Consider the following 72,089-nt stretch of genomic DNA (forward strand, 5'->3'; position numbering starts at 1 on the left):
CCCTCATAGATCTTTTGCTTGAGGATGCTCCAAAGGTTCTCAATAGGATTGAGGTCAGGGGAGGATGGAGGCCACACCAGGACTTTCTCTCCTTTTATCCCCATAGCAGCCATTGATGCAGAGGTATTCTTTGCAGCATGAGATGGTGCATTGTCATGCATGAAGATGATTTTATTACGGAAAGCATAGTTCTTCCTTCTGTACCAGGGAAGAAAGTGGTCAGTCAGAAACTCCACATACGTTGCAGAGGTCATCTTTACACCTTCGGGGCCCCTAAAGGGGCCGACCAGCTCTGTTCCCATGATTTCGGCCCAAAACATGACTCCACCATCACCTTGCTGACGTCACAGCCTTGTTGGAACAAGGTGGCCGTCCACCAACCATCCACTACTCCATCCATCTGGACCATCCAGGGTTGCACGGCACTCATCAGTGAACAGGACTGTTTGAAAATTAGTCTTCTTGTATTTTTCTGCCCAATGCAGCCGTTTCTGCTTGTGAACATTGGTTAGTGGTGGCCGAATAGAAGGTTTATGCACAGTTGCAGGACTCTGGAGGACTCTACACCTTGATGTCCGTGGGACTCCAGAGGCACCAGCAGCTTCAAATATCTGTTTGCTGCTATGTAATGGTATTTTAGCAGCTGCTCTCTTGATCCGATGCATGGATCTGGCAGAAATCTTCCTCAATGTGCCTTTATCTGCACCAACCCGTCCCCCGGACCCCAGGACTCCTGCTGTGGAGCGTGGATGACTTCCTTTGCTCCCACGTCCTTGAACTGCTGCTGAGGAGATGAGCCGGCTGCTCCATCTCCCATACCCACATCTAGCTACTGGGATGACATTTCCCTGTTACTGTTTCAGGAGTTGCACAGATCCTTGAGAAGGAGGGAAGACAGTTTCCTCCACTCTGACTGACTGTTGGGGGGGATGGCTTCCTTTACTCCCGGACTGTGAAACTAGCGCTGGGAAGATGAGCTGCTCCATCTCCTGAACTCTCAGACTGCCGCTGTGGAGCAAGGATGACTTCCTTCACTCCTGAGTCTCTACACTGCCCCTGGGGAGGAAGGATGACCACCGCCTCTCCCGCACTGTGGATCTGCTTCATGAGAGTAAGGACATCTTCCCCCTCTACCGTGTCCTTGAACTGCCACTGGGGAGACAAGCTGGCTGCTCCTTCTCCCGTAAACTTATCGGGCTGCTAGACAGATGCAGTCCTCTATCCAAGGTCATCCTGTGCAGAAACAGGTTCCTCAAGGTGAGTCAACGCTTTCTGCATCCACAAGAAGAGCTCCTCTTCCATACCTGTGGTTGGAGGTGGGTAAAGCCCCTTTAACTCTACCCCGTTGCTAGCAATTTAGCTGGGATTTTACAGCTGTCAGCTGGTACTGCCCGATAGTCCCAGGTAAAGGGTGTCCAGCCCAGCTGCTGAACAGAGTCTAGCAGCCGTCTGTAGGCGATTATCAGCTCCCATTCCTGAACGGCTTGGAACTCTGAATCTTCCTATGCTCAGAGCACTTCCAAGATGTTCAGCATCCAGGCTCTGTATTCCATGGTTTCCTCCCAAGGCCACTCCAGATTGCTCCTGAAATAAAGTCCTCTGACAGTCTCCGGTATAACAGCCCAATCTCTACGTCCGTTCTTGACAAGTACAACGAGTTTTATCTCTTAGTTGACTATTTAAATGGGGTCATAGACAAATCACTATGGTAATTTGTCCGTACGAGTCACCCCAAAACCCCAAATTTTTATGCTCTACCCAAGATTCACAAGAATGTATTAGACCCCCCAGGAACACCAATCATATCAAGCCGTGGCTCTTTGACGGAAAATATTAGTCGTTTTGTAGAAGAAATCTCCCATCTTATGTCAGAGACACTATCCATCTTCTACAAAGCTTGGAGGGTATCCAACTTTTGAAAGAAGCCATTTTGGTGGCCATTGACGTTGAGGCATTGCACAGTTCTATCCCTCATGAGAAGGGACTCTCTACTATAAAACATGTATTGTCCCAGTCACACAAACAAGATCATCAACTGAACGAATTTATTGTTCTGCCACTGGAATACATTCTAACTCACAATGTCTTCATTTTTTAGGGTTCCCATTTCCTCCAGGTGCAGGGCGTGGCAATGGGGACATGCTGTGCCCCGTCCTACGCCAATCTGTACCTGTGGGAGTGGGAACGTACCTTCATGGCAAATGAGGAGTGGAGGCCATTGACTAACCACAATACTATGTGGTACCGCTACATAGATGACATCTTCCTTATTTGGGAGGGACCCCCAGATTCACTCCTACGTTGTGTCCAAGCCATGAACGACAATACCTTCAATCTTACATTTACGATGACTTATGATCCTACTATCTAGACATTACAATTAACAAAGACTTAAATGAATATCTTACAAGCAATCTTTACAGGAAATCCTCCATGTTCCCACCCTCGGCCCCTCATTTCATCAGTTCCATATAGTCAGTATTTGCTTATCAGACGCAACTGTTCAAATGAAAGTGATTTTTTAATACAAACGGCTAAATTAAAAGAGAGAGACTACTCCAAAGCAGTTATACTCCCACATGTCTTAACCGTTTAAGGACTGCCCTATAGTAGATATACTGCTACTGGGCGGCCCTTGTGCACAAAATCACATATATATGAGTCATTTCGCATTTCTGGGTAGGGGGCGCGCGCCCTACCCGCGCCGCCATTCATGGCTGCAGGTGTCAATCACCGAGTCCCGGCCGGTGATTACCCGCTGGCACCCAGTGATTACCGGCAATCACCAACAGGGAGGAGGGCTGCTTTGTTTGCCAGCAGTACTCCTCCCTCTCAATTTGGGCACACTGCTCTGGATGGCTGAGCAGAGCCATCCAGAGCAGTGTGCTTATAGTGAAGCACACCCTCCCCCCGCCCCCTAGTAAAACACACCCATCACACAGTTAACCCTTTTGATTGCCCTCATGTTAACCCCTTCCTGCCCAGTGCCATTAGTACCATGTCAGTGCTTTTTTTTTTAGCACTGATCACTGTAATGGTGTCACTGGGGATGTCAGTGACATCAAGTCAGTTCCCCCTCAGTGTCAAAATGTCCGCCGCAGTCCCGCTATAAGTTGCTGATCACCGCCATTACTAGTATAAAAAAAATTCCAGTATCTATCCCGCCATTTGTAGATGCTATAACTTTCACGTAAACCAATTAATTTACACGTTTTTGGATTTTTTGTAGCAAAGACACGGAGCAGAATACATTTTGGCTGAAATTTATGATGAAATTTGATTTTGAAAATTTTTTTACTGGGCATGTTTAATAGCAAAAAGTCCAAAATATTGTTTTTTTCTCAGAATTGTCGGCCTTTTTTTTATAGCGCAAAAAATAAAAACCGCACAGGCGATCAAATACCACCAACAGAAAGTGCAATTCGTGGTAAAAAAAGGGCGTAAATTTAATTTGGGTGCAGAATTCTTCTTACTGACACCAATGATGGAGTAATATTCTTCCTACTGACACCAACATTATTCTTCCTACTGACACCATTGATGGGGTGCTATTACTTCCAATAATACTGCCATCGATTGGGTACTATTCCTCCCACTGACATCAATGATCAGGCTGTAGTCTCACTGACATCAGTGATGGGGTACTATTGTTCCCACTGACACCAGTGATGGTGTACTATTCCTCCCACTGATACCAACATCCAGCCCCCCTAAAGTCTAAAGAACAGTAAACTGGCCATTTGTTTAGAAAGTTTGTAGACCCCTGGTCTCTGCTGACACCACAGAATCCTGGAAGACGGCCTGTCCCCTCCAGCACATAGCAGGTGCCTCAGTTGTGCATGTTTCCCTATGAGACTGTGTAGAGGGAGGTGTGTCAATTCCCTGCACTCGGGTCTCAGATCACACTCAGCTCTATGCTGTGCAGTATGTGACATCAGATTCCTGCCCCCTGCCTGCTGGAGCTGAAAAAATAGCGATCGGTGTGTTTAGTATGAATGGTTATGGAACAAACAAGTGAAGCTACCAGGAGGATTCCCCAGGAGGATTCCCTTCATTTCTGTGTATCACCTCACTGGGTATATGGAGGGTTTATAACCACTTTAGGCTACTTTCACACTGCTTTTGCTATGTTTTCGCTTTTTTTACAGCGTTTTTGGTGCATTTTGCACCTGCTAAAAAAAAAAAACACACACCCATGGGTGTGTTTTTGATGCGTGTTCCATTCATTTCAATTCAGAGGTGATTTTTTTTTTTTTTACTGCAGCAAACATGCACCAAAAATGCAGCAAGCAGGGCTTCAAAAACCGCAACTAGACAGTGTGAAGAGTTCCAGAGGATCCACAGAAAAAACGGGTGTGAAACAGGGGCGGACTGACCATTTGGAAACTCGGGCACTGCCTGAGGGCCCGGGGTCAGTAGAGGGCCCCATGAGATGCCCCTGGTACCTTTTTCATAGGTTTTTTTGAGTTTGGGCAAGGACACAGGGGCCCCATGATCCCCTATTGCCCGGGGGCCCCATGAGTTGTCAGTCCGCCCCTGGTGTGAAAGCAGCCTTAAAGAAACCTTACAAGTATTTTTTTTTTTAATAAAATATTTTATTTTTATTTAACCCCCTATTAGCCTCCTAGGTTACCCTACTCAGTCCTAATGACCTCCCTAATACCCCTGTTCCTGAGTCTAGGCCACGGGTGTCAAACTGGCGGCCCTCTGGCCTTTGCCAAACTACAAGTCCCATGAGGCATTGCAAGATTGACAGTTACAAGCTGAAAGGATCTAGATAACCTCCATTTTGTTGATGTTCGCCATTTTTAAGTATTAAGTTAGGTTTTTGCAGATATATTAGAAGTGAAACTGTTTCAGTTTGCCCACGGATGTATAAACAATGATAAGGTGTCCCTGAGTTTTCTGTGTTCAGCCAATTCTCAGAAAGCTAGCAGAAACAGTTTATACCAGGAAATGTATCTGTCATGTTTCATGTACAGTCAGGTCCATAAATATTGGGACATGGACACAATTCTAACATTTTTGGCTCTATACACCACCACAATGGATTTGAAATGAAACAAACAAGATGTGCTTTAACTGCAGACTGTCAGCTTTAATTTGAGGATATTTACATCCAAATCAGGTGAACGGTGTAGGAATTACAACAGTTTGCATATGTGCCTCCCACTTGTTAAGGGACCAAAAGTAATGGGACAATTGGCTTCTCAGCTGTTCCATGGCCAGTTGTGTGTTATTCCCTCATTATCCCAATTACAATGAGCAGATAAAAGGTCCAGAGTTCATTTCAAGTGTGCTATTTGCATTTGGAATCTGTTGCTGTCAACTCTCAAGATGAGATCCAAAGAGCTGTCACTATCAGTGAAGCCATCATTAGTCTGAAAAAACAAAACAAACCCATCAGAGAGATAGCAAAAACATTAGGCGTGGCCAAAACAACTGTTTGGAACATTCTTAAAAAGAAGGAACGCACCGGTGAGCTCAGCAACACCAAAAGACCCGGAAGACCACGGAAAACAACTGTGGTGGATGAGCGAAGAATTCTTTCCCTGGTGAAGAAAACACCCTTCACAACAGTTGGCCAGATCAAGAACACTCTCCAGGAGGTAGGTGTATGTGTGTCAAAGTCACCAATCAAGAGAAGACTTCACCAGAGTGAATACAGAGGGTTCACCACAAGATGGAAACCATTGGTGAGCCTCAAAAACAGGAAGGCCAGATTAGAGTTTGCCAAACGACATGTAAAAAAGCCTTCACAGTTCTGGAACAACATCCTATGGACAGATGAGACCGACATCAACTTGTACCAGAGTGATGGGAAGAGAAGAGTATGGAGAAGGAACTGCTCATGATCCTAAGATACCACCTCATCAGTGATCATGGTGGTGGTAGTGTCATGGCGTGGGCATGTATGGCTGCCAATGGAACTGCTTCTCTTGTATTTATTGATGATGTGACTGCTGACAGAAGCAGCCGGATGAATTCTGAAGTGTTTCGGGAATATTATCGGCTCATATTCAGCCAAATGCTTCACAACTCATTGGACGCTTCACAGTGCAGATGGACAATGACCCAAAGCATACTGCAAAAGACACCAAAGAGGTTTTTAAGGGAAAGAAGTGGAATGTTCTGCAATGGCCAAGTCCATCACCTGACCTGAATCCGATTGAGCATTTCACTTGCTGAAGACAAAACTGAAGGGAAAATGCCCCAAGAACAAGCAGGAACTGAAGACAGTTGCAGTAGAGGCCTGGCAGAGCATCACCAGGGATGAAACCCAGCGTCTGGGGATGTCTATGCGTTCCACACTTCAGGCTGTAATTGACTGCAAAGGATTTGCAACCAAGTATTAAAAAGTGAAAGTTTGATTTATGATTATTATTCTGTCCCATTACTTTTGGTCCCTTAACAAGTGGGAGGCACATATGCAAACTGTTGTAATTCCTACACCGTTCACCTGATTTGGATGTAAATACCCTCAAATTAAAGCTGACAGTCTGCAGTTAAAGCACATCTTGTTCGTTTCATTTCAAATCCAATGTGGTGGTGTATAGAGCCAAAAATGTTAGAATTGTGTCCATGTCCCAATATTTATGGACCTGACTTTAGTTAGCTCATGATGGAAAGTTACAAAGTTGCAGTTTTGAAACTCGCTCCCCCCCTCCCTTTTTAATCCTGTTCTGTACTCTATATAACCCACGTAATGTCTACTAAACCTCGAACATCTCTGAACATAAGCTGCCATTATTCCCTGTTCATAGAGTGTTTCATGAAGGTATAGAACCATCTTCAGAGGCTTTCCACGGCACCCTCTACGAGACGTTTCATCTGGTGTCACAAAGAGCTGACACGCGTTTCATCTCTCGGGTTATTTGATCGCCCCGGCAGTGAAGACGTCACTCCGTCGTCATGTCGGATTCATAGGAAACCAAGGTGGAAAAAACCTTCAATCAAGTCGTCAGACATTTCCTCAGAGATGGTTTGGAGACCATCTCAGTCTTTGATACATGAGGGCCACTTGCAGATGAAGATTTCACACACAGTAATCGTCAGCGGGGGATAAAGTCACCAAAGGGTACCTGAGCAAGGACAACTTTCGGGGGGCTCCCACTTAACTACTGGCTAAGTATAAAAAAAGTAAAGTGTACCCCAACAATTAACTTTTCCTATGTTCCTTTTTTAATCTTTTAACCCCTTCCAGTCCGAACACTTTCCCCCCCTTCCAGTCCGGACACTTTTCTCCCCTTCCAGTCCGGACACTTTCCCCCCTTCCAGTCCGGACACATTCCTCCCCTTCCAGTCCGGACACTTTCCCCCCTTCCAGTCCGGACACTTTCCCCCCCTTCCAGTCCGGACACATTCCTCCCCTTCCAGTCCGGACACTTTCACCCCCCTTCCAGTCCGGACACATTCCTCCCTTTCCAGTCCGGACACTTTCCCCCCCTTCCAGTCCGGACACTTTCCCCCCCTTCCAGTCCGGACACATTCCTCCCCTTCCAGTCCGGACACTTTCCCCCCCTTCCAGTCCGGACACTTTCCCCCCTTCCAGTCTGGACACTTTCCCACCTTCCAGTCTGGACACTTTCCCACCTTCCAGTCCGGACACTTTCCCCCCCTTCCAGTCCGGACACTTTCCCCCCCTTCCAGTCCGGACACTTTCCCCCCCTTCCAGTCCGGACACTTTCCCCCCCTTCCAGTCCGGACACTTTCCCCCCCTTCCAGTCCGGACACTTTCACCCCCTTCCAGTCCGGACACTTTCACCCCCTTCCAGTCCGAACACTTTCACCCCCTTCCAGTCCGGACACTTTCCCCCCCCCTTCCAGTCCGGACACTTTCCCCCCCCCTTCCAGTCCGGACACTTTCCCCCCCCCCTTCCAGTCCGGACACTTTCCCCCCCCCCTTCCAGTCCGGACACTTTCCCCCCCTTCCAGTCCGGACACTTTCCCCCCTTCCAGTCCGGACACTTTCCCCCCCTTCCAGTCCGGACACTTTCCCCCCTTCCAGTCCAGGCCAATTTTCAGCTTTCAGCGCTGTCGCACCTTGAGTGACAATTACGCGGTCATGCAACACTGTACCCATATGAATTTTTCAGCATTTTTTTGAGACAGATAAAACTTTATTTTGGTGGCATTTATTCACCAGTTTTTTTTTGCTATATAAATGAAAAAGTCCAAACATTTTGAAAGAGAAGTGTTTTTTTTTTTTTTTGGATAGCATAAGGAAGGGGTTAACACCCATGTAACACTGGTAGATAGATAGATAGATAGATAGATAGATAGATAGATAGATAGATAGATAGATAGATAGATAGATAGATAGATAGATAGATAGATAATAGATAGATAGATAGATAGATAGATAGATAGATAGATAGATAGATAGATAGATAGATAATAGATAGATAGATAATAGATAGATAGATAGATAGATAGATAGATAGATAGATAATAGATAGATAGATAGATAGATAGATAGATAGATAGATAATAGATAGATAGATAATAGATAGATAGATAGATAATAGATAGATAGATAGATAGATAGATAGATAGATAGATAGATAGATAGATAGATAGATAGATAATAGATAGATAGATAATAGATAGATAGATAGATAGATAGATAGATAGATAGATAATAGATAGATAGATAGATAGATAGATAGATAGATAGATAGATAATAGATAGATAGATAGATAGATAGATAGATAATAGATAGATAGATAGATAATAGATAGATAATAGATAGATAGATAGATAGATAGATAGATAGATAGATAGATAATAGATAGATAGATAGATAGATAGATAGATAGATAGATAGATAGATAGATAATAGATAGATAGATAGATAGATAGATAGATAGATAGATAGATAGATAATAGATAGATAGATAGATAGATAGATAGATAGATAGATAGATAATAGATAGATAGATAGATAGAAAGATAGATAGATAGATAATAGATAGATAGATAGATAATAGATAGATAGATAATAGATAGATAGATAATAGATAGATAATAGATAGATAGATAATAGATAGATAGATAGATAGATAGATAGATAGATAGATAGATAGATAGATAATAGATAGAAAGATAGATAGATAGATAGATAGATAGATAGGATTTGATTGAGGAGATGATTACAACGCTGAATGGATCCTCATTATGATCCTTGGCACCAATCTTGGAATCATTGACTTATATGGTTTCATGGCATCCGGATAGTTTGGCAGCTATAAATTCAATGGAGGAGGTTGGGGTCATCATGCTAACATTTTGCACAGGTCATCATATACCAAAGACTGGCTTCCCTCACATATATTGACAGTCACAAGGTCCAGGTGAATAAGCATAGATAAGGAATAGAGTGCAGCTAGTAATCCTCATCAGGATTATGGCACCAATCTTGGAATCATTGACTTATATAGTTCCATGGTATCCAGATAGATTGGCAGATATAAATCCGATGGGGAAGGTTGAGGTATCATGGCAACTTTTTGCACAGGTCATCACATGCCAAAGACTGGACTTCCCTCCCTTATATTGAGCGTCACAAGGTCCAGATGAGTAGACGTGACTAACGGTGTCTATAGAGCCGCGACAACATTCTCTGCCTCTGGGTCCTCCTGCCTTGGATGTGGAGGACGAGGAAGACTACAATAGTGATGAAGACCGAGGAGAGACGACTGCTGAAGATGATCCAGGCTGAGGTGGGAATATCGACACCACTGCTGTTGTTGGAACAAATACACTGTCTTTCCAACAATGGTGCCCTGTCCGCGGTGACCACATTCTCCAGACCTGAAATGAGAGATGACATTTCTGAAATATACATATAGATCCGCAAGAGTTCTTTCTGTCATATCAGAACCTTCTACTAAGGCCACCAGGAGTGAGCAAGCTTAAAATGGTAACTACCAGCTATGCTGCTGCATAAAGGTGTATACAATGCAGTGATGCACACGTGTTTTATGTGGCCCATAACTCAATGCCTAATGGCGCCACTGACCCTGACCCAACCAGAGGCCGCCCACCGACACTTTTCACCTGAGTTGAAATTCCTTAAAATTTAGCATCAAATTCAGATTTTACTTAGGCCACGATTGCGTGGAAAAAAAATGCATGGCTTGGTTAGAAAACAAGGTAATGATGGAGAGCAAGCAATTAGCAGGGTTACAGGGAGGTTTATGTTACAGGAGGGTTAATGTAAGAGTTAGGGCAGCACGTGGGGGTGGGGTGAGGGTTAGTGTTAGGATTGGGAGGGGGGGGGGGTTAGTGTTATGATTACAGGAGGATTAGTTTTAGGATTGCAGAGAGGGGTTAGTGTTAGGATTACAGGGAGGATTAGTGTTAGGATTGCAGGGAGGGTTAGTGTTAGGATTACAGGGGGGTTAGTGTTAGGATTACGGGGGGGGGGGTTAGTGTTAGGATTACAGGAGGATTAGTGTTAGGATTACAGGGAGGGTTAGTGTTAGGATTACGGGGGGGGGGGGTTAGTGTTAGGATTACAGGAGGATTAGTGTTAGGATTGCAGGGAGGGTTAGTGTTAGGATTGCAGGGAGGGTTAGTGTTAGGATTGCAGGGAGGGTTAGTGTTAGGCATTGGCATCTCTAATATACATTGACATCTCTAGTATCCATGTTAGCACTAGCTAACATTACTACAATATACAGTATATTGTGCATCATGCGGAGAAAACCAACCAATACTACTGATCCCCACATATGCCTCAAGAGACCCCGGGGTCCCCCGCCTATATGTGGGTATCGGTGGTATTGGTAGTTTTTTTCCCCCTCTAGTCATGACGTACATTATACCCTGATGGTAATATGGATACTAGAGATGCCAATGCATATTAGAGATGGCAGCGTATGGTTTGACATTCTATTCTATTAATGTATGCTTTCCGTTATGCAGTGTCTGGATTGAGTTTGTGGTTTCCTGAAGAAGCACAGAAACGAAACATGTTGAAACCATGAATTATGAACAGTTCCGTGTATCCACCATCGGGGATAAGTGAAGCCTCTGCCAGGGTGTTGGGCAGTATGTTTTAAGCGTATTATACCTCTAGTTATCATTGTCACTGATTTTAATGTTGTTTGTATAAAAATGTTTGTAATAAATATTGGCTTTTATGTTTCTGTTGTATTTGATTAATGACACCTTAATAGTCCCATTCTGCTCCTTTTTTTGGTTTTTATTATAAAGGGATGTGGTGCCTGATTTTGGCTATCCCTTGTAAGGTCACAATTGATACAACGAGGGTTACAGCTAGGGTTATAGGAAGGGTTGGAGTTATTGGGAGGGTTGGAGTTGGGTTTATAGGGAGGGTTGGAGTTATAGGGAGGGTTGGAGTTAGGGTTATAGGAAGGGTTGGAGTTGGGGTTATAGGAAGGGTTGGAGTTGGGGTTATAGGAAGGGTTGGAGTTAGGGTAATAGGGAGGGTTGGAGTTGGAGTTATAGGGAGGGTTGGAGTTGGGGTTATAGGGAGGGTTGGAGTTATAGGGAGGGTTGGAGTTGGGGTTATAGGGAGGGTTGGAGTTATAGGGAGGGTTGGAGTTGGAGCTATAGGGAGGGTTGGAGTTATAGGGAGGGTTGGAGTTATAGGGAGGGTTGGAGTTATAGGGAGGGTTGGAGTTGGGGTTATAGGGAGGGTTGGAATATTCTCACACTTATAAATATACTAAAAGTGCTTCAGTTGATACATAAATAATATTATATCAAATAAATATCTGTGACTTATAAAAAATAAATAAGATAATATTATAAATTAATCAAGATCATAATCTGTGGTGATACATATCACATGTGATCAATTAATCAATATTGTGCAAATACATAAGTGGCTGTATATAAATTAATAAAGTGCATAAATAAAGTCTCTTATAAATATGTGCAAGTGTGTTCCTTTTCCTCCCTCCAGGTGCCGTGTTATCTCAATATGCGCTCACCTTAATATTTGCCCAAATATATTTAGGCAAATAGACTTTTAATCCTTCCAGGATTGATGGAATAGTGCTCCTAAGCAAGATGTTCCAGGGATAATATAGATCTATTGGAATCCTCCTGTGCTCTCCTCTTTTTCCATATGCAGCTGCTCATGCATGAGTATAAATAGGCTCTATAAGTATCTCCTATTTCTCCTCCTGGGGACACCTCTTCCTCGTATACTCCTTTCACCAGTATGGGGAATATATATCAAATGAAACAAAGAAGAAAGACCATGGTGCCTTATCCTTGTATGAAAAAGTGATTTATTGCTGCCAGGTGCGATGATACACAGCAGTATATGGCACTCTTGTGATACAGGTCAGCAGTGGATACAAGATCTGCAGTAGATATATGTTATACTCTGCCTTTGCCTCTCTGTCTGCCTCTGCTTCTGTTTCTGCTGGAATCGCCGAACCTCTCCGATGGAACGCCGTGACGTCAGAGCCCCTCCCCTCTCTGACGTCACGGCGTTGCATCGGAGAGGTTCGGCGATTCCAGCAGAAACAGAAGCAGAGGCAGACAGAGAGGTTATAGGGAGGGTTGGAGTTATTGTTATAGGGAGGACTGGAGTTGGGGTTATAGGGAGGGTTGGAGTTGGGGTTATAGGGAGGGTTGGAGTTATTGTTATAGGGAGGACTGGAGTTGGGGTTATAGGAAGGGTTGGAGTTGGGGTTATAGGGAGGGTTGGAGTTATTGTTATAGGGAGGACTGGAGTTGGGGTTATAGGAAGGGTTGGAGTTGGGGTTATAGGGAGGGTTAGAGTTATTGTTATAGGTAGGGTTGGAGTTGGGGTTATAGGAAGGGTTGGAGTTATTGTTATAGGTAGGGTTGGTGTTGGGGTAATAGGGAGGGTTACAGTTAGGGTTATAAGGAGGGTTGGAGTTGGGGTTATAGGGGGGGTTGGAGTTATTGTTATAGGTAGGGTTGGAGTTGGAGTTATAGGAAGGGTTGGAGTTATTGTTATAGGTAGGGTTGGTGTTGGGGTAATAGGGAGGGTTACAGTTAGGGTTATAAGGAGGGTTGGAGTTGGGGTTATAGGGGGGGTTGGAATTATAGGGAGGGTTGGAGTTGGGGTTATAGGGAGGGTTGGAGTTGGAGTTATAGGGAGGGTTGGAGTTATAGGGAGGGTTGGAGTTATGGTTATAGGTAGGGTTGGTGTTGGGGTAATAGGGAGGGTTGGTGTTGGGGTAATAGGGAGGGTTACAGTTAGGGTTATAAGGAGGGTTGGAGTTGGGGTTATAGGGAGGGTTGGAGTCGGGGTTATAGGGAGGGTTGGAGTTGGGGTTATAGGAAGGGTTGGAGTCGGGGTTATAGGAAGGGTTGGAGTTGGAGTTATAGGGAGGGTTGGAGTTGGAGTTATAGGGAGGGTTGGAGTTGGGGTTATAGGAAGGGTTGGAGTTGGGGTTATAGGGAGGGTTGGAGTTGGGGTTATAGGTAGGGTTGGAGTTGGGGTTATAGGGAGGGTTGGAGTCGGGGTTATAGGTAGGGTTGGAGTCGGGGTTATAGGAAGGGTTGGAGTTGGGGTTATAGGTAGGGTTGGAGTTGGGGTTATAGGAAGGGTTGGAGTTGGGGTTATAGGGAGGACTGGAGTTGGGGTTATAGGGAGGGTTGGCGTTATTGTTATAGGTAGGGTTGGTGTTGAGGTTATAGGGAGGGTTGGAGTTGGGGTTATAGGGAGGGTTAGGGTCCCTCCTAGATTGTAAACTCCAAGGAGCAGGGCCCTCTAATCCCTCTTGTATTGAACTGTATTGTTACTGTACTGTCTCCCTCCATAATGTACAGCGCTGAGCGAACTGTGGGTGCTATACAAGTCCTGTATAATAATAATAATAATAGGAAGGGTTAGAGTTATAGGGCAGATTAGAGCATCCTTCCTGTGGGAAGTGCTTTGTCCAGTCACATGTCCAGGAGAAAAATGTAACTCAAACACAGCAAAAAAGCTGCAAAGACACAGCAAAAACTCAGATGTGCTTTTGCAACAGAGCCGTAAAATGAATCAATGGGTTTCTCTTTGTTGCAATGGTTGGGGAAAGCCCTCCTTAGTGTAAAACTTGTATTCTTACTTTAAGCCCTCAAGCACATTACTTTACATTTTTCTTTATTAACCATAATCTGCCATTTAGCTGGCCGCTCCTTTTTTTAATGAATTCTTTCTGTAAAGTTGCTATATCCCTCTGTGAAGTTTTTGCCCTGCTTAGCTTTCTATCATCAGCAAACACTGAGATGGAGCTCTTTATTGCAACATCTGTATTGTTTATTAACAAGTTAAACAGAATTGGTCACAGGACTGAGCCCTGGGGTACCCTGCTCATAATTTTATACCTTTCAGAAAATATGCCAATAATCACCACTTTCTGGACACGCTCCTGCAACCAGCTTTTTTTTTTCAGGTACACACCATGTCATCAGTGTCAAAAGAACGTAATTGTAAATGTATCTCCATGGGGTTCTGTATTAAATGCCTTAGCCACAGGATCCCCAGATGCCTCCTGCCGATATCACCAGGCTCATCCTAGTGCGCAAGACGTAGATTCACATCACCATAGGACTGGTGGACTCTCCCCCACCAGCTTCCTCCTGGCTCTCTTCAGTGAGCTTCCCTCTTACCAAACTTGATCCCTGGTTTTGTGACTAGCCCCCTCCCCCCCCCCCCCCAGCTAAGCTTAGCTGGGACCTCAGTGTCTTCCTCAAAGCTCTCTTATAGATTCTGCACCAGAGGCATCCTCCTGCAGATCTGGACCCAGGAACACTTCACCCTATTGCTTCAAGACTATTTATGGTCTTTCTCTCTCCACCTTCTCTGCACACCTCACCAGGGATTGGCTAGAGCACCATAAACATTCAGGCTGCCTACTCTGTCCTTCCTCCCACAATATTTCTAGAATTCTCTAGCACAGTAGTCTCCAAACTGGCGCCTAGGGGCTGAATGTGGCCCTTTGCTTGATATTATCTATTTCACTGATATGAACAATGGGGCAACATTCCTCCCAATGACACCAACAATGGGGCAAAATTCCTCCCAATGACACCAACAATGGGGTACAATTTCTCCAAATTGACAACAATGATGAGGCACAATTCCTTCGAATGGCACCAATGATTTGGCACAATTCCTCCCAATGACACCAATGATGGGGCACTATTCCTCCCACTGACACCAACGATGGGGCACTATTCCGCCCAATGATACCAATTATGGGGAACTATTCTTCCCACTGATACCAATGATGGGGCACTATTCCTCCCACTGACACCAATGATGGGGTACTATTCCCCCCACTGACACCAATGAAGGGGCACTATTCCTCCCACTGATACCAATGATGGGGCACTATTCCTCCCACTGATACCAATGATGGGACACTATTCCTCCCACTGACACCAATGATGGGGCACTATTCCTCCCACTGATACCAATGATGGGACACTATTCCTTCCACTGACACCAATGGTGGGGCACCATTCCTCCCACTGACACCAATGATGGGGCACTATTCCTCCCACTGATACCAATGATGGGGCACTATTCCTCCCACTGACACCAATGATGGGGCACAATTCTTTCCAAAGACATCACTGATGGGGCACGGTTTCTCCCATTAACACCAAAGACACTCTTTTTTTTTTGAGTTTATAATATTTTTTTCTGAATATTTATGTACATTTCTCTTTGTGATTAAGTTTTCAAGCACTGTTTAGTAGTAGTAAGGTTGTGTTTATTTCAGGTTTTGAGACACATTTTGAGTGTGTGAAGGGTGTAAGCAACTTTAATTGGAGTGTTGTTTTTTTTGTTTTTTATTCATACATATTTTTGGGGGGTTTTTTTGGTTGCTCGTGGGATTAATACACATGTATAGTAAGGTTACAGGGTGGGGTCTTGTGAGTCATACAGGGGGTGTCAGAATGGGAATTGCAAGGGTTGGGTGTGGGGGTGTAGTGTGAATAATACCTAGGGTAGGTTATGACTGTTTCTTCAGGTAGCCTTGATTTTTTGGAACTGAAAAGGAATCTATGACAAATATATGTAGACAGAGACATCCCGAGAACCCTTTCAGAGAAGATCTGTAGGTGTCTGAAGGTCTGATGGCGTGCGTGTCCCCTCTATGGAGCATTATACGGACAGAAGTGGTAGAAAGGGTTAATCCTTCTGGACACAGATTACTGAGCCATCTCTCAGATGTAAGCTGGAAGTGCTGTGTGGACCCTCCTCACCCCCCTGCATGTGCGGCCCCCCGCTGTGCTCAACTGACTCCATTCTCCACAGGAGGTCTGTGCTGTCTACCTATGACCATCTACCGCTGACAGCTCCTAGAGGCCCCCATGGGCCCCGCTCTCACCGGTGTGTCAGCTTCTGTACTGCACTGTGTAAGAGATCTGCTCATGGAAAATAGTCATAGCTGTAGAGTCTTCTCTCCTGAAGTCATCAAAAGACCTTTATATTGAAATACGGGTATAGAATTCACAAGTACATACTAGGTATAGTCACTGTAATGTGTGCCAGCAAACCATCGTACGTCACGCCGTTCCATGGTGTCATTACAGCGGCCACCGGCATATCAATCAGTGCATGGCGGCTGAGGTAGACCTAAGGCAGGGTATGGAATTAAAATTCACCGAGATTTAGTCAGTAATTATTCCAGCCAAGGTCCAATTCACGTGTTTGTGCTATGAGTCAGATCCTTCACATCACAGCCTCCCCTTCTGTGACTCTATGGCTGAAGAACATGTACAAAATTGCATGCATCTCCGACCCACAGAGAAATGTGCTTCACTTTATGAGCGGGGGTACCATTAATTCTTAATGGCACCCCCACACATGGGCACCTACAGCACATTTTCGTATGCACCAAGCCACATCGTGCTGCAGCACCATGCAGCTTAATGTGGTGCATTTAAAAAAATTGGGGCTTCTATCCCGGCGATTCTCATGGGTAGGGCAGCCCATTAAAATGAATAGACCCTTATATCACAATCCTGTTCTTACATCGGCATCCTCAGTCCCCCCCTTTCACCTCAAAATCCCTCCTTCACATTATTGTCCTCACCCCCCCCTTACATTACTATCCTGAGCTCCCCTCACAGTAGTGTCCTCAACTTCCCCCATTACAGTCCTAAGTGACCCCATTAATGTCCTCAGCCCCCATTACTATCCTCAGTGACCCCATTAATGTCCTCAGCCGCCATTACTATCCTCAGTGACCCCATTAATGTCCTCAGCCGCCATTACTATCCTCAGTGACCCCATTAATGTCCTCAGCCCCCATTACTATCCTCAGTGACCCCATTAATGTCCTCAGCCGCCATTACTATCCTCAGTGACTCTGTTAATGTCCTCAGCCCCCATTACTATCCTCAGTGACCCTGTTAATGTCCTCAGCCCCCATTACTATCCTCAGTGACCCCATTAATGTCCTCAGCCCCCATTACTATCCTCAGTGACCCCATTAATGTCCTCAGCCTTTCATTACTGTCCTGAGCCCCCCATTACTTGCCTAATCCCAGCCATTACTGTCCTGAGCCCCCCCATTGCTGTCCTCAGTGGCCCTATTAATGTCCTCAACCCTCATTACTGTCCTGAGTCCCTCCATTACTGTCCTAATCTCAGCTATTACTGACCTGAGCCCCCTTTTACTGTCCTTAGTGACCCCATTAATTTCCTCAGGCTCTCATTACTGTCCTAAGCCCCACCATTGCTGCCCTGACCCCCCCAATACTGTCCTGAGCCCCCCATTACTGTTCTCAGTCCCCTCCATTATTGTCCTGAGCCCAGGGGTGGACTGACCATTTGGAAACTCGGGCACTGCCAGAGGGCCCGGGGTCAGTAGGGGGCTCCATAAGATGCCCCTGGTACCTTTTTCATAGGCTTTTTTGAGTTCGGCCAAGGACACAGGGACCCCATGATCCCCTATTGCCTGGGGGCCCCATGAGTTGTCAGTCCGCCCCTGCCTGAGCCCCCCCATTACTGTCCTCAGTGACCCCATTAATGTCCTCAGACCCTCATTACAGTCCTAAGCCTTGCCATTACTATCCTGAGCCCCCTCAATACTGTCCTGATCTCCTCCATCGCTGTCCTAAGCCCCACCATTACTGTCCTGAGCCCCCCCATTACTGTCTTCAGTGACCCCATTAATGTCCTCAGACCCTCATTACTGTCCTAAGCCCTGCAATTACTGCTCTGAGCCCCCTCCAATACTGTTCTGAGCCCCCCATTACTGTCCTGAGCCTCCCTTAACTGTCCGGGGCCCCCCCATTACTGTACTCAGTCCCTCCAGTATTTCCTTGAGCCCCCCTAATACTGTTCTGAGCCCCCATTACTGTCCTAAGCCCCATCATTACTGCCCTGAGCCACCTCCAATACTGTTCTGAGCCCCCCATTACTGTCTTGAGCCCCTCTTACCTGTCCTGGGTCCCTCCGTTACTGTCCTCAGTCCCTCCAGTATTGCCTTGTGCCCCCCTAATACTGTCCTGAGCCCCCCTTAAAATTGAACCGTGGTTAACTGATCTTGCAACCCATAGTGATCCGCGGGATCAGCTTCAGCAGTGTGCAGCCTGTAAGGGGTTAACTGTGGCAGCTCTTTGCTAAAGTCAGAGATCGGCTTCTTTGGCCTGAAACCGGCACATGCGTGGTTGCTTCAGGGGATACTCATTTTACCGCTACTCTGGGGCAGCTGTTACTGTACCGGGAATCCAGGATCACCCCAATAACTGGCAAGGACCTTCACAGAGCCCAGAAGCTCTGCTGGCATCCTGCTCCTGCACCCCCTGTGATGGTGTCACACGGTGCGGGCCTGCAACCCCAGTACCTCCCTAGAGATGCCACTGAACCCCTTGCAAGCTCTGGAGGAACCCTAGGGTTCCACAGAACCCTGGTTGAGAAACCCTGCTTTAAGGACTGTGTTAGAGTTCTTGTTCTATATGAGTAAGAGTTTATTGATATGTTGCAGCCACCAAGCACGGCCTAGACTTGGCCTCCTCATTCTAAACTAAACATTCTACTCAGGCGTTACAGCATTACGGTTCCTGTAGGCTGCTCATTTGGTGGGGACAGCTACAGTTTATTCTGATCTTACCAAGTTTAAAAGTAGCACTCCTACTCTGTCAGTACAAAATTGTGTATGACACAAAGTGTTTCTCATTGCAATATTCTGTCCTTTTTGAGTATTCGTATTCTCAATATACTTTGCTATTCTACTCCAAGGTCTCAAGGGTCACCCTACGGTCCTAACCAAAAGTTATCAGTCTTTGTCTTTTGACGTGTATACCCATGGTGCCAGAGATGGTAAGGCATTTGCAAATGTCAAGGTAAGAACAGAGGACCCGGTACAACCAGCGGCTTCTGCGGGGGTAGCGCTACAAACTTTTTATCTATAGAACGCATAGAACATCATTTTTGAATGACAATATTGATAAAAGATAGCTAGTCTGCATCCTAAAAACAATGTAGGCATTGCTCTGGTGTCTTAGTTATTACACATGTATTGCCAAATAATGGAAAAGGGAAGGAAAGAAAGAAAGAAAGAAAGAAAGAAAGAAAGAAAGAAAGAAAGAAAGAAAGAAAGAAAGAAAGAAAGAAAGAAAGAAAGAAAGAAAGAAAGAAAGAAAGAAAGAAAGAAAGAAAGAAAGAAAGAAAGAAAGAAAGAAAGAAAGAAAGAAAGAAAGAAAGAAAGAAAGAAAGAAAGAAAGAAAGAAAGAAAGAAAGAAAGAAAGAAAGAAAGAAAGAGAGAGAGAGAAAGAAAGAGAGAGAGAGAGAAAGAGAGAAAGAGAGAAAGAAAGAAAGAAAGAAAGAGAGAAAAAGAAAGAAAGAAAGAAAGAGAGAAAAAGAAAGAAAGAAAGAGAGAGAGAAAGAAAGAGAGAGAAAGAGAGAAAGAGAGAAAGAAAGAAAGAAAGAAAGAAAGAAAGAAAGAAAGAAAGAGAGAAAAAGAAAGAAAGAAAGAAAGAAAGAAAGAAAGAAAGAAAGAAAGAAAGAAAGAAAGAAAGAGAGAGAGAGAGAAAAAAAGAGAGAGAGAAAGAGAGAAAGAGAGAAAGAAAGAAAGAAAGAAAGAAAGAGAGAAAGAAAGAAAGAAAGAAAGAAAGAGAGAAAAAGAAAGAAAGAAAGAAAGAAAGAAAGAAAGAAAGAGAGAGAGAAAGAAAGAGAGAGAGAGAGAAAGAGAGAAAGAAAGAGAGAAAAAGAAAGAAATAAAGAAAGAAAGAAAGAAAGAAAGAAAGAGAAGAATAGTGCAGGGCAGACATGACTAGGTGAAGAGGGAGAAAAGACAGGAAAGGGTTAAGTTAAAGGGAAGGGTTAAAAAAGATAGTAAGGTTACCTGATTGGTGTTAGTAGGTTTGGGTGGGATCATCCTGAATCTTGGGGAAGTGCTGGGGGGGTCGGACAGGAGGAGCCAGTGCTGGTTAGCAGCTAAAGAGAGAAGTTCCCGCCCGCCCGCCCTCCCCTGGGGTGTTTGTTCTGTTTGGCTTGTTTAGTTTGGTGGCAGTTGTTGGTCTTGGTAGGTTGTTAATGTTTGTGATGATAAGTGTATGGTTGGGATCCATCTGTGGTATGGTTGGGACCCATCTGTGGTATGGTGTGCCCGGGTAAATTCCAGTTAACCGAGGTTTAACTGGAAGGTGGAGGTCTACCTGCAGAAGGTGTGTCCTTGTCTCCGAGTCGGTGCGTTGTGGCTGGAGGCCTAGTAGGAATATTAAGGTTCTGCAGGGGGAGATCAATATTATTTTGGGTGCCTGCCTAGACCAACAACTCATTCCATACGTTTATGGAAGTTTCTGTTTTAAGGAATGTTTTCTGTATATTTAAGTTAAATTGTTGATAAAAGGCCGTGAAGGCCATTTTACTCCAACAAAGTGTGGTCTCCTTTTATTGGTGGAGGGAGTGTTGGGAAATGGGGGGTTTTTTGGAAGTTGGGTAAGTATGTTTTGGGGGTGTTAGCATTTGACAACACATCTCCTCTACACTAGTCATGGAAAAACTGCTCTTGTGTATAAGAGGTATACAGGTACAAGAGCTGATGTGGTTACAATTTTAAAAAAAGAATAATTTTGTAGAGGGAAATTGAATTTTTTTTTTCCTGTTTTCTTGTAAGTTTTCTGTTTTATTTTGCTAAATAATGAATAAAAAAAGATAAATAAAATATTAATGACACAGGAGATGATGGACCCAGAGGGTGATTGACGACTGCAGGTCAGTGAAGGTGGCCAGTGGAAAGCAGAACCTGTCAGTAGTCTAAATTAAAACCAAAATCAAACTGAAGCACGAAGTAGCCAGAAAAAGGGGAATAATACCTTTAGTCATATTTCCAAATACAGTATGTAAAGGAAGGAAAGAAAAGTCCAAGCAGCAGCTGGGGCCAACATTAGAGTGAACCTCTTGCATTGGGAAAGCACCAGTATGTATGGCCCTATAGGCTACATCCAATATTGAGCATAATGTAGCCACACCCATTTTTGCATGCTTTTCCCTTCCATATTCTCCCTCTTCGAATGTCTGATGTTAGTAAGTATGCTACAGGAATACAGAGAAGACCATTACTATGGGTTCTACCTCCTTCATGTAATGTCCTGTTGATGTGAACATGTATCAGGTCCTCTTACTAAGGAGTGCTCAGTGACCTAAAGCAGTATAAAAGCAGGTCAGATGTAAGACACGGTTCTTACCGTCAGTATGGCCGAAGCCGATGGTAGCGTTTGTACCGTGAGTCTGGCTGTATTGGATGGTAGCATTCTTACCGTGACTCTGGCCGTAGTTGACAGTAACGTTGATGTCAACAGATTTGGTATTATCACTGTCCATCATAGAGACCCTGTAAATCCCACTGTCCTCCATCTTCAAATGTTGGATAATTAAAGATCCATTCTCTGGAATCACCCTCATCCGCTTCTCGTAGCCATCAGGTGGAAATTGGGCAACAGTTTTCTTCCCAGTGCCATCAACTGTAATGGTACAAATAAGCAGGTGGACCTCACTTGACTGGTTGAGGTGGTACCATCGTATCTGAAGCCAGCTGGCCTGTTTGTCCATGTGGTAGGACACGGAGAGCAGGATGGAGTCATTCTCATACCCCGTCACATCTGTCTGAGCCATGGAAATCATTAAGTTGCCAGCAGCACCTGACACCGGGCGAGATAAAAAGAGCTGCTGTTTGTATGTGACAGAAAGCAAAGATTTAAAGGTCCAGTCCATCTAAAACTTCTACTTAAAATGTTTGATATTGGTGACTTGATTGTGCTAGAGACTGAGATTGACACAGTCCACCAGACGCCACCTTTAATTATTATTATTATTATTATACAGGATTTATATAGCGCCAATAGTTTGCTCAGCACTGTACATTATAGTGGGAGACAATACAGCAACAATACAGTTCAATACAAGAGGGATAGGAGGGTCCTGATCCTGGGAGCTTACAATCTAAGAGGGAGGGGCTAGTGGTACAAAAGGTAGTAACTGTGGGGGATGGACTGGTAGGAGGAATAGAAGATTCCATTATTAGCTGAGGGCAGGGTAGGCTTCCCTGAAGAGATCGGTTTTCAGAGATCACCTAAAAGTGAGCAGAGTAGGTGATAGTCTGATAAATTGGGGTAGAGAGTTCCAGAGGATGGGGGAAGCTCTGCAGAAGTCCTGGAGACAAGCATGGGAGGAGGAGACAAGGGAGCTAGAGAGCAGGAGGTCTTGTGAGGAGTGGAGAGTACGGTTTGGGTGATATTTAGAGACAAGATCAGTGATGTAATTTGGGGAAGAGTTATAAATGGCTTTATACGTTACTGTTAATGTTTTGAATTTTATCTGGGAAGCCAGTGAAGGGATTGGCAGAGAGGGGTGGAGGACACTGAGTGGAGGTAAGTGGAGAGATTGGCAGAGAGGGGTGGAGGGCACTGAGTGGAGGTCAGTGGAGGGATTTGCAGAGAGGGGTGGAGAACACTGAGTGTAGGCAAGTGGAGGGATTGGCAGAGAGGGGTTGAGGACACTGCGTGACGGCCAGTGGAGGGATTGGCAGAGAGAGGTGGAGGGCACTGAGTGGAGGCCAGTGGAGGGATTGGCAGAGAGAGGTGGAGGACACTGAGTGTAGGCCAGTGGAGGGATTGGCAGAGAGGGGTGGAGGACACTGCGTGGCGGCCAGTGGAGGGATTGGCAGAGAGAGGTGGAGGGCACTGAGTGGAGGCCAGTGGAGGGATTGGCAGAGAGGGGTGGAGGACACTGAGTGGAGGCCAGTGGAGGGATCGGCAGAGAAGGGTGGAGGACACTGAGTGGAGGTCAGTGGAGGAATTGGCAGAGAGGGGTGGAGGACACTGAGTGTAGGCCAGTGGAGGGATTGGCAGAGAGGGGTGGAGGACACTGCGTGGCGGCCAGTGGAGGGATTGGCAGAGAGAGGTGGAGGGCACTGAGTGGAGGCCAGTGGAGGGATTGGCAGAGAGGAGTGGAGGACACTGAGTGGAGGTCAGTGGAGGGATTTGCAGAGAGTGGTGGAGGACATTGAGTGGAGGTCAGTGGAGGGATTGGCAGAGAGGGGTGGAGGACACTGAGTGGAGGTCAGTGGAGGGATTTGCAGAGAGGGGTGGAGAACACTGAGTGTAGGCCAGTGGAGGGATTGGCAGAGAGGGGTGGAGGACACTGCGTGGCAGCCAGTGGAGGGATTGGCAGAGAGAGGTGGAGGACACTGAGTGTAGGCCAGTGGAGGGATTGGCAGAGAGGGGTGGAGGACACTGCGTGGCGGCAAGTGGAGGGATTGGCAGAGAGAGGTGGAGGGCACTGAGTGGAGGCCAGTGGAGGGATTGGCAGAGAGGGGTGGAGGACACTGAGTGGAGGCCAGTGGAGGGATCGGCAGAGAAGGGTGGAGGACACTGAGTGGAGGTCAGTGGAGGGATTGGCAGAGAGGGGTGGAGGACACTGAGTGTAGGCCAGTGGAGGGATTGGCAGAGAGGGGTGGAGGACACTGCGTGGCGGCCAGTGGAGGGATTGGCAGAGAGAGGTGGAGGGCACTGAGTGGAGGCCAGTGGAGGGATTGGCAGAGAGGGGTGGAGGACACTGAGTGTAGGTCAGTGGAGGGATTGGCAGAGAGGAGTGGAGGACACTGAGTGTAGGCCAGTGGACGGATTGGCAGAGAGGGGTGGAGGACACTGCGTGGCGGCCAGTGGAGGGATTGGCAGAGAGAGGTGGAGGGCACTGAGTGGAGGCCAGTGGAGGGATTGGCAGAGAGGGGTGGAAGACACTGAGTGGAGGCCAGTGGAGGGATCGGCAGAGAAGGGTGGAGGACACTGAGTGGAGGTCAGTGGAGAGATTGGCAGAGAGGGGTGGAGGACACTGAGTGTAGGCCAGTGGAGGGATTGGCAGAAAGGGGTGGAGGACACTGCGTGGTGGCCAGTGGAGGGATTGGCAGAGAGAGGTGGAGGGCACTGAGTGGAGGCCAGTGGAGGGATTGGCAGAGAGGGGTGGAGGACACTGAGTGGAGGCCAGTGGAGGGATTGGCAGAGAGGGGTGGAGGACACTGAGTGGAGGCCAGTGGAGGGATTGGCAGAGAGGGGTGGGGGACACTGAGTGGAGGCCAGTGGAGGGATTGGCAGAGAGGGGTGGAGGACACTGAGTAGAGGCCAGTGGAGGGATTGGCAGAGAGGGGTGGCAGATACAGAACGGTTAGTAAGGTGGATGAGTCTGGCAGCACCATTCATGATATGAAGAGGGGATAGCCTGCGATGAGGTAATTGGATAATTGGAAGGAAACCTGCGCTGCCTGAAATACAGAAGATACAATTGCTGACCACTCCTGAAATTGGAGTAACTGTCCGGTTGTCACTTTGCTCCAACAGCTTCAATACTTTCTGAGACACTGGCCTGGGTGGGAGTGCAGTCCAAGTCCTTGATCTGGGACAGCAAGGACAGGAAGGCAAGTCAAAATCTAACTTAACTAAAAACCGCTCCCACCCCCGTTCTAAGTCAATTCTATCTACCCTGTAAAAGGAAAGATGCCTATACTTCCCTCAAGTCGCTCCAGTCCGGTCTCGATGTCTGCAGTGCTGGCTTTAGTGTAGAGGAGAGGTTGCCGACCACGGCTGCAGAGCAGGTCACCTATAGGCTCACTATGGGGCAGTATGGGGAATTATTGTCGGCTGTCCTCCCTCTACAGGTAAGCTTTAGCTGGGACTCGATCATGTGATCGGACCTAAGTGACTTTACAATAGGTCAGTATAGACATCTTTCCTTTTACAGGGTGGATAGAACAGGTTTAGAGTGGGGTGGGAGCAGATTTATACTTAGGTTTTGACCCATCTTCCACTTTAGCTATTGTGTCAGCCAGGCCAGGGGCGGACTGACCATTTGGAAACTCGGGCACTGCCCAAGGGCCCGGGGTCAGTAGGGGGCCCCATTAGATGCCCCTGGAACCTTTTTCATAGGCTTTTTTGAGTTTGGGCAAAGCCACAGGGAGCCCCATGATCCCCTATTGCCCGGGGGCCCCATGAGTTGTCAGTCCACGCCTGAGCCATGCACATATTTTCAGAAACGGAGGTCAGCGTTTGCAACATACATATTTTTATCAGTTCAGGTTTCCTTAAATTATAATTTTTGGGATGACTGACCTTTTGTCTATAAACTACATTGTAAGCACTAATTAGGATATCATTTTAACATATAGAACAGTGCCTGGATAAACTGTCATGGCTGCTCACTGAGTGTCACTAGACCCCTTACCAGGATCAATCTCCATCATTGGACCTTGTACCAGGAGACCAATCACCAGACCCTGAACCAGAAGATCTACCATTGTCATTGGTTCCTGTGCCAGGATATCCATTACTGTCATCAAAACCCATACCGGCAGTTCCACTTCTATTAATCCCTGTACCAGAAGATCCACCATTGTCATCAGATCCTGTACAAGGAGATCTACCACTGTCATCAGATCCTGTACAAGGAGATCCACCACTGTCATCAGATCCTGTACAAGGAGATCCACCACTGTCATCAGATCCTGTACAAGGAGATATATGACTGTCATCAAATCCTGTACAAGGAGATATATGACTGTCATCAGATCCTGTACAAGGAAATCTATGACTGACATCAGATCCTGTGCAAGGAGATCCACCACTGTCATCAGATCCTGTACAAGGAGATCCACCACTGTCATTAGATCCTGTACAAGAAGATCTATGACTGTCATCAGATCCTGTACAAGGAGATCCACCACTGTCATTAGATCCTGTACAAGAAGATCTATGACTGTCATCAGATCCTGTACAAGGAGATCCACCACTGTCATCAGATCCTTACAAGGAGATCCACCACTGTCATCAGATCCTGTACAAGGAGATCCACCACTGTCATCAGATCCTGTACAAGAAGATCTATGACTGTCATCAGATCCTGTACAAGGAGATCCACCACTGTCATCAGATCCTGTACAAGGAGATCCACCACTGTCATCAGGTGCTGTACCAAGTATTCCACCGTTGTTTTTATTCCCTATACCATGAGATCTACCACTGTCATCGAACCACAAACTGGGACACTTACCTCTGTCATGAGACCCTATACCGGGTGATTCACTGCTGTCATCACAAATGCTATACTAGGAGATCTATCACTGTCATTGGGCACCAAACCAGAAGATCTACCATTGTCATCAGACTCTATACCAGGAGATCAGTCTCTATGATCAGATCATGCACCAGGAGATCTACTGCTGTCATCAGACCCCGCACAAAGGGATTAGTCTCTGTCATCAGACCCCGCACAAAGGGATTAGTCTCTGTCATCAGACCCCGCACCAGGAAATCAGTCTCTGTTATCAGACCCCACACCAGGAGATCAGTCTCTGTCATCAGACCCCGCACCAGAAGATCAGTCTCTGTCATCAGACCCCGCACCTGGAGATCAGTCTCTATCATCAGATCATGCACCAGGAGATCTACTATTGTCATCAGACCCTGCACCAGATCAGTCTCTGTCATTAGACCCCGCACCTGGAGATCAGTCTGTCATCAGACCCCCGCACCTGGAGATCAGTCTGTCATCAGACCCGGCACCAGGAGATCTACTACTGTCATCTGATCCTGCACCAGGAGATCAGTCTCTATCATCAGATTATGCACCAGCAGATCTACTACTGTCATCAGATCATGCACCAGGAGATCAGTCTCTGTTATCAGAACCCGCACCAGGAGATCAGTCTCTGTCATCAGACCCTGCACCAGAAGATCAGTCTCTGTCATCAGACCCCGCACCTGGAGATCAGTCTCTATCATCAGATCATGCACCAGGAGATCTACTATTGTCATCAGACCCTGCACCAGATCAGTCTCTGTCATTAGACCCCGCACCTGGAGATCAGTCTGTCATCAGACCCCGCACCTGGAGATCAGTCTGTCATCAGACCCGGCACCAGGAGATCTACTACTGTCATCTGATCCTGCACCAGGAGATCAGTCTCTATCATCAGATCATGCACCAGCAGATCTACTACTGTCATCAGATCATGCACCAGGAGATCAGTCTCTCATCAGACCCCGCACCTGGAGATCAGTCTCTGTCATCAGACCCTGCACCAGAAGATCAGTCTCTGTTATCAGACCCCACACCAGGAGATCAGTCTCTGTCATCAGACCCCGCACCAGGAGATCAGTCTCTGTCATCAGACCCTGCACCTGGAGATCAGTCTCTGTCATCAGACCCTGCACCTGGAGATCAGTCTCTGTCATCAGACCCCACACCAGGAGATCAGTCTCTGTCATCAGACCCCACACCAGGAGATCAGTCTCTGTCATCAGACCCCGCACCAGGAGATCAGTCTCTCATCAGACCCCGCACCTGGAGATCAGTCTCTGTCATCAGACCCTGCACCAGGAGATCAGTCTCTGTTATCAGACCCCACACCAGGAGATCAGTCTCTCATCAGACCCCGCACCTGGAGATCAGTCTCTGTCATCAGACCCGGCACCTGGAGATCAGTCTCTGTCATCAGACCCTGCACCTGGAGATCAGTCTCTGTCATCAGACCCTGCACCTGGAGATCAGTCTCTCATCAGACCCCGCACCTGGAGATCAGTCTCTGTCATCAGACCCAGCACCAGGAGATCTACTACTGTCATCAGACCCCGCACCAGGAGATCAGTTTCTGTCATCAGACCCCGCACCTGGAGATCAGTCTCTGTCATCAGACCCCGCACCTGGAGATCAGTCTCTGTCATCATACCCTGCACCAGGAGATCAGTCTCTATTATCAAATCATGCACGAGGAGATCTACTACTGTCATCAGATCATGCACCAGGAGATCTACTACTGTCATCAAACCCTGCACCAGGAGATCAGTCTCTGTCATCAGACCCCGCACCTGGAGATCAGTCTCTGTCATCAGACCCCACACCAGGAGATCAGTCTCTGTCATCAAACCCTGCCCAAGGAGATCAGTCTCTGTCATCAGACTCTATACCAGTAGTCCCTGCATGGGGATATGAGGCTAAATTGTCATGGCTGCTCACCCCTTACCAAGATGAATCTCTGTCATTGGACCTTGTACCCGGAGACCAATCTCCATCTCCAGACCCTGTGTCAGAAGATCTACCATTGTCCATAGTCCCTGTATCAGGATATCCATCAATGTCATCAAACCCCATACCAGGAGTTCCACTTCTCTTATCAATCCCTGTAAACAAAATCCACCATTGTCACCAGGTCCTGCACAAGGAGATCCATCGCTGTCATCAGACACTGTACCAGGGTTCCAGCACTGTCATCAGGCTCTGTATCAGGCCATCCACCACTGTCATCAGACACTGTGCCAGGCCATCCACTGCTGTCATCAGACACTGTACCAGCAGATCAACCTCTGTCACCACACCCCATACCCGAAGATCCACTATTTTCATTAGATTCTGTACCTGGACATCCACAACAGACCTTGTACTGGTAGATCTACCAATGCCATCATTTCCTGTATTAAGATATTCAATTCTGTCATCAGACCTTAAACCAGAAGATCATTCACTATCATCAGTACCTGCACCGATTGTGTTACCAGTGGTAACATCCCATACCGGGACATCAACCTTTTCATTAGACTCTATACCTGCTTATCTACCACTGTTGTCAGGTCTATACCAAAAGATCCACTTCTGTTCTCAGACCCTATACCAGATGATCCATTATTGTCGTCAGGTGATCCGTCACTGTCTCCAGACCTTGCACCAGGTGATCCACCACCGCCATCAGACTTTGGACAAGGATATTTACCAATGTCAACAGATCCCAGGAGGAGATACTAGGACTAACTACTTGTTACAACCAAGGTATGCAGAATACCCTCTCTGAACACACAACACGTCCAAACCTTGAAGCAGGTGGACTAAAGCAGCAGAAGACCACATCAGGTGCCACTCCTGTCAGCTAAGAACAGGAAATTGAGGCTACAATTCACACAATCTTACCAACATTGGACAATAGAAGATTAGAAAAATGTTGCCTGGTCTGATGAGTCTCAATTTCAGCTGTGACATTCAGATGGTGGGGACAGAATTTGGCTCAACAGTTCATGGAGGTGCAGCTGTCAAATCTGCAGCAACTGTGTGATGCTATCATGTCAATATGGACCAAAAACTCTGAGGAATGTTGCCAACACCTTGTTGAATCTATGCCACAAGGATTAGGGCAGTTCTGAAGGTAAAAGGGGGTTCAACCTAGCGCTAGCAAGGTGAACCTAATAAAGTGCCCGGTGAATGTATAGCTGCCAGGTGGGAAAAGCTTCTGGCTTTTTCCAGAGCCCTCAAAGTTAATGGTAGAAATAACTAACAAGGCCACCTGGTTAATCTGGTGCCCAGTCACCGAAATGGAGAATTTGTAGGCTCAGGTCTAATGCCAGACCTGGCTCACATTTGGCATTCCAATTAATTCCAAAGGTCCTCAGTAAGGTTGAGGTCAGTATTCTATGTAGGCCACTTGAGTTCGCCCACACCAAACCCATCGAAGCATGTCCTTATGGAGCTGGCTTTGCACACAGGGCACAGTCATACTGGGACAGATGAGGGCCCGTTAGCACAAGGTCGGAATACCGCAATCATCTTAGTATGCATTGACAGTCGGTGGAAACTAATGCACTTAAAAACCAGGAGAGAAATATGACGAATGTGCACAAGCAACAAGCGTTTCTTCATTATGACATACCTAATTCTTTCCTACTGCAGAGCTCACAAACAACACCTTCTGAAAGTCGAGGGCAGTGACCACATCCTGCCCAAACCCCACATTCATTTTCTATCTCTTGGCCTTTCTTATCGTTATGACTCACTGATGTTGTAACACTTCTTTGTTTTGCTACTTCTTGTCACAAACAGCAAGCGAGTGAGGAAGTGAAGGAGGCGGTTAGTTAGGAGACTTTAAAGAGGGCCAAGTGGAAATGGACTCCTTAGAGCAGGCATCAGACTGAGATCTATCGACCCAAAGACCTATGAATTTTGTTACTTCTAACTCCTGTACTCTGCGATTCCGTCTACTGACCTCTGAGTTACTACTGACCCCTACACTCTCCATTTATTACTGACCCCGACACCACTGACCCCTGAACCCTGTTATTTACTACTGACCCCTGAACCCTGTTATTTACTACTGACCCCTGAACCCTGTTATTTACTACTGACCTCTGAACCCTGCGTTATTTACTACTGACCTCTGAACCCTGCGTTATTTACTACTGACCTCTGAACCCTGCGTTATTTACTAATGACCTCTGAACCCTGTGTTATTTACTACTGACCCCTGAACCCTGCGTTATTTACTACTGACCCCTGAACCCTGCGTTATTTACTAATGACCTCTGAACCCTGTGTTATTTACTACTGACCCCTGAACCCTGCGTTATTTACTACTGACCCCTGAACCCTGCGTTATTTACTACTGACCTCTGAACCCTGCATTATTTACTAATGACCTCTGAACCCTGTGTTATTTACTACTGACCCCTGAACCCTGCGTTATTTACTACTGACCTCTGAACCCTGCGTTATTTACTACTGACCCTTGAACCCTGCATTATTTACTACTGACCCTTGAACCCTGCATTATTTACTACTGACCTCTGAACCCTGCGTTATTTACTACTGACCTCTGAACCCTGCGTTATTTACTACTGACCTCTGAACCCTGCGTTATTTACTACTGACCTCTGAACCCTGTGTTATTTACTACTGACCTCTGAACCCTGCGATATTTACTACTGACCTCTGAACCCTGTGTTATTTACTACTGACCCCTGAACCCTGCGTTATTTACTACTGACCTCTAAACCCTGCGTTATTTACTATTGACCTCTAAACCCTGCGTTATTTACTATTGACCTCTGAACCCTGCGTTATTTACTACTGACCTCTGAACCCTGCGTTATTTACTACTGACCTCTGAACCCTGCGTTATTTACTACTGATCTCTGAACCCTGCGTTATTTACTACTGACCTCTGACTTACTTACTATTGACCCTTGAGGTCTGTGTTACTTACTACTGACCACTGCACTCTGAGTTACAAGCTATTGACCTTGGCATTCTGTATTACATACTACTGACCTCTGAGGAACTCACTACTTGCCCCTGAAATCTGCATTAGTCACTACTGACCCCTTCATTCTGTGTTACTTCCTACTCACCCCTGAGGTTTGTTACTTAGTACAGAGCTCTGCATTTTTGTTACTTCTGACGTCTGCACTCTGCGTTACCTACTACTTACTACTGGCCCCTTCAGTCTGCATTACGTATCACTGACCTCTGCAGTCTAAATTACATACTATTGACCTCTCAGTTACTATATAACTGGCCCCTCAAATCTGCATTACCTATTGCTGACCCCTACATTCTGTATTTAATTCCTACTCACCTCTGAATCCTGTGTTACTTATCACTGATGTCTGAACTCTGCATTACTTACTACTGACCCCAGCACCTTGTGTTACTACTGACCCCAGCACCTTGTGTTACTACTGACCCCAGCACCTTGTGTTACTACTGACCCCAGCACCTTGTGTTACTACTGACCCCAGCACCTTGTGTTACTTAGTTCTAACCTAGTATTCTGCATTACCTACTACTAACTCCCTGCACTTTGTGTTACTACTGACCTCCGCACTCTGCATTACTTGCTATGTACTACTGACCTCTGCACTCTGCATTACTTGCTATGTACTACTGACCTCCGCACTCTGCCTTACTTGCTATGTACTACTGACCTCCGCACTCTGCATTACTTGCTATGTACTACTGACCTCCGCACTCCGTGTAATTTACTACTGACCTCTGCACTCCGTGTAATTTACTACTGACCTCTGCACTCCGTGTAATTTACTACTGACCTCTGCACTCCGTGTAATTTACTACTGACCTCTGCACTCCGTGTAATTTACTAATGACCTCTGCAAGCTGAATTATATACTCTTGATCTCTGCACTCGTCACTCTTGATCTCTGCGTGCGTTACTTAATAATGACCTCTGCAGTCTGTGTTACTTAATACTGACCTCTGCACTGTGAGTTACATACTATTGACCTCAGCACTCTGTGTTGCTCAGTACTGACCTCTGCAATACATACTATTGACCTCTGCACTCTACATTACCTAATACTGACCTCTGCACTCTGCGTTACCTAATACTGACCTCTGCACTCTGCGTTACCTAATACTGACCTCTGCACTCTGCGTTACTTAATACTGACCTCTGCACTCTGCGTCTTTGGTAAAATAAAATCCTAATAGGTGAGTATTGAGTATTTTTTGTGAAAGTTATAGTCTACAAACTATGGGGTATACTGTATATATGAAAATGTAACAATTCTGATGTACTGTCGGCCTGTCTCATTTCATGAGGTCCTTACAGTACCTTGAAAAAGTCTTCCTCCCCCTTGAATATCCCCCATGTTGTCATGTTACATGTATTCCCCCTCCCCCTTGAAATGTCCCCCATGTTGTCATGTTACAATGTATTCCCCTCCCCCCTGAAATGTCCCCCATGTTGTCCTGTTACAATGTATCCCCTCCCCCCTGAAATGTCCCCCATGTTGTCATGTTACAATGTATGCCCTCCCCCCTGAAATGTCCCCCATGTTGTCATGTTACAATGTATTCCCCTCCCCCCTGAAATGTCCCCCATGTTGTCATGTTACAATGTATCCCCTCCCCCCTGAAATGTCCCCCATGTTGTCATGTTACAATGTATTCCCCTCCCCCTTGAAATGTCCCCCATGTTGTCATGTTACAATGTATTCCCCTCCCCCTTGAAATGTCCCCATGTTGTCATGTTACAATGTATTCCCCCCTCCCCCCTGAAATGTCCCCCATGTTGTCATGTTACAATGTATTCCTCTCCAAATGTCCCCCATGTTGTCATTTTACAATGTATTCCCCCTCCCCCCTGAAATGTCCCCCATGTTGTCATTTTACAATGTATTCCCCCTCCCCCCTGAAATGTCCCCTCATGTTGTCATGTTACAATGTATTCCCCTTCCCCCTGAAATGTCCCCCATGTTGTCATGTTACAATGTATTCCCCTCCCCCCTGAAATGTCCCTGTAAGGGACCACCCAGCAGTACCACTAGCACTCCACTGAATAGGCGTTCCCAGAGCACGGAGTCTAAGTCCCAGGGTGCTTGTTCACCAGGGCCCCTGATGGTGGGGATGGACTTGGAGCTCCCCGAGACCAGGTCGTGGCTACTGGGTAAACCCGTCAGTGGTAGTGGTATTGGCCGAGGGCTCCCGCGGGGAAGAGCCTGATATGAGGAGGTCAGAAGACCCCACTGGGAGGGATGGATGGATGGATGGATGGATGGCTGAGCAGGTGCGAGGTCAGACAAGCCGGGTCGGTAACAGGGAGGACGGTATGGTACAAGGCAGCGGGCAGAGAATAGTCGGGTCACACGCCAGGTCAGCAACAGCAGGTCAGATCCAATAGGGGGCATTCAAGAGAGAGGTCAGGCAAAGCAAGGGTCAGGGCAGGAGAAATTCAGCAAGGTCAGAGCACAATCCGGGTCAGCAACTTACAATACACAGGTTCACAGGATACAGGGGAGACCAGAAGGCACTGAATGACAGTTCAGGGCCATTTAAATATCCCGCCCTGCGCTGCCATTGGTGCCCAGCAGGCGGCCGCGGCTTCTACTGCGCATGCGCGAACTCGAACGCCGCGGCCGGCCCGGACCTAGTGCCTGAGTCCCTGCACAGGGCGGCGCACTGCAGTGCGTCGGGACCATCGCGGTGGGGATCAAGGAGATCCCTGACATTGCCCTCCCCCCCCTACAGGCAACCTCCGGATGCCCACCCGATCTCTCCACCACGGATGATCGCGAAAAAACCTCCGGACAAGTCTGGGTGCATGGACATTATGGGCTGGTTCCCAAGAATTGTCCTCAGGGCCATAGCCCTTCCATTTGATTAGGAATTGGGTCTGGCCCCCCCTCCTTCGGCACTTCAGGATTGTTTCCACCTCAAATTCTTCTTCTCCTTCGACCGTTATGGCCTCCGGAGGTCTAGATTCTCGTTCAGGGAAGGCATCTGGGACCACTGGCTTCAGCAGGGACACATGGAAGACTGGGTGGATTTTGAGTGTGTCAGGGAGGACAAGTTCGTAAGCCACCTCGTTGACCATCCACTTAACGCAAAAGGGTCCTATAAATTTAGGTCCCAATTTCTTTGAGGGGCAAAGCATCTTTAAGGTGGATGTAGACAACCAAACCTTCTCTCCGGGTCACAACACCAGATCTTCCCTTCGTTTCTTGTTAAATGCCCTCTTGTAGTCTTCTTGGGCCCGAATGATGGCTTCCTGTAGCTTCTTGTTGTTCGAGGAGAAGAACGTCAATGTATCCTGTGTTGCAGGAATTGGGCATTCAGGGACCAAGTCTGGGAAGAAGGTAGGGTGAAACCCATAATTGGAAAAGAACGGGGACTGCCCCGTTGCCGAATGGCACGCGTTGTTGTACACGAATTCCGCCAAGGGTAGAAGTGGTATCCAGTCATCCTGAGCAAAAGATGTATAGCAGTGCAGGTATTGCTCCAGAGTCTGGTTGGTTCTTTCGGTCTGTCCGTTGGACTGAGGGTGGAATGCAGAAGAGAGGGACAGTTGGATGTCCAGAGCTTTACACAGAGCCCTCCAAAATCTTGAGGTAAACTGAACCCCTCGGTCTGAGACAATGTCTTCAGGGACCCCGTGCAGTCTTACAATCTCTTGAATGAATACTCGCGCAGTTTCGGCTGCCGACGGAGTCTTCCTTAATGGTATGAAGTGGGCCATCTTAGATAAATGGTCCACGACCACAAGGATTGCTGTGTGGTCTAGTGATGGTGGGAGCTCGACTATAAAATCCATCGAAATCTTCTGCCAAGGCCGTTCGGGAATCGGTAAAGGCCGCAGAAGACCCCAAGCCTTGCTCCTTGATGGTTTGTTCCTCTGGCAGGTGATGCAGGAGTTAACGTAGTGTTTGCAATCTTTAGCCATGTCAGGCCACCAGAAGGAGCGTCGGAGGAGCTCTAGGGTCTTGGTTGAGCCAAAGTGCCCTGCCATCGAGTGGTCATGGCAATGTCCCAAGACCAGGGTTCGGATTTCATCTGGCACCCTAATCCGATCTTCCTTCCATAGGAGTCCCCCCTTGTTCTGGAGGGGCACCCCGGCTGGGATGGGTATGGCCGTGGATGCCTCCATTATCTTGGAACGAAGGTCCGTCTGGAGCGCCAAGAAGTTTCCCGAAGACAGGATAGTGTTGGGCGCTGGGACCTCCTCGAGGCTCCGTCATGGCCTTCTGGTACTGTAAGGGACCACCCGGCGGTACCACTAGCACTCCACTAAATGGGCGTTCCCAGAGCACGGAGTCTAAGTCCCAGGGTGCTTGTTCACCAGGGCCCCTGATGGTGGGGATGGACTTGGAGCTCCCCGAGACCAGGTCGTGGCTACTGGGTAAACCCGTCAGTGGTAGTGGTATACGCCGAGGGCTCCCGCGGGGAAGAGCCTGATATGAGGAGGTCAGAAGACCCCACTGGGAGGGATGGACGGATGGATGGCTGAGCAGGTGCGAGGTCAGACAAGCCGGGTTGGTAACGGGGAGGACGGTATGGTACGAGGCAGCGGGCAGAGAATAGTCGGGTCACACGCCAGGTCAGCAACAGCAGGTCAGATCCAATAGGGGGCATTCAAGAGAGAGGTCAGGCAAAGCAAGGGTCAGGGCAGGAGAATACAGCAAGGTCAGAGCACAATCTGGGTCAGCAACTTACAATTCACAGGTTCACAGGATACAGAGGAGACCAGAAGGCACTGAATGACAGCTCAGGGCCATTTAAATATCCCGCCCTGCGCTGCCATTGGTGCCCAGTGGGCGGCCGCGGCTTCTACTGCGCATGCGCGAACTCGAACGCCGCGGCCGGCCCGGACCTAGTGCCCGAGTCCCTGCACAGGGCGGCGCACTGCGCCTGCGCCGGGACCATTGCGGCGGGGATCGAGGAGATCCCTGACAGTCCCCATGTTGTCATGTTACAATGTATTCCCCTCCCCCCTGAAATGTCCCCCATGTTGTCATGTTACAATGTATTCCCCTCCCCCTTGAAATGTCCCCAATGTTGTCATGTTACAATGTATTCCCCCCCATGTCATGTTACAATGTATCCCCCTCCCCCCTGAAATGTCCCCCATGTTGTCATGTTACAATGTATTCCCCTCCCCCCTGAAATGTCCCCCATGTTGTCATGTTACAATGTATTCCCCCCCCCCCTGAAATGTCCCCCATGTTGTCATGTTACAATGTATTCCCCTCCCCCCTGAAATGTCCCCCATGTTGTCATGTTACAATGTATCCCTCTCCCCCCTGAAATGTCCCCCATGTTGTCATGTTACAATGTATTCCCCTCCCCCCTGAAATGTCCCCCATGTTGTCATGTTACAATGTATTCCCCCCCATGTTGTCATGTTACAATGTATCCCCCTCCCCCCTGAAATGTCCCCCATGTTGTCATGTTACAATGTATTCCCCTCCCCCCTGAAATGTCCCCCATATTGTTATAATGTATCCCCCCCCCATGTTGTCATGTTACAATGTATTTCCAAAGTTCGATAAAGAAGCGATCTAGACACACACATAAATGTTCATAGGATCAAGCAAAATAAATGAACACAGCTGAAATCGGATCCGGGAAATGGCAAGAATGCACACTCACCAACCGCACATAGGAAATGCGCGTTTTGTTTTATATCCCATCAAACGAGTACCGATACCCCACAGGGAGAGATGTCCTCACACGGTCTGCTGGGCTAATATGGTCTCCTCAGTTTAAAATGGATCACTCACGGCACACGTCCCTTCCAGGTACAGGTATCCCTCCTCTGGGTGATGTGTAGCTGTGTCTGCCGACCCCTCAGTGGGGGGTAAAAAATGGAGAAGTACCCATAGTGTAGTATATCCAAATTTATTGGTGAAGAAAGGGTTAACAACCCAGGTCAGCAATATTACTGGCAAAAAGCCAGAAAACACAGAAATAGGATTGATTAAAAAAGTAAATTACTGACCCTTTAAAAGCAAACACCCAGACCTCCACGTGGTCTGGGTGATAGAGAGGCGTCACAGGCTGTCAGTTCCTCCTGAGGCCTTTCGTGCTAAGGCACATCTTCAGAGGGGATGCTGACAGCTCTGTGACCGACGCCAAATGAATATATGGAGAAAACGCGGGGTTCGCGCATGCGCAATGGATCGCCGCCATTTTCCAGAAGACCATACAACTGCGCATGCGCGCACATCGAAGCGCCATTTTACCACAGATATACAGAGCTGTCAGCAGTGATATCTCCAGCCAAGCTAACTAAACGCCTATACAGCGCAATTAAGCCTGAGACATGGCTCCACATTCCCAGGGAGGTGGGTTGGTAATTTATTACAGATACTATCCTACCAAAGAGGTAGGATAGCGAATTACTTTCTGCAATACTATCTCATTGGTAGATTCACCACAGTGGGGGTGACATAATAAGGGGATGTTAAAGATAAACCCATATCATGAAAAAAGCGCTCCGAGTGCCCAGATAACAAACATTAACGGTCTAAAAAGTGTCATTACATCCAAGTGATTAACGGTCTATCAAAGAGCCAGATAAGCAAAGATAAAAACAATATATATCATATGTCGAAAATCATATATAAAAATGCATATATTAAATTGCATAACATATCATATGAATACCATATATATTAAATAAATGGATAAATAAAAGGCTTGTGGTCGTGAAACAATAAGCCGAATAAGGTAGCTTACAATAAAATAAATTAAATGGGCAAAGTAGGATAGCTAAAAATGAATCAATTCAACTAGGACTAATGTGTTAAGTATTGCGTACCCCACCCAATACTTACTTCTATTTTTAGGGACACCAAATTGATGCCATGGGGTTTAGGTTGTGCATGTGACGCACCACCTATAAGGTAATTTTTTATTTTTTAAATATATACTACTAAAAGGTGATTTCAACCACACATGTTGAATATTGTAAAAGAAAAGGTAACATTAATTCATCCTTGGCATATCTTAGGTGCTCCGGGAACAATGATCACCAACACGTGTAATATATGTATTTCGGTACAAGTCCTTATGTACTGATCCTTAGGTTTACACCGGAAGTACTCAGGGTAATGCTGGTATGGTAATAAATTGAGTTTTTGGAAATACTATAGAATAGAATAGCATAAATAGAATAGAACAACCTAGACGAACACATAATTCAAACTTAAAGTGCAGGGCTAGTATTGGTCAGTCATGAAATATACTCTGTGCAGGTCATAATTCAATAGACAACAGGGCAAGAAGTGACTAGGCCAAACAAAAAGAGTGAAGTGACACAATAGTAGAGAAAAGGATACTAACTATTTGCTATATAGCAATTGATATCTATTTCAATATTGTGCCCTTTAGGGTGTAAGGTATCAAGTTCATACACCCATTTTGTTTCAGCCTGTGATACGGCCCTGGTTTTATTCTGACCCCTCCAATGTGGTGGTATTGTCTCAATTCCTACAAATTTGAGGGAAGAGGGGTCACAATTATGGAATAGCCTATAGTGGTTCGAGAGTGAATGCTCTCTATAGCCCTTCCTGATATTAGCTACATGCTCTCGCAGCCGGTCACGGAGGCGTCTGGTCGTGCGCCCCACGTATTGTTTATGACACGGGCATTGGAGAAGGTATACCACAAATCTATTATTACAGGAGATGAATTGGTTGATGGTGTATGTTTTATTGGTAGTAGAAGAGCCAAAGTTGTTAATCCTGTTCTTCCTTGTACCGTTACACTTACAGATAATACATTTGTTATCACATGTATTATCTGTAAGTGTAACGGTACAAGGAAGAACAGGATTAACAACTTTGGCTCTTCTACTACCAATAAAACATACACCATCAACCAATTCATCTCCTGTAATAATAGATTTGTGGTATACCTTCTCCAATGCCCGTGTCATAAACAATACGTGGGGCGCACGACCAGACGCCTCCGTGACCGGCTGCGAGAGCATGTAGCTAATATCAGGAAGGGCTATAGAGAGCATTCACTCTCGAACCACTATAGGCTATTCCATAATTGTGACCCCTCTTCCCTCAAATTTGTAGGAATTGAGACAATACCACCACATTGGAGGGGTCAGAATAAAACCAGGGCCGTATCACAGGCTGAAACAAAATGGGTGTATGAACTTGATACCTTACACCCTAAAGGGCACAATATTGAAATAGATATCAATTGCTATATAGCAAATAGTTAGTATCCTTTTCTCTACTATTGTGTCACTTCACTCTTTTTGTTTGGCCTAGTCACTTCTTGCCCTGTTGTCTATTGAATTATGACCTGCACAGAGTATATTTCATGACTGACCAATACTAGCCCTGCACTTTAAGTTTGAATTATGTGTTCGTCTAGGTTGTTCTATTCTATTTATGCTATTCTATTCTATAGTATTTCCAAAAACTCAATTTATTACCATACCAGCATTACCCTGAGTACTTCCGGTGTAAACCTAAGGATCAGTACATAAGGACTTGTACCGAAATACATATATTACACGTGTTGGTGATCATTGTTCCCGGAGCACCTAAGATATGCCAAGGATGAATTAATGTTACCTTTTCTTTTACAATATTCAACATGTGTGGTTGAAATCACCTTTTAGTAGTATATATTTAAAAAATAAAAAATTACCTTATAGGTGGTGCGTCACATGCACAACCTAAACCCCATGGCATCAATTTGGTGTCCCTAAAAATAGAAGTAAGTATTGGGTGGGGTACGCAATACTTAACACATTAGTCCTAGTTGAATTGATTCATTTTTAGCTATCCTACTTTGCCCATTTAATTTATTTTATTGTAAGCTACCTTATTCGGCTTATTGTTTCACGACCACAAGCCTTTTATTTATCCATTTATTTAATATATATGGTATTCATATGATATGTTATGCAATTTAATATATGCATTTTTATATATGATTTTCGACATATGATATATATTGTTTTTATCTTTGCTTATCTGGCTCTTTGATAGACCGTTAATCACTTGGATGTAATGACACTTTTTAGACCGTTAATGTTTGTTATCTGGGCACTCGGAGCGCTTTTTTCATGATATGGGTTTATCTTTAACATCCCCTTATTATGTCACCCCCACTGTGGTGAATCTACCAATGAGATAGTATTGCAGAAAGTAATTCGCTATCCTACCTCTTTGGTAGGATAGTATCTGTAATAAATTACCAACCCACCTCCCTGGGAATGTGGAGCCATGTCTCAGGCTTAATTGCGCTGTATAGGCGTTTAGTTAGCTTGGCTGGAGATATCACTGCTGACAGCTCTGTATATCTGTGGTAAAATGGCGCTTCGATGTGCGCGCATGCGCAGTTGTATGGTCTTCTGGAAAATGGCGGCGATCCATTGCGCATGCGCGAACCCCGCGTTTTCTCCATATATTCATTTGGCGTCGGTCACAGAGCTGTCAGCATCCCCTCTGAAGATGTGCCTTAGCACGAAAGGCCTCAGGAGGAACTGACAGCCTGTGACGCCTCTCTATCACCCAGACCACGTGGAGGTCTGGGTGTTTGCTTTTAAAGGGTCAGTAATTTACTTTTTTAATCAATCCTATTTCTGTGTTTTCTGGCTTTTTGCCAGTAATATTGCTGACCTGGGTTGTTAACCCTTTCTTCACCAATAAATTTGGATATACTACACTATGGGTACTTCTCCATTTTTTACCCCCCACTGAGGGGTCGGCAGACACAGCTACACATCACCCAGAGGAGGGATACCTGTACCTGGAAGGGACGTGTGCCGTGAGTGATCCATTTTAAACTGAGGAGACCATATTAGCCCAGCAGACCATGTGAGGACATCTCTCCCTGTGGGGTATCGGTACTCGTTTGATGGGATATAAAACAAAACGCGCATTTCCTATGTGCGGTTGGTGAGTGTGCATTCTTGCCATTTCCCGGATCCGATTTCAGCTGTGTTCATTTATTTTGCTTGATCCTATGAACATTTATGTGTGTGTCTAGATCGCTTCTTTATCGAACTTTGGAGATTGAGCTTTTTCCAATTGTCATTTTAGCGCTGCACTTTACTTATTTTATTTATACCAAAGGTGGTTGTGATCATCTTTAGTGCTATTAGCTGCTTACTTGTCTTTTATCAGTAGCGCTCACTTTTTTCTGTATATTATATGTTACAATGTATTCCCCTCCCCCCTGAAATGTCCCCCATATTGTTACAATGTATCCTCCCATGTTGTCATGTTACAATGTATCCCCCCCATGTTGTCATGTTACAATGTATCCCCCCCCCATGTTGTCATGTTACAATGTATTCCCCTCCCCCCTGAAATGTCCCCCATATTGTTACAATGTATCCCCCCATGTTGTCATGTTACAATGTATCCCCCCCCCCATGTTGTCATGTTACAATGTATTTATTGGGATTGGATGTGATGGACCGACACAAAGTGGCACATAATTGTGAAGTGGAAGGAAAATGAGAAATGGTTTCCAACATTTGTGACCAATAAATCTGTGAAAAGTGTGGTGACATTTGTATTCAGCCCCCCGGAGTCAAAACTTTGTAGGACCCCCTTTGGCTGCAATTCCAGCTGCATTTTTTGGGGGATGTCTCTTTGCACATCTAGAGAGGAACATTTCTGCCCATTCTTCTTTGCAGAATCCCTCAAGCTCTGTCAGATTGGATGGAGAGCGTCTGGGAACAGCAATTTTCAGGTCTGGCCACAGATTCTCCATTGGATTTGGGTCTGGACTGTGACTGGGCCATTCTAACACATGAAGATGCTTTGATCGGAACCATTCCATTGTAGGTCTGGCTGGATGTTTCGGGTCGTTGTCCTGCTGGAAGGTGAACCTCCACCCCGGTCTCAAGTCTTCTGCAGACTCTAACAGGTTTTCTTCTAAGATTGCCCTGTATTTGGCTCCATCCATCTTCCCATCAACTCTGACCAGCTTCCCTGTCCCTGCTGAAAAAAAGCATCCCCACCACATGATGCTGCCACCACCAGGGGCGGACTGACCATTCGAGCACTTGGGCACTGCCCGAGGGCCAGGGGTCGGTAGGGGGCCCCATGAAATGCCCCTGGTACCTTTTTTATAGGCTTTTTTGGGTGTGCTTTGAGTGTGGGCAAGGACACAGGGGCCCCATGATCCTCTATTTCCCGGGAGCCCCATGAGTTGTCAGTCCGCCCCTGGCCACCACCATGTTTCACAGTGGGGATGGTGTGTTCAGGGTGATGTGCAGTATTAGTTTTCCACCACACATAGCTTTTTGCTTTTAAGGGCAAAAAGTCCAATTTTGGTCTCATCTGACCAGAGCCCCTTCTTCCACATGTTTGCTCTGTCATGTGATCTCAGTATAAATCCAGCTGTTTTGTGAAGCCCTCAGAGGTTTTTTAGAGAACATTAGTGAATAAAAAGCATCATGAAGGCCAAGGAACACACCAGACAGGTCAGGGATAAAGTTGTGGAGAAGTTTGAAGCAGGGTTAGGTTATTAATAAATCTCCCAAGCTTTGACCATCTCACGGAGCACTGCTCAATCCATCATCCGGAAATGGAAAGAGTACGGCACAACTGCCAACCTACCAAGACATGGCCATCCACCTAAACTGACAGGCCGGGCAAGGAGAGCATTCATCAGAGAAGCAGCCAAGAGGCCCATGGGAACTCTGGAGGAGATGCAGAGATCACAGCTCAGGGGGGGGGAATCTGTCCACAGGACAACTATTAGTCGTCACTCCACAAATCTGGAATCTTTATGGAAGAGTGACAAGAAGAAAGCCATTGTTGGAAGAAAGCCATAAGAAGTTCCGTTTGCAGTTTGGGAAAAGCCATGTGGGGGGCACAGGAAACATGTGGAAGAAGGGGCTCTGGTCAGAGGAGACCAAAACTGAACTTTTCGGCCTAAAAGTAAAACACTATGTGTGGGGGAAAACTAACACTGCCCATCCCATCAGCACGACACCTAAATACACCACCGCTCACACCCCAGCAACATTAGATCCCCAACAACAGTAGACCCACCCAGCAACAACAGACCTCCCATGCAACAAAATACACCCTCAACATCAATAGACCCCCCCCCCCCCAGCAACAATAGACACTCACTAGCAACAAATTACCTCCCAGCAGCTAGCATCAATAGACCCCTCCCTCAACAGTAGATCCCTCCCAGCAACATGGGACCCCCATAGCAACAATATTCCCCTACCAGCAACAGTAGATTCTACCCTGCTACAATAGATCCCCCCAGCAGCCAACATCAACACACCCTCCAGTACACCCCAGCACCCCTTGACATTACATACACTCAGTGGTGGAGGTGTCGGAAATGTGTTCCCCTGCGTTCTTACTGAAAAGAAGCCCTGGTTCTCCAGCATTGTCACCCCGCTTTCCTGATGGAGACTACAAGTGGCAGTTTCAACAATCATGACGTACAGTGGGGATCGAAAGTTTGGGCACCCCAGCTAAAAGTTTGTATTAATGTGCATAAAGAAGCCAAGGAAAGATGGAAAAATCTCCAAAAGCCATCAAATTACAGATTAGACATTCTTATAATATGTCAACAAAAGTTAGATTTTATTTCCATCATTTACACTTTCAAAATAACAGAAAACAAAAAAATGGCGACTGCAAAAGTTTGGGCACCCTGCAGAATTTATAGCATGCACTGCCCCCTTTGCAAAGCTGAGACCTGCCAGTATCATGGATTGTTCTCAATCATCGTCTGGGAAGACCAGGTGATGTCAATCTCAAAGGTTTTAAATGCCCAGACTCATCTGACCTTGCCCCAACAATCAGCACCATGGGTTCTTCTAAGCAGTTGTCTAGAAAACTGAAACTGAAAATAGTTGACGCTCACAAAGCTGGAGAAGGCTATAAGAAGATAGCAAAGCGTTTTCAGATGTCAATATCCTCTGTTCAGAATGTAAATAAGAAATGGCAGTCATCAGGAACAATGGAAGTTAAAGCAACATCTGGAAGACCAAGAAAAATATCAGACAGAACAGCTCGCAGGATTGTGAGAAAAACAATTCAAAACCCACGTTTGACTGCACGATCCCTCCAGAAAGATCTGGCAGACACTGGAGTTGTGGTCACTATTCCACTATAAAGAGATACTTGTACAAATATGGGCTTCATGGAAGAGTCATCAGAAGAAAACCTCTTCTACGTCCTCACCACAAAAATCATCGTTTGAACTTTGCAAATGAACATATAGACAAGCCTGATGCATTTTGTAAACAAGTTCTGTGGACTGATGAGGTTAAAATGGAACTTTTTGGCCGGAATGAGCAAAGGTACGTTTGGAGAAGAAGGGGCACAGAATTTAATGAAAAGAACCTCTGTCCAACTGTTAAGCATGGGGTTGGATCAATCATGCTTTGGGGTTGTGTTGCAGCCAGTGGCACAGGGAACATCTCATGAGTAGAAGGAAAAATGGATTCAATAAAATTTCAGCAAATTTTGGATGGTAAGTTGATGCCATCTGTGAAAAAGCTGAAGTTAAAGAGAGGATGGCTTCTACAAATGGATAATGATCCTAAACACACCTCGAAATCCACGGGGAATTACATCAAGAGGCGTAAACTGAAATTTTGCCATGGCCTTCACAATCTCCTGACCTCAACATAATTGAAAATCTATGGATAGACCTTAAAAGAGCAGTGTGTGACAGACAGCCCAGAAATCTCAAAGAACTGGAAGACTTTTGTAAGGAAGAATGGGCAAAGATACCTCAAACAAGAATTGAAAGACTCTTGGCTGGCTACAAAAAGCGTTTACAAGCTGTGATACTTGCCAAAGGGGGCAGTACAGGATATTAACTCTGCAGGGGGCCCAAACTTTTGCAGATGCCATTTTTTTGTTTTCTGTTATTTTGAAAGTGTAAATGATGTAAATAAAATCTAACTTTTGTTGACATATTATAAGAATGTCTAATCTGTAATTTGATGCCTTTTGGAGATTTTTCCATCTTTCCTTGGCTTCTTTATGCACATTAATACATATTTTTAGCTGGGGTGCCCAAACCTTCGATCCCCACTGTAGGCATTGCCCGCCATCAGAAATACCTGCCCAAAAAACGTATTTTATTAAAAGTAGTTGATTAAATGGTTCAGATGTACTCTCGTTAAGCATTCAATAATTGATGGACATTTATCTGTCTTCCAGTATTAATCCTTTAGGCGTGTTCAACGATGAACTCCCATATTTTCTCCTTGGGCATGTTCCATCATGAAAAAAGCATTGCCATGGATTCAATGTTGTGGATTCCATGGCATTTCAACCCCACAATTTAGTTGGGATATTTCAACAACTTTCCTCCCATATTCTTCAATAATTGAGCATTGGCACAATATATAAACATGGGCACCCTCCATACCAGATCCTCTCCAACATTCTGTCAAAGCTTCAGAGTTTAAACATTGAGCTCTTGTCTAAATAATTGATGTTTTGCATTTTTCTAACCATTGTGGGGTGTTGGCAGGCCATTCATAATAAATGAGTGGGCTGCCTCAACACACCGCACATCGACACGCCACAATGGGACGCTTAGGGAACGGGCCCCTTACTCTACAGCTGTGATATTTTATAATTTCTCGTTCTCTTTGCTTAAATTGTTGGAACTAAAATTTAGGAGATTACAAATACAGAATTTAAAAAGAAGAACAGAAAAGGTCTGGCTTACCGACAGCGCTGCTGAAGAGGAATAGGAGGGACAGACAAGATCGCGGGTTCATGGTGATGTTAATGAGATCCTGACACAAGTGCGCACAGGTAACATATAGATACTGATTGTAGAGGATGTAGGTTGCTGTAGCAATAAAAGTCACCTCCTGTTCCCACCATTTCCTGAATCTGAAAAACACTTTTTTACTCGTATGAAACGTCACACAGATTTGAAGTTTCTGATATAGTTACATAGTTAGTCTGGCTGAAAAAAAAGACAAAAGTCCATCCAGTTCAACCATAAAAGTTATAATCCTACACCCACAGTTGATCCAGAGGAAGGCAAAAAACCCAGCAAAGCACGATCCAATTTGCTCCTGCAGGGAAAAAATTCCTTCCTGATCCCCCGAGAGGCAATCGGATATTCCCTGGATCAACTTTCCCTATAAATGTTATATCCAGTTATATTCTGTGTATCCAAGAAAGAATCCAGGACTTTCCTACAGCAATCCACTGAGCTGGCCACAACCAACTCTGGAGGGAGTCTATTCCACATTCTCACAGCTCTCACTGTGAAGAAACCTTTCCGTGTTTGGAGATTACATTTCTTTTCCTCCAGACGTAAAGAGCGCCCCCTTGTCCTATGTGATAACCTCAGGAGGAATAACTACACCGAGTTCACTGTATGAACCACTGATGTATTATACATGGAGATCATATCCCCCTTATGTATTATACATGGAGATCATATCCCCCCCTTATGTATTATACATGGAGATCATATCCCCCCTTATGTATTATACATGGAGATCATATCCCCCCTTATGTATTATACATGGAGATCATATCCCCCCTTATGTATTATACATGGAGATCATATCCCCCCTTATGTATTATACATGGAGATCATATCCCCCCTTATGTATTATACATGGAGATCATATCCCCCCTTATGTATTATACATGGAGATCATATCCCCCTTATGTATTATACATGGAGATCATATCCTCCTTATGTATTTTACATGGTGATCATACCCCCCCCTTATGTATTATACATGGAGATCATATCCCCCCCTTATGTATTATACATGGAGATCATATCCCCCCCTTATGTATTATACATGGAGATCATATCCCCCCTTATATATTATACATGGAGATCATATCCCCCTTATGTATTATACATGGAGATCATATCCCCCCTTATGTATTATACATGGAGATCATATCCCCCCTTATGTATTATACATGGAGATCATATCCCCCCTTAATCTCCTCTTCTCAGTAGAGAATACATTCAGTTCCTCTAATCTTTCCTCATAGCTGATCTCCTCCATGCCTCGTATCAGTTTAGTTGCCCTTCTCTGTACTTTCTCCAGTTCCCCAATGTTCTATTTGTGAATTGGAGCCCAAAACCGAACTGCATATTCCAGATGAGGTTTTACTAATGATTTGTACCGGGGGGGGGGGGATTATATCTCTCTCCCTGGAGTCTATACCTCTCCTAATACAAGAGAGGATTTTGCTTGCTTTAGAACCCGCAGCTTGGCATTGCAGAACCCCCAGATCCTTCACCATTGAACCCCCCAAATCCTTCTCCACCATTGACCCCCCCCAGTTGTACCCCCCTCCAGTATATATGATGCATATTCTTATCCCCCAAGTGCAGAACCTTACATTTATCACCATTAGCCCTCATTGGCCCCATAGTCCCCCAATTACACAGAGCATTGAGGTCGGCTTGTAAGTTGGAGACATCCTGTAAGGACGTTATTCCCCGGCAGAGGAATAGGAGGGACAGACAAGATCGCGGGTTCATGGTGATGTTAATGAGATCCTGACACAAGTGCACACAGGTAACATATAGATACTAATTGTAGAGGATGTAGGTTGCTGTAGCAATAAAAGTCACCTCCTGTTCCCACCATTTCCTGAATCTGAAAAACACTTTTTTACTCGTATGAAACGTCACACAGATTTGAAGTTTCTGATATAGTTACATAGTTAGTCTGGCTGAAAAAAGACAAAAGTCCATCCAGTTCAACCATAAAGTAAAAGTTATAATCCTCCACCCACAGTTGATCCAGAGGAAGGCAAAAATCCCAGCAAAGCACGATCCAATTTGCTTTAAATTAAAATAAAGAATCATTTGGCGTCTTCAAAATTCAGCTATTTTGAGGACACCGAAAGGTTCTTTATTTTAATTCTTTGATTTTAAAACATGATTGTACCAAGTTCACCATGTCTATGTCTACCTTTTCCACGATCCATGAGATCAAATAAATTCAATATTGCATTCCCCAATGTAGTGATATATTACTCTGCTTAGGAGTTAATATAAACTACCTCTTAGGCAGGTCTGCACTAGTCCACTGCCATCTTGTTTGTCTGTGTATTGGTGGGTTCAAAATCCACACTTTATCACAAGTGAGTGGGAGATGTTAGAAGGATATAGTATTATTTATACTTAGTATGGCAATTTCTTCTTATCCTTACCCCACTAATCACACTGAACCTTGGGGTACCCCACTAATCACACTGAACCTCGGGGTCCCCCACTAATCACACTGAACCTTGGGGTCCCCCACTAATCACACTGAACCTCGGGGTCCCCCACTAATCACACTGAACCTTGGGGTACCCCACTAATCACACTGAACCTCGGGGTCCCCCACTAATCACACTGAACCTCGGGGTCCCCCACTAATCACACTGAACCTTGGGGTCCCCCACTAATCACACTGAACCTCGGGGTACCCCACTAATCACACTGAACCTCGGGGTACCCCACTAATCACACAACCTCAGGGTACCCCACTAATCACACTGAACCTCGGGGTACCCCACTAATCACACAACCTCGAGGTACCCCACTAATCACACTGAACCTCGGGGTACCCCACTAATCACACTGAACCTCAGGGTACCCCACTAATCACACTGAACCTCGGGGTACCCCACTAATCACACTGAACCTCGGGATACCCCACTAATAACACTGAACCTTGGGGTACCCCACTAATAACACTGAACCTTGGGGTACCCCACTAATCACACAACCTCGGGGTACCCCACTAATCACACTGAACCTCGGGGTCCCCCACTAATCACACTGAACCTCGGGGTACACCACTGATGACCCCAGACCATTCAGAGTATGAATCATTAACCACTACTCTGTGAATACGATCTTTTAGCCAGTTTTCTATCCATTTACATTCTGATTTTTCCAGCCCGTAGACTTTACCTTACACATTAGCCGTGTGTGAGGAACTGCGCGAAACGCTTGCAAAATCCAAGTATACCACATGCACCGCCACCCCTCTGTCCAAGTATACCACGTCCACCGCCACCCCTCTGTCCAAGTATACCACGTCCACCGCCACCCCTCTGTCCAAGTATACCACGTTCACCGCCACCCCTCTGTCCAAGTATACCACGTCCACCGCCACCCCTCTGTCCAAGTATACCACGTCCACCGCCACCCCTCTGTCCAAGTATACCACGTCCACCCCTCTGTCCAAGTATACCACGTCCACCCCTCTGTCCAAGTATACCACGTCCACCGCCACCCCTCTGTCCAAGTATAGCACATCCACCGCCACCCCTCTGTCCAAGTATACCACGTTCACCGCCACCCCTCTGTCCAAGTATACCACGTCCACCGCCACCCCTCTGTCCAAGTATACCACGTCCACCGCCACCCCTCTTTGCCCATCAGTGCCGCCAGTCAGTGCCGTCTGTGAGTGCCTCCATTCAGTGCTATCAGTCAGTGCCGCCTATAAGTGCTGTCTATTAGTGCCCATCAGTGCCGCCTATCAGTGCATCATCTCTTCCTCCTCATCAATGTCCACCAGTGCTGCCTCAACAGCGCAGCCTCACCAGTGCCACCTAATCAGTGCAGCTTATCAGTGCCTAATCATCAGTGCTACCTATCAGTGCCGCATCATCAGTGCTGCCTATTAGTGCAGCCTCATCAACGCACATCAGTGAAGGAGAAAAATTACCTGTCTGCGACATTTTATAATAGAAACAAAAAAAACATTTTTTTAATTTTTTTGCTCTTTTTTTTTGTTTAAAGTACAAAAAATAAAAACCCCATCAGAGATTAAATACCACCAAAAGAACGATCTATTTGTGTGAAAAAAAGATAAAAATGTCTTGTGTACAGCATTGGATGACCGCACAATTGTCAAAGTGTGACAGCGCTGAAAATTGGCCTGGGTAGAAAGGGTGGGGGGAGGGGAGGGCCTGGGATGAAAGTGGTGAAGGGGATCTCCAGGCTGGTTCTATGTAATTTTGTTGACAATACATTACAGAATTATAAACCAGACACCCCCCCCCCCCCCGCTGACTTTAAACTGCCATGTGCCTAATTACATGTGCATAGTATACATATAACATATAATTCTGCACATTGTAAGGGTATAAATGACCAAATCCCCTGTACCCAGACATCGCCAATGTTCAGTTCTAGCCTTTCAGAGGTGAATCTGCAATTTTTGGGATTCATTTCGGGTTTTCTCCAAGAGAAACGGCAACCTTGCTGGGCACCACAGCATTCTGTAGACGTCTCAGATCAGCGGTCAGTGACCTGAAACGAGAAATTCAGCACTCAGAGAGTACCTGAGACTACAAAAAGAATATCCAAGACTTCTGCTTTCACTTCTCATACCTTAGAAAATGTGGTATTTCCCTTCCCTGATAAATCTGGCCCTTCTCTGTCTTCACCGGCCACTTCCGAGGTTGTAACAGAGGCCTTGCCATCTCCTGTGTGTGTATATATATATATAGTGACATGGGGGATGATTAGCTCTAGTGGTAGATGCTTTCCAAGTGAGCCCACACTAGTCAGAAACGCTTTTTCGGGGCTTGGTAGCCCACTTTTATTAAAAGGCAAGAAACAAAATCCAAAGTCCAAAATAAACTTTCCCACACAAGGGTTCTTCTCCAATGGAAAAGACAAATGAAACGTTACCAAGCCTCCTGACTACTCCTTATCAGCCCTGCTGGTTAGCAGTACCTCTGCTACTATGGGTCTTCCAGACCACTATAAATAGTAAATAAACCAATAAATAGTAAATAGTAAATAAACCAAAGTGCACAGCAATTGGTTTATTTACTATTTATTGTGGTTTGTGTTTTTGCACAGTGCACAGCAGCAGTATAGTACCTGTGGGAATCTGTTGGCGCAGAAATAATAGTTTATATAACTTCCAGACCACTGGCTACACAGCACTGGACTCCTTGAATGCACACAGCCTGGAGCCTTGGAGCCCTGGAGCGCCCACAGCCTTGGCGCCCTGGAGCGCCCACAGCCTTGGCGCCCTGGAGCGCCCACAGCCTTGGCGCCCTGGAGCGCCCACAGCCTTGGCGCCCTGGAGCGCCCACAGCCTTGGCGCCCTGGAGCGCCCACAGCCTTGGACTCCTGCAACGCGCACAGCCTTGGACTCCTGCAACGCGCACAGCCTTGGACTCCTGCAACGCGCACAGCCTTGGACTCCTGCAACGCGCACAGCCTTGGACTCCTGCAACGCGCACAGCCTTGGACTCCTGCAACGCGCACAGCCTTGGACTCCTGCAACGCGCACAGCCTTGGACTCCTGCAACGCGCACAGCCTTGGACTCCTGCAGCGCGCACAGCCTTGGACTCCTGCAGCGCGCACAGCCTTGGACTCCTGCAGCGCGCACAGCCTTGGACTCCTGGAGCGCGCACAGCCTTGGAGCCCTTGAGCGCGCACAGCCTTGGAGCCCTTGAGCGCGCACAGCCTTGGAGCCCTTGAGCGCGCACAGCCTTGGAGCCCTTGAGCGCGCACAGCCTTGGAGCCCTTGAGCGCGCACAGCCTTGGAGCCCTTGAGCATGCACAGCCTTGGAATTCTTGAACGCGCAGAGCCTTGGAGCCCTTGAGCATGCACAGCCTTGGAATTCTTGAACGCGCAGAGCCTTGGAGCCCTGGAACGCACACAGCCTTGGAGTCATTGACCGCACACAGCATCTGTCTCAAACAGAGACACTCAATGGCAGCCACATCTCCAACTCCACTCCCCCTTCCAACTCTCAGCAAACAATCATTATATGGGCTGTGAGCACCTAGGCCCACACCCTGCTGGGTGACTTCAAAATCTGGACACTGGATTGGAGATTTCTTCCCTCCCAAGGCACACTGAAATCTCCAAACTACGGAGCCCCATCCAGAAATATAAAACTCTGGAAAAACCTGCAACAGCATTTTTCTCCACTCACAATCTACACTCCTCAGTTCTGTACTCTGCACATGTGCAGACCTCGTGTCCATCACCTGACCACTTCTACCTGCCTTTATCCTGTGACAGGGCCCTGCGCTATTACAATATATATACCAAAAATGCAGCACTAATCAATAATGCATTAAAATATCAACATAACAGTCCAAATAAAATCCTCAAGTGAATGAGACAGGTTGCAGGAGAAGATTCTGGCATCATAAACCGTCACCAAACACCCGAAGAAATAAGCCCCTTACCAGACGTTCCGACCGTATAATATCAGTCAATGTGCGCAGTACATAAGGAATCAATGAGGCAGGTATTGTTCACTAAGAATCCTCCTTAAGGTGATGAAAGTTCCTCCTCTTTAAAGATCTTCAAAAGCTGAAGAAACTCCCGTCCAATATTCAAATAAGGGATATAAAACAAAAGCAACTCCTAGTGTACTACTCCAGTAAAGTTTTGACAAATTTAATAAAGGATCCACGCACATCAAGCATTAAAACAAACCAGCATTGGCCGTCCCTCCAGAACGTGGTGACGCCACACGCCGAAGCTCCACCCTAACGCGTTTCGTCATCAGGGAGACGTCGTCAGGGGCTGTAGACCTACGGTAGACTGTAAAAAAGGAAATGCACAAGAGCAGGCAAGAAGGTTTCTTCACAGTAAGAGCTGTGAGAATGTGGAATAGACTCCCTCCAGAGTTGGTTGTGGCCAGCTCAGTGGATTGCTGTAGGAAAGTCCTGGATTCTTTCTTGGATACAAAGAATATAACTGGATAGAACATTTATAGGGAAAGTTGATCCAGGGAATATCCGATTGCCTCTCGGGGGATCAGGAAGGAATTTTTTCCCCTACAGGAGCAAATTGGATCGTGCTTTGCTGGGTTTTTTGCCTTCCTCTGGATCAGCTGTGGGTGTAGGATTAGAACTTGTTTTTTTAATGATTGAACTGGATGGACTTTTGTCTTTTTTCAGCCAAACTAACTATGTAACTATGTAACAATATGACTCTCAAATTATTATTATTATTATACAGTATTTATATAGCGCCAAAAGTTTGCTCAGCGCTGTACATTACAATGGGAGACAATACATGAGACAATACAGTAACAATACAATACATGAGGGGTTCAAGGACCCTGCTCTTTCGAGCTTACAATCTAGGAGGGAGGGGATAGTGGTACAGGAGGAAGTGGCTGTGGGGGATGGAGTGGTAGGAGGAGTGGAGGAGATCGACAGTTAGGTGAGGGTGGGGTAGGCTTCCCTGAAGAGATGGGTTTTCAGGGTGCGCCTAAAGGTGAGGATGGTAGGTGACAGTCTGATGGATTGGGGTAGTGAGTTCCAGAGGATGGGGGAAGCCCTGGAGAAGTCCTGGAGCTGGGCATGGGAGGAGCAGACCAGGGAACTAGAGAGCAGGAGGTCTTGTGAGGAGCGAAGAGTACGTGTTGGGTGGTATTTGTGATAGAACATGAAGACTAAGGGGCTGATGTACTAAAACTGGAGAGTGCAAAATCTGGTCCTGCTCTGCATAGAAACCAATCAGCTTCCAGTTTATTTTGTCGAAGCTTCATTGAACAAGCTGATTTGCCGCCATGCACAGCTGCACCAGATTTTGCACTCTCCAGGTTATTAAATCAACCGCTGTCTCTCCACATGGCACAACAAACAGTTCAAGGATCTTGGGATCAGCAATTTGTTCCGACATCTTTCAGCAACGTCATTGTAGCAAGCATCCTGTCATTATATAGAGAACCTCATATTAGCATATAAGCACTTAATATTGTGATTTAATCATCAGTAAAACAGACCAATCGTTTCTCTTTATCGTAACCAATCCGATAGGGAGGATCATACCACTCAGCAGGATACATCTGCTCTGTTTTTGGCACCCTGACAATTGTCTGCGTCCTCAGGTGGTGTTGCTGGGGGGCGATGACCGCTCCTGACCCACCTAATTGATGGGTTTCCCGCTGGCATTTTGGTGCGGTTCTATAGGTTTCATGTCCAGCTTGCCAAAATAAACATGTCTGTTGGTTGGCGCTGTGCGGATGGATGAGAGCAGCAGCTCAGGTGCCTGGCATCGCCCAGACGGTGCAGGTGGCAGCAGCATGTGCTGCTGATCAGGGAGCGGGGGAGGGGGTGTTTTCTGGGGGATGGGAGGGGCACCCTTATTCTTTGATTTTTTCATATGTTGTATAATAATAACATGCTCTTTGTTGCCATGACAAGTCGTGGAGGAATAGGCGGCACTGTTCCAGAGTCTCAGCATCCATCAACACAAATCATCCCAATGTTCATGTTGTGAATATTAAAGCGTGACTTTACCAGCTGAAACCTGGCCATGGGGAATCTGCGGCAGATTGTTCCTGTCTGGTGTCTGCGCTCTCACCTGGAACAAGTCTGGGATGTGAGTTCCAAGAAGGGATGAGCACCCCCGAACCCTAAACCCGACCTCCAGCCTTGCACTGTAAGAGGGAACCCTGCAGACTCTGATGTAAGGGAGAACTCTGCAGACTCTGATGTAAAGGAGAACTCTGCAGACTCTGATGTAAAGGAGAACTCTGCAGACTCTGATGTAAAGGAGAACTCTGCAGACTCTGATGTAAAGGAGAACTCTGCAGACTCTGATGTAAAGGAGAACCCTGCAGACTCTGATGTAAAGGAGAACTCTGCAGACTCTGATTTAAGGGGAAAGGCTGGGAATTCTGATGTGGGTGGAGGGGGGTTATGTGACCAGAGACCCCCATGCATCAGAGTCTGCCTTTACACCAGAGTCTACACTGAGGTAAGGGGAGGTTCTGTTGTAAAGGGGGAGTGAGGACTCCCCCCTTATCTTAGGGTCCCCACTCCCCCCTTACATCAATGACCCGTCCACCCCACAGGGTGTCTGACCAACTGCCCCACTCTCTGTTCAGCATGGCAGTGACTCCTTAACACTGTCCTGAAGCAGTACTGCCACTGTACCTGCACTGTGCTGTGCAGCAGGACAATGAGGGCAGGCTCCTCTCCTCCCTTCTCCCCCTTCCTTGCAGTCTCTCTCTTCAAGATGCCAAGTGCCATGACGTCAACCACCCTCCCGCACGCCCACGCCAAGGATCACCCCCTCCGTCCAATTAGAAGCCCGCCTCCATCCCCTTGCCCAAGCCAATCCAAGACAAGACTGAATTCAGCTGAATACTAATAATCCAGCTCTGGATCTGCACATGTTCTGTTCTGGAGCCAGGGATAAGTGGGATCTTTAAAGTCACTTTTCTGCCATTCACAGACATTTACGGACAGCAGACAGAAAAGTGCCCAGACAAAACAGACAGTTAGCAACCCTGGAGTCAGCACTCTAAACCCCTCTCAGGCCGTCGTTGTGCAGCAGTGATGGAGCACACTGGACAGTCATGTGCGCTCCCTGAAATGCAGCTGTGTCCCATCTTCCTGGCAATCTCCCTCTGGGAAATGAAGTTCAGCTCTTGATTACAGCAGAGTCTCTCCTCCGGACTACAGTTCCCACAGTGCAGTGCTGCCTGACTCAGCAGCTCCCTCCTCTGGCTGATAAAGCTGTTAACCAGTTCAGCAGCAGCTACAGCCAGTGTTTCTCTCACTCTCCATGCTTGGCCAAGCACCTGGCTACATACATGTGATTTTGCAGCAAGCCTTTCTTCAGGTTTGTGTGTCTGCCTGCGGAGTCAACACTTTGCAGATGAATCCCACACTGTGTTGTACTGCAACTTGCACTCATTGCTACAGACGTTATCAGTCCTGGTGTTTCATGGTGCTCATTGGCTGCTTGGAATGGGTGCTGTGAAAGGTTTTGCAATCTCTCAGCTGGATTGTTAGTTAAAACCTTCTGAAGCAGCGATTTGTGTTCGGTGTTGTGCTGCATCATGCACTGGTGCCACGTGAGTTGGTGGAAATCCATGTGGTGGAATATCGGATATATAAACAAACTTTCCCTCCATGGTCTTGCATTGCGGTTGGTGACTGCTTGCAGAAATATGCAAAAATATCAATCAGTAAGGCAATAGCATACGGCACAGACATGAAACACGGGATCCAGAGTTTTTCTGTAACCCGGTTGCTTATGATAATTACAACTCATGACTTTACAATTCATTTTTGCAGCAGAAGGGGTGAAATTAGTGGGCCACCCCAATGGTGCTAATTCATGGGTCAACAGAGAACACCACTGTCACTGACTGGTGCTGCCTCCTGATCATTGGGGAGAATGCCACTGTCACTGACTGGTGCTGCCTCCTGATCATTGGGGAGAATGCCACTGTCACTGACTGGTGCTGCCTCCTGATCATTGGGGAGAATGCCACTGTCACTGACTGGTGCTGCCTGATCATTGGGGAGAATGCCACTGTCACTGACTGGTGCTGCCTCCTGATCATTGGGGAGAATGCCACTGTCGCTGATTATTTCTACCTCCTGATCAATGGGGAGAATGCCACTGTCACTGACCAGTTCTGCCTCCTGATCATTGGGGAGAATGCTACTGTCGCTGACCAGTTCTATCTCCTGATCATTGGGAAGACTGCCACTGTCACTGACTGGTGCTGCCTCCTGATCATTGGGGAGAACACCACTGTCACTGACTGGTGCTGCCTCCTGATCATTGGGGAGAATGCCACTGTCACTGACTGGTGCTGCCTCCTGATCATTGGGGAGAATGCCACTGTCGCTGACCAGTTCTGCCTCCTGATCGTTGGGGAGAATGCCACTGTTGCTGACCAGTTCTACCTCCTGATCGTTGGGGAGAATGCCACTGTCACTGACCAGTTCTACCTCCTAATCATTGGGGAGAACACCACTGTCACTGACTGGTGCTGCCTCCTGATCATTGGGGAGAATGCCACTGTCACTGACTGGTGCTGCCTCCTGATCATTGGGGAGAATGCCACTGTCACTGACCAGTTCTACCTCCTAATCATTGGGGAGAATGCCACTGTCACTGACCAATTCTACCTCCTAATCATTGGGGACACCGCCACTGTCACTGACCAGTTTTACCTCCTAATCATTGGGGAGATCGCCACTGTCGCTGACCAGTTCTGCTTCATGATTGTTTGGGAGACCATCACTGTTGCTGACCAGTTCTGGCTCCTGATCATTGGGGAGACCGCCACTGTCGCTGACCAGTTCTGCCACCTGATCATTGGGGAGACCGCCACTGTCGCTGACCAGTTCTGCCACCTGATCATTGGGGAGAATGCCACTGTCGCTGACCAGTTCTGCCTCCTGAACATTGGGGAGAACACTGCTGTTGCTGACAGGTGCTGCCACATGATCATTGAGGACAGCAGCACTGTCACTGACTGGGGTTTCCTGCTCATTGAGGAGAACAGAACTGTAGCGGACTTTGCTGAGCTTCTGAAGCGAAACAGGGAGACCAGCTGTCACCCCAGAAGTGGGTGAGAGGCCGCTGGCCAAACCCTACTGCATCTCATTAAAGAGGACAGTATTGCTTTCATGGAACACAGTGAAGGAACCTGGCGCCTGATCATTGGAGAGAACGCCACTGTCGCTGGCCAGTGCTGCTGCCTGACCATTGAAGAGACTGCTACTATCGCTAACCAGTGCTGTCGCCTGATTGTTGGATAGAACCCCACTGTCACTGACTGGTGCTGCTGCCTGATTGTTGGGGAGAACACCACTGTCACTGACTGGTGCTGCTGCCTGATTGTTGGGGAGAACACCACTGTCACTGACTGGTGCTGCCGCCTGATTGTTGGGGAGAACACCACTGTCACTGACTGGTGCTGCTGCCTGATTGTTGGGGAGAACACCACTGTCACTGACTGGTGCTGCTGCCTGATTGTTGGGGAGAACACCACTGTCACTGACTGGTGCTGCTGCCTGATTGTTGGATAGAACACCACTGTCACTGACTGGTGCTGCCGCCTGATTGTTGGGGAGAACACCACTGTCACTGACTGGTGCTGCCGCCTGATTGTTGGGGAGAACACCACTGTCACTGACTGGTGCTGCCGCCTGATTGTTGGATAGAACACCACTGTCACTGACTGGTGCTGCTGCCTGATTGTTGGGGAGAACACCACTGTCACTGACTGGTGCTGCTGCCTGATTGTTGGGGAGAACACCACTGTCACTGACTGGTGCTGCTGCCTGATTGTTGGGGAGAACACCACTGTCACTGACTGGTGCTGCTGCCTGATTGTTGGGGAGAACACCACTGTCACTGACTGGTGCTGCTGCCTGATTGTTGGGGAGAACACCACTGTCACTGACTGGTGCTGCTGCCTGATTGTTGGGGAGAACACCACTGTCACTGACTGGTGCTGCCGCCTGATTGTTGGGGAGAACACCACTGTCACTGACTGGTGCTGCTGCCTGATTGTTGGGGAGAACACCACTGTCACTGACTGGTGCTGCTGCCTGATTGTTGGATAGAACACCACTGTCACTGACTGGTGCTGCCGCCTGATTGTTGGGGAGAACACCACTGTCACTGACTGGTGCTGCTGCCTGATTGTTGGGGAGAACACCACTGTCACTGACTGGTGCTGCTGCCTGATTGTTGGATAGAACACCACTGTCACTGACTGGTGCTGCCGCCTGATTGTTGGGGAGAACACCACTGTCACTGACTGGTGCTGCCGCCTGATTGTTGGGGAGAACACCACTGTCACTGACTGGTGCTGCTGCCTGATTGTTGGATAGAACACCACTGTCACTGACTGGTGCTGCTGCCTGATTGTTGGGGAGAACACCACTGTCACTGACTGGTGCTGCTGCCTGATTGTTGGGGAGAACACCACTGTCACTGACTGGTGCTGCTGCCTGACTGTTGGAGGAAACTGCCATTGACTGCCAATGTCTGAATGCCTGAATGGTCAGTCCGCCCCTGCTTCCGTCTGATTGTTGGGGAGGCCGCCACTCACTCACTGGTGCTGCTGCCTGATCGTTGGAAAACATGCCAATGTCACTGAGAGGTGCTTCAACCTGATCATTGGGGAGAACACTACTGCTGCTGACACGGGCTGCCACCTGATCGCTGACTTTGCTGAGCTTCTGAAGGAAAACAGAGGGAGACCAGTTGTCACCCAGGAGTTGGTGAGAGGCCACTGGCCAAACCCCACTGCACCCCATTAAAGAGGACAGTATTGCTTGCATGGAACACAGTGCAATCACCTATACCCGGATTAGGAGGAACTAATCTTGAGTGTTCCAGTAATGGAACTGGGCCCCAATCTGCTGGCCAGCAAGGAGAGGATTTAATACAGACTATAAGACTATTATTGCAACATTACGAAGCTGCCCTAAGAGAAACTAGTCTGATTCTATCTTGGGTGGAAAATTGCATTCTATCCATCTTGGCCGTCTACATCCCTGGAGTGGACAATTGTTGAAACAAGGAGTGATGGGGGAGTAGATCTATAGTCCTAAGCCTGCCAGAGGGAGGGATCCATGCATGTCTATTCATAATAAAGGATCAGTATACCTAGAGAATCCTGGTGGATGGAGTCCCATATTACATCTATAATCCTTCTCCATCACAGAGGAGTTGGAACATCCTGATATTATTGGGACACAAAGCTGTTCTGCCTAATTGAAAGTTAGGCTTATATTGAGGTGAGCGCATATTAATATTAAGGCTTGCCGAGGATCATCACAGGAAGCGAACACCTAATCTGGATCATAGTAATTGACTTTGGGACGTTCACAATTTAATATATTTTTTATATATATTATATATTTCTATTTCTTACATTTAAATTGTTTTCACTCGGGGAATTAATTATTTTATTTTGGATTATTTATTTATCACAATAATTTGGATTATCAATTGCAATTTTATTAATTTGTATCCATTTGATGCTGATTATTGATCATGTTTGAATTTAGCACATTAATAAGGGGATTTTATTTTATCAGTTAATTAGCATATGAAGGTGATTCATATTTCACATTTGGAGCGCGACACAATTGCATTTTTTAGATTAATTAATAGCACATGAATATGAGTATGAGTGTCAGCGAACCACAATAGCACATAGAACATAAATTAAGACAATTTTGTCATTTATTATTGATTTATTTTAATTAATAATATTAGTGATTTAGTGGCTCACAAGCACTTTATTATTTTTTTTTATTATTGCAACATTGTCACCATAGGACCCTCCCTAGCATAGTGTTTGGGGGACACAGTAATTGTAGAACTGTATCGCTACTGTTCATATATGTGTTCGCCAACTGTGTGTCCTCTTTGTTAGTATTCTATATACAGTATTTGTTTATGGGTTTGTTACCATTTCCTTTCCTCTGACTGCTGCATACATTGTATATATACTATATATATATATATATATATATATACAGTGGGGATCGAAAGTTTGGGCACCCCAGCTAAAAATTTGTATTAATGTGCATAAAGAAGCCAAGGAAAGATGGAAAAATCTCCAAAAGGCATCAAATTACAGATTAGACATTCTTATAATATGTCAACAAAAGTTAGATTTTATTTCCATCATTTACACTTTCAAAATAACAGAAAACAAAAAAATGGCGTCTGCAAAAGTTTGGGCCCCCTGCAGAGTTAATATCTTGTACTGCCCCCTTTGGCAAGTATCACAGCTTGTAAACGCTTTTTGTAGCCAGCCAAGAGTCTTTCAATTCCTGTTTGAGGTATCTTTGCCCATTCTTCCTTACAAAAGTCTTCCAGTTCTTTGAGATTTCTGGGCTGTCTGTCACGCACGGCTCTTTTAAGGTCTATCCATAGATTTTCAATTATGTTGAGGTCAGGAGATTGTGAAGGCCATGGCAAAACCTTCAGTTTACGCCTCTTGATGTAATCCCCCGTGGATTTCCAGGTGTGTTTAGGATCATTATCCATTTGTAGAAGCCATCCTCTCTTTAACTTCTGCTTTTTCACAGATGGCATCAAGTTACCATCCAAACTTTGCTGAAATTTTATTGAATCCATTTTTCCTTCTACTCGTGAGATGTTCCCTGTGCCACTGGCTGCAACACAACCCCAAAGCATGATTGATCCAACCCCATGCTTCACAGTTGGACAGAGGTTCTTTTCATTAAATTCTGTGCCCCTTCTTCTCCAAACGTACCTTTGCTCATTCCGGACAAAAAGTTCCATTTTAACCTCATCGGTCCACAGAACCTGTTTCCAAAATGCATCAGGCTTGTCTATATGTTCATTTGCAAAGTTCAAACGATGATTTTTGTGGTGAGGACGTAGAAGAGGTTTTCTTCTGATGACTCTTCCATGAAGACCATATTTGTACAAGTATCTCTTTATAGTGGAATAGTGTACCACAACTCCAGTGTCTGCCAGATCTTTCTGGAGGGATCGTGCAGTCAAACGTGGGTTTTGAATTGTTTTTCTCACAATCCTGTGAGCTGTTCTGTCTGATATTTTTCTTGGTCTTCCAGATCTTGCTTTAACTTCCACTGTTCCCGATGACTGCCATTTCTTAATGACATTCCGAACAGAGGATATTGACATCTGAAAACGCTTTGCTATCTTCTTATAGCCTTCTCCAGCTTTGTGAGCGTCAACTATTTTCAGTTTCAGTTTTCTAGACAACTGCTTAGAAGAACCCATGGTGCTGATTGTTGGGGCAAGGTCAGCTGAGTCTGGGCATTTAAAACCTTTGAGATTGACATCACCTGGTCTTCCCAGACGATGATTGAGAACAATCCATGACACTGGCAGGTCTCAGCTTTGCAAAGGGGGCAGTGCATGCTATAAATTCTGCAGGGTGCCCAAACTTTTGCAGACGCCATTTTTATGTTTTCTGTTATTTTGAAAGTGTAAATGATGGAAATAAAATCTAACTTTTGTTGACATATTATAAGAATGTCTAATCTGTAATTTGATGCCTTTTGGAGATTTTTCCATCTTTCCTTGGCTTCTTTATGCACATTAATACAATTTTTTAGCTGGGGTGCCCAAACTTTCCATCCCCACTGTATATATATATATATAAACCTAAGAAGACAGCAGTTCCTTCAGGTGTAAGTGCTACAAACATTTCTGATTATTATACATTTTGGTTTTCATAGTGGTCTTATATGCATATGCAGTGTCAGTATCCTATGTTCCCCAGAGCCCCCACATCACTGCACAGCACCGGAAGATGAATAGGTAGGCCAGAGGAAGTGGTGAGCGTGGTGCAGAATTTGTTGGTTTCTGTATAGAGGTTCCTTGCAGCTGATCATTTACTTTCCATCAAATGTGAGTATACATGTATACAGACCACGTACTGGGGGGTGATAATCACACCGTCATGGGGGGGGGGGTACCAAAGTCCATATCTCCAAGTACCAATGCTGGACTAAGCAGCTAATCACATCTTAGGACAAAAAAAGCATATTGGAGTAGGCATGAAATCTTGTCCTACATATTTGAAAAAACAAATATCCATCTAAAAAACATAAACTTCAGTATCACCGTAGGTTCACATCTGTGCGGGTGGTGCCGCTGCGGATCCGCATGAAAATCCATGCAGCCGCACCACCCGCACAGAGAAATGTGGACCCGCGGGCGGGTGCCATTAGTTCTACTGGCACACCGCCTGCACTGGGAAATGCAACCGTACTGGGAACCTCAGCTGCGTTTTCCAATGCAGTGCAGGGACTTCATGGGAGTCCATTCAAATCAATGGGTTCTTGTGTCCTCACGGCCACATATACGTGAACCGGGGGGGGTTAAGAGCCAGCACATAGGAGGGCCTCTCTTATAGTATGGATGTTCAAAAAAGATGACATTTAGATGGGAAACTTACGTTCTATGAGTAATCTGGGTGTAATTACCTCATCCCCTCCCCCTTCCCCCCCTTCCTGACCGGGCCATTTTTTGCATTATGGCGCTGTGTTACTTTAACCTCCCTAGCGGTCTGATTATGTCCATATTTCTGTGCTCAAAGCGGTACATTTTTTTGCATGGAAATATGTATTTTTTTAATTGTAGGCCTGTAATTTTTAGGAATAACTCCCTGAAATCTGTCCGAACAAGAGTCTAGTAAACATCCCGGGGAGGATAAAACTTGAAACACGAAATCATAAATTATAATTTAATTAATAATCATAAAAAATAATAATATTATAATAATACATTTAATTCAATAATATAATCAAACCAAAAACACTGAAATGTGAAATAGAGCGCCAAGTTCGCCCATCGCTGAGCTCAGTCGCAGAATCGTTTTCAGTGTCTGATGAGGAATTTCCCCCACCAATCATTATCACTCAATTCTGCAAGTGGTTCTGATTTACTATCGCTGTTCTCTAGCCGGTCTAAAACCGCGTCTGACCTAAAGGGACGCTTTTTGGACGCCATGGACGTTTCTCAGTTTCCAGGCAGAAAGGGCGGTAAAAATGCCGGCAGGGCGCCAGACAAAGCACTCGGGACAAAATGTATGTGAAATGGTTGGATACAGGAATGTTATACGATGTGATTTTACTGTATTTAGTGAATGTCACTTTTTTACATTTTTAAATTTCCCGCCAGTTCCGTCCCCCATATGTCCCGACGTCGCAGGGAACGGAACCCAGATGACAGATGCCGGCATCGGCCGGAGGAGATGGCCGGGGACACTGCAGGAGGGACATCGCGGGAGCGCAAGACAAGGTAAGTGCTGGAGGGATCGCAGAGCAGCGCTGCAGTGTATTCCCGAGTGTAGCTCGGGGGGGGTTACCGCTTCTGGTGCTGAAACTTTACCCCGAGCTACACTCAGGAATACCTCCAGGGGGGTTAACTGACAATTGCGCGGTCATGCAACGCCACCTCCAAATGAAATGTGCGTATTTGATCACCTCTGAGTTTTTTATTTTATTGCTCTACAAACAAAAAAAGACAGACAATTTTGAAAAAAAAAACTTTTTCCTATAAATCATGTGCAGTAAAAAAATTAAAAAAATATCAAATTTCATTATAAATTTCGGCCAAAATGTATCCTGCCTCGTGTCTTTGCTAAAAAAAATCCCAATACGTGTAAATTAATTAGTTTACGTGAAAGTTATAGCGTTTACAAATGGCGGGATAGATACTAGGATTTTTTTTTTGTTTTTTACTAGAAATGGCAGCTTATAGAGGGACTGCGGCAGGCATTCTGACACTGGGGGGGGAGTGGCTTGGTGTCACTGACATCCCCAGTGACACCAATACAGTGATCGGTTCTAATATAAATCCCTGATACTGTACTAATGGCACTGGGCAGGAAGGGGTTAACATGAGGGGCCATCAAAGGGTTAACTGTGTGTTGGCAGACATGCTATGCAGAGCCATACAAAGCAGGAGCTGACAGGAGAGAGATCCGTGTTGTTTACATACAGGTCTCTCCCCTGTCGGTAATACTCTGTGATCGCTCGGTGCTGGCAAGGAATTTGTCTGAATCCCACAATACAGTCATCCGGCCGCCCGTGACTCACTGATGGAACTTTTCTCTTCTGTGGAAATATTCAAAGGAACAAAAAATAAAAGTCACCATGTGGCGATGTGTCATGCGTATGGCTTCATGCTATCTGTGACCCTGCGTGCTGCTTGTCTGCATGGGACTTCAATAGAAGAAATACATTTCTTGGAAACAGCCTTCTATGCCGTCTCTGAGCTCCCACCGACCACGTCTATTTATACCAAATGTGTAGCACACCCCACGTGATACATGTATTGTTATATGTGTAACATTCTCCTTCCATTCCATCACATTGTCTTTGCTGAAAATAGTATAAAGACTTTCAAGTAACTGCTGTCACCTGGGGGGTTCCCCTTTAATAAACATTTATATAGCACTGACATATACCGCAGTGCTGTACAGAGTACACTGAGCCAGTCACATCAGTCTCTGTACCAGAGGAGCTTACACTCTAATGTCCCCTCCCCCACAGTCACATCAGTCTCTGTACCAGAGGAGCTTACACTCTAATGTCCCCTCCCCCACAGTCACATCAGTCTCTGTACCAGAGGAGCTTACACTCTAATATCTCCTCCCCCCAGTCACATCAGTCTCTGTATCAGAGGAGCTTACACTCTAATGTCCCCTCCCTACAGTCACATCAGTCTCTGTACCAGAGGAGCTTACACTCTAATGTCCCCTCCCCCCACAGTCACATCAGTCTCTGTACCAGAGGAGCTTCCACTCTAATGTCCCCTCCCCCCCAGTCCCATCAGTCTCTGCACCAGAGGAGCTTACACTCTAATGTCCCCTCCCCCACAGTCACATCAGTCTCTGTACCAGAGGAGCTTACACTCTAATGTCCCCTCCCCCACAGTCACATCAGTCTCTGTACCAGAGGAGCTTACACTCTAATATCTCCTCCCCCCAGTCACATCAGTCTCTGTATCAGAGGAGCTTACACTCTAATGTCCCCTCCCTACAGTCACATCAGTCTCTGTACCAGAGGAGCTTCCACTCTAATGTCCCCTCCCCCCCAGTCCCATCAGTCTCTGCACCAGAGGAGCTTACACTCTGAACCAGAGAGGTTGTGCTGCAGTTGCTCTCCTTCTCCAGACACTAGGGGGCCAGGCCTGCTCGCCTGGCCCCAGAAACATGGCCTCTTCTGGGCTAGGCTCAGACCATGCTCCCCCTGAGGGACCCAGCTTGCCTTCCCATACTTTACCAGCACCTGAAGACCTTGGCTGTGGCCCTAAAAGTGGGGAATCCCTCCCTGTCTTCAGAGAGCGGGTTGCTGATTATCTGGTGAGAATCGCAAAGGAGGAGGAAAAGTTGGTGAGTCTGAAAACTGACTACAAGAAGAAGAAAGTTCTCCATGACAAGTCATGGAGCAGCAAGAGGCAGAGCATGAAGCCGGAGATGAAGGGTTTGGAGGTCGCCATTAAGAAGCAGCAGAATCTGGTAAAGACGCTGAAGGAGAAGAGCGGAGCTTTCAGAGAAAAGTTCCGGAATGAGGAAAGGTTCAGGAAGATGAAGGGAGACTCCGGTAAGGATCCAGCATCGGCAGTGGCAGTACGGGTGGAGAGTGAGGAGGGGGTCCTGGATGCTGCCCCTGCTATCCCATCCACCTCAGGATCTGCTTCCCTGGAGGAAATGTCAGCCTCTGCCCCCCTCCCTCCACAGCAAGCTGGAGGATCAGCACAGGAGGTAGAGGAATATGGAGGAGGGCTGCTAAAGTACATTGAGGAATTGGAGTCTTCCCTAATTGGAAGAACTTTCCGCTTTTCTGAGGACTCTGAGGATGAAGATGACGGTGAGGACTCTGTACCTGGTCCTGTAAAGGAGAAAAAAACAGAAAAGCCGCGCTTTATTAAAAGTGCCATTTTGGACTCCAGTGTGGACAGCCATGTGCACTGCAGTGTTTTGGAGGGAAATCCTCCTGTGTGTGCACAGAGCTCTGCAGGGAAGATGGCTGCTGTGCCTGCAGGACTGCACTCTGCTGGGACTGTGGACTCTGATACCAGGAACCCTGTGACTGTGGACTCTGCTGGGGGGAAGGTAAAGGGGGGATCTGAGACTTTTGCTGGACAATCCCTGCTGATGGCTGCAAATGCAGCAGAAAATGGTGGGAGGGAAATTGTCAGCAGCACTCTGAAAGGTGATGCTGAAACCCAGGGGAGAGTGACCAGGAGTGGAAGGCTTTTGCCTAAGAGGAGTATGTTGGGGGAGGGGGAGACAGGAGCATCTGGTGTGAGTGGGTCTGCTGGGAGCAGTAGTGCCACGAGTGAAAGGAAACATATGGATGATAAGAGTGCTTGCAATGCTGGAAAGGGGAATGCCTGTGTGTTGGTGGATGGAGTGACTGCTGCTGCCTCTAATGGTGGTTTGCAGAGCGGGGGCTCTGAGGTTCCTGCAACCAATGGGCAGGGTGCAGCTTTAAGGTCCACTACATCTAATGCTGCAAATAAGACCTATGCTGGGGCTCTGGCTGGGAGGAGGGGGTCACATCATGTCAGCTCTGGGGGGAGGTCGGCTGCAGGTCTGCCATCTGCACCCCTGTCCTTCAGGAGGAGGAATTTGGTGCAGCTCAGATGGGAAGGTGGGGGTGCTCCCCCGGTCAGGATGTCGGTGGTGGACAGGATTTTGGAGATGGGGTTTAGGGCGGATGACATCTTCGCCTTGATCAGCCCTGTAGGATCCTATGAATATGACTTGTCCTTTGTGCGCCCCGAGTCTCTGGATATATTCTGGGAGAAGTATGAACACATGTATGAGGGTCTGCCGGAGTGGAAGGGACTCGTCCCAAAGGTTGTCTCACGCCAACCTCTAGTGAAGACGGTCACCATTCTAGTACGGAATGAGTCAATTCCTTCGGCTGACTTGGCTGTCTGGCTGAGGAGATTTGGGGAGCTACTTGCACCCCTGAAGAAGATTGTGGATGAGAGAGGGATATGGACTGGTGGGTGGTCGGTGCAGATGAGGTTGTATGTGTGTGGGAATGTGGTCCAGCATCTGCCCTCCTCAGCCTTCATTGGGAAGGACAGGATTGTGGTGTTCTACCCTGGACAGCCCAAGCTCTGCAATAAGTGCGGTTCTCGGGGTCACTTCGCCTCCTCATGTCCAGAGATGAAGTGCTCCCTATGTCAGGATCTGGGGCATCTGGTTCTCGGGGTCACTTGGCCTCCTCATGTCCAGAGATGAAGTGCTCCCTATGTCAGGATCTGGGGCATCTGGTTCTCGGGGTCACTTCGCCTCCTCATGTCCAGAGATGAAGTGCTCCCTATGTCAGGATCTGGGGCACCTGGCTAAGGATTGTAATATCATCAGGTGCAATCTGTGTGATAAGGTTGGCCATTCGTACAACCAGTGCCCTGAGGCCATGCACAACCAGTCAGCTTTGGTGGAAGAGTTTTTTCGTCTGGACATGGAGGAGGCAGAGGAGAGGGAGGCTGTGCCAGGGGTCCCCAATGTCTCTGTCCCTGTGGTCCCAGTGTCTGATGGTCCCTCTAATGTGTCATCTCCGTGTGTTGTGCCCCCTGAGTCAGTGTCCGTGGATGTTGTGTCTGATCCTCCTGTGTCAGTTTCCCCAGAGGTAGTGGGGGCTGTGGAGGGAACTGGACCAATGTGTATGGTTGCACCGACCCCCCCTCCCCGGCGTCAGAGGGTCAGAGCGCGTGAGGCGCTGGGGGGTGGAGTGAATGATGGTGGGGGTGTTGGGGTGAAGGTTGGAGGGACTGCTGTGGTGAGTGGAGAGAGTGGGGTGGATGATGTTGTTGGTGATGGTGGAAGGGAAGGGGAGGGGGCTTTGCAGTCCGGTTTATCAAATGATGATATGGAGTGGTTGGAGGCAAAAAGGAAGTCTGGGAAGAAGAAGCGGAAGAAGGATGTGCCTGTACCTGACCCTGGGAGGGTGGAGGTGTCAAACACATTTGATGTGTTATCTGAGGTGGAGGATGAGGGATCTTCAGGGGATGAGTCTCTGGTTTCCATGGAGAAGGAATCACAGAGGACTATGAAGCGTGTAGGGTCTCCAAGTAGGGAGGGGGGTAAGCAGGCTAAGAAACGGGTACCTCGATCATCCTGATGGCGGTTCCCACTCCTTTGAAGGTGGCGACCATTAATGTCGCCAGCATAAAATCAGTAAGCGCTCGTAACATGGCCTTATTTTTGCTCAGCAGGTTTGATGCTGACATTTTCTTTTTGCAGGAGACCAGGTTGTCCAGTTTGGGGGATGTTCATATGGCGAAGAAGGAGTGGAGGCGCGGCCCCTCCTTCTGGTCTCTTGCGGCCGAGCCTTACACTGGAGTTGCGGTACTTTTTTCCGGCATGGTAACCTGTCAGCGGATTATTGAGGTAGAAATGGGGAGATGCATGGTCTTAGATGTCTCCATGGGGGGGCAGGACCTGCGCCTGATTAACATCTATGGGCCCCAGACGAAATGGGACAGGAAATGCCTCTTCATGAAGATCAAGCCTTTCCTTTTTACAGCCCAGCAAGTTGTCTTCGGTGGTGACTTTAACACCGTCACTAGGACTAAGGACAGGAGAGGGACCGGAGTCAGGCTGGACTGTGACGGGTTTTTTTTAAACAAAATAGCTAGAGAGGCAGGTCTGGTTGATGTGCACATTCATTGCTGCCCAGACGACACGGGATTCACTTTTCAGCGAGGTTCTAGTCAGAGCAGAATAGATAGGTTTTTTTTAAAGGAGAACTCCGCCTTCTCGGCACCAGTGTGTCAGGCGGTAGAGTTTTCCGATCACTGTATTCTGTCTGTGACTCTGAGTGGCCCGATACACCACCTAAGGGGAGGGGTACCTGGAAGCTGAATTCGGCACTCCTGGACGATGAGAAGGTGAGTCAATCCTTTGAGGATTTTTTTCAGGCACAGGTATCAATCATGGACGTTTGCAGCAGTAAGTCCGAGTGGTGGGAGCTTACAAAACGAAGGATCGTTGGGTTTTTCAAGGCCATAGGAAGGAATAAACAGCTTGATAAGTATGTCACCTACCAGCGTCTGCGGAGGAAGCTCGATCGGCTTGTCTCGAATAATGGGGATCCAGAAGCGATCTCTGAGGTTAAACTCTTGCTCAGGCAGTGTCAATATGACAGGCATGCCTCTTTGGTTCTTGAAAGGGATTATGGGAAATATCACTCGCCCGACCCTTACCAGAACTGCAAACAAGGTAGAGCAGTTAAGTCAGTTGTAGGCCTGGTTGACAGTACGGGTTCCCTGACAAAGTCCAAGTCGGGGATCCTGGAAACCTCCAGGTCATATTATGCTGACCTCCTGGGTAGGAGGGACCTCGATCAGGCGAGCATGTCGGGTTTTCTGGACTCTACTCCAGGACTGGGAAATGGCAGTTCTCTTGTGAGTTTGACAGAGGACATCACGGCAGATGAGGTGGTGAAAGCTATTGATCAGCTTGCCATGAAGAAGTCGCCTGGGCCAGACGGATTGACAGCCGAGTTTTATAAGCACTTTAAGGTGACTCTGGCCCCATATTTGGTGGAGGTGTTTAATGGCTGTTTGAGAGAGGGTTCCCTCTCTCCCTCCATGCGACAATCTGCAGTGATTCTTCTGTCAAAGGGTAAGGATTCCTCGAGAATTGAGAATTGGCGGCCCATTAGCCTTCTCAATGTTGATAGGAAGATATTGGCAAAAATTATTTTCTGGCGTTTATCGTCTGTTGCGGGCAATTTACTTTCTCGCCATCAGCACTGTTCGGTTCAGGGAAGAAGCACTTTTTCAGCGGTGTTAGCTGTCCGGGAGGCCCTGGAGCGGTGCAGGGCTGCAGGCTGGGGAAAGTTCCTGCTGGCATTGGATCAGGCCAAAGCTTTTGATCGAGTCAATCATGAGTATCTATGGCTGCTTCTTGGCAAGTATGGCCTGGAGGGGGGCTTTATCGATTGGCTAAAGACCTTATACAGAGGGGCTGAAAGCTTCATGCTTGTGAATGGTTGGATTGGACGACCCTTTGAGGTTGGCTCAGGTGTGCGTCAGGGGTGTCCTTTGAGTCCTCTGCTATATGCGTTTGTAATCGATCCCTTCATTCGGAGGTTAGAGAGCGGACCGTTGTGTGGAGTTCCTTTGGGCATTCCTGGGGAGCCCCCTCTGAGGGTCGTGGCCTATGCTGATGACGTGTCTGTTTTCATCTCCGGGACGCAGGAGGCAGAGGAGGTGGTCTCGGTGATGGAACGGTATGCTGAGGCATCTGGCTCAAAGATCAATCAGGATAAGAGTGAGGTTTTCTGGATGGGAGAGGAAGGCGAAGGCTTTACCCTTCCGGACGCCTTCCCAGAGCCCCAGCAGGAAATTAAAGTATTAGGCATCAGATTTGGTCCCGGTGATTACGGCCTTGTAAATTGGGTAAGCAGGCTACAAGATGCCGATGCCAAGGTGGCCAGCTGGAAGGATTGGAAACTCTCTTACAGGGAAAGGATTGACCTGATTAAAACTTACCTGATCCCGGTATTTCTGTATGTCAGCTTTGTCTGTGTTTTGCCAGTGTCTCTCTATGCGAGGATCTACAGTTGTTTCTTCCAGCTGTTATGGGGGCACAAACTGAACCTCATTAAGAGGTCTGTAACCTACCTTCCCAGGCGGATGGGTGGCCTAGGTATGGTCAACCCGGTGGTTTTCTTTTCTCTGATGTTTTTGAAACATAATTTTGGTAGCATGCTGGCAGAGGAACCGCCTGGGTGGGTTGGTATTTTTCAGTCCTGGTTTAGGCCTTTTCTACGGAGCTGGGAGAATGGTGGGCCAGTGAAAAGCCTGAGGGTCCAACATGGTAAGCTCCCGGCTTATGTTGCCCCGTGTCTGAAAATGCTTCGGCAATGGCGAGTGACGGCGGAGGAAATTAAATCTCTTCCTAGGAAGGCCCTGGAGAGGAGGGTTGTTGAATCTGCCTTTAGCGAGCCATTGGCCTTGAGGGATTGCCCAGGCCCGGTTATGAGGGAGGGTCTGCGTTTGATGAATCTGGAGAGAATCCCTTTAAAGTTTCGGGATTTGGCCTGGCTCTCGTTCCATGGCAGACTCTATGTGAAGGGCAACCTGAAGCATCGCTCTGCGGAGAACCGTGGTTGTCCAAGAGTGGAGTGCGGTGGAGTGGAGGAGACGATGGACCATTTCTTGCTTCAGTGCCCCTTCAATATAGAAGTCTACAAGCGGGTGGGTGGGGCTCTGGGGATCCCTTTCCTTTCCCGCTTGAGTTACGCGGAGTGGTCTTACGGAGCCTTTCAGACTCACCGGGATTTTGATTTTGAGACACTTTTTC

At 46.8% G+C, this 72,089-nt stretch overlaps 1 protein-coding gene across 1 annotated transcript; it reads right to left on the bottom strand.

Moving 5' to 3' along the window:
* Positions 1-8,951: 8,951 nt before the first annotated feature.
* LOC149442384 (uncharacterized) lies at positions 8,952-46,302 on the bottom strand. The gene is made up of 3 exons (XM_089656166.1): positions 46,215-46,302; positions 21,725-22,105; positions 8,952-9,814 (listed from the first exon to the last, which is right to left on the bottom strand). The coding sequence occupies exons 1-3, from the start codon at positions 46,264-46,266 to the stop codon at positions 9,591-9,593; spliced, it is 657 nt and encodes a 218-aa protein (XP_089512292.1). The 5' UTR covers positions 46,267-46,302; the 3' UTR covers positions 8,952-9,590.
* Positions 46,303-72,089: the final 25,787 nt, after the last annotated feature.

Source organism: Staurois parvus, unplaced genomic scaffold, assembly GCF_062004578.1.
Source record: "Staurois parvus isolate SC_StPar_1 unplaced genomic scaffold, SC_StPar_1.0 ptg000893l, whole genome shotgun sequence".
NCBI lineage: Eukaryota > Metazoa > Chordata > Amphibia > Anura > Ranidae > Staurois > Staurois parvus.

Coding starts and splice junctions, on each gene's coding strand:
- LOC149442384 (XM_089656166.1), bottom strand. CDS start 46,266: ATGAACCCGCGATCTTGTCTGTCCCTCCTATTCCTCTTCAGCAGCGCT. Junction 22,106..46,214: donor CCTCTTCAGCAGCGCTGTCG/GTAAGCCAGACC, acceptor GCCCGGTGTCAG/GTGCTGCTGGCAACTTAATG. Junction 9,815..21,724: donor CAACTACGGCCAGAGTCACG/GTAAGAATGCTA, acceptor CTCTCATTTCAG/GTCTGGAGAATGTGGTCACC.